General features: G+C 39.2%; 1 protein-coding gene across 1 annotated transcript; it reads left to right on the top strand.

Annotated features, from left to right (window-relative positions):
- The first annotated feature begins 41,448 nt into the window (after positions 1 to 41,448).
- On the top strand, positions 41,449 to 58,952 carry mtpn (myotrophin). Its single transcript, XM_059326199.1, has 4 exons — positions 41,449 to 41,779; positions 47,567 to 47,680; positions 48,623 to 48,706; positions 58,038 to 58,952. Exons 1-4 carry the CDS (start codon positions 41,702 to 41,704, stop codon positions 58,122 to 58,124), a joined length of 363 nt encoding a protein of 120 aa, XP_059182182.1. The 5' UTR covers positions 41,449 to 41,701; the 3' UTR covers positions 58,125 to 58,952.
- The last annotated feature ends 13,137 nt before the right edge of the window (positions 58,953 to 72,089 follow it).

The following is a 72,089-nucleotide window of genomic DNA, read 5'->3' on the forward strand; positions in this document are numbered from 1 at the left end:
ACTACTAATAACTTCCGTAACTACATCACCTACATTACTTTGTCCAGTTATTATGTACTGAAGGATTTATTTGAAAACCAGAATGTGTTTTCTTCTAAACTTAACCAAGTAGGTTTGTTGCCAAAATGTAATCAAGTAGTTCTGTTTCCCAACATTAACCATCTGTTTAAAATGAAAAAAACTTGTCAGTATATGCTATTAAATAGTAAAACTAAGAGTAACAAAAACAAAACTATATTGAAACAACACGAACAGTATAATCTAAGCCTCCTTATTCATTATTCAGTTGTATGATTGCAACTTCCCAAGCACAGATCAGGTGGAGCAGTATAAAGAGCATAAAAGTCCGTAAAGCTGGAATTTTGGGTGGACAGATGTGTCAGAAAACACAAGATTTACACCAAGGACACTGGAGTTCATGTCAAAAATTCACCATTTTTATTTTATGTCACATTTCTAGGTTAACTTGTATGTTAATTTCCATATGTAACCTGCATAACTGTGTCCAGTCGTTATGTACAGAAGGAATTATTTTAAGAAGAATGTGATATTTTATCTTAACCATAGCATATAGTTTTGTTGCCAAAAAGTAAACAATAAGTTCCGTTCGACAACATTAACAATGTGCTTAAAACAAGGACTGTGTGAGCGTTTCCCAACATTCAGTAAAATATCTTATGAGGAGGAAATATTAAAACAATTGTCAGTATATGCTTTAAAACCGTAAAACTAAGAGTGAAAAGAGATTTCTTAAAATGATTTTGCATGACATGTATGGAAACTTACTAAATAGAAATTAGCTTTCTTCAAATGTATTTTCATGTAATAATATTATGTCAACTTCCAATGAAAATGTCTTCAAGTGCAGTCGCCATTTTATGCAAAACTCGTCGCGGCTGCTATTCATCTGGAAAATAGAGAGCCAGCCGCTCTGGTGTGAACAGCAGTGGCATTGGCACAGTTTGTGAGGCAGAGACAGATTCCCCCAGAGAAGGTCAGTGGCTGCACTGTCCACCATCAGGGGGTCTTTTTGTTCTCTGATAGCTCCCATGTTCTCGGCGTTAATCGCTTAATTAACTGCACTTTCTTCAATTCAATTAAAGGGAGTGCAATGGTGTACAAAGTGTGGAACAGCGCTGACCCTCGAGGCGATCCGCGGTCCCTCGACAATTATCCGGCCTTCTACGAGAACTGTCTGAGGGGGCAAAGGATTATTATGTGAGCTCTTTATGGAGCAGCACACAGTGTAGGCAATATAGCTGCATGGAAATAACGTTCATGTGAATTGAGTTACTGTAGATTATTGTGATTGACTCAATTGAGTGCTTTCACTGCTGCATGAATAATTCACATTTGACTGACTTGAGTTGAATAAATTATGTGCCAAACTTGTCTGTGGCATCCATTTTTATTTTTACACCAAACTCCCTGACTGACAGGTGGAGAAGTCTCCGAGAGGCGCCATTATTATTAACTACTGTACTGTGAAACTTGCTGTTGCAGTTTTTATGTGAAACAATCTGAACTGTAACATGGAGTCTTGGGCAAGTCTTACAGTATACATGGGGAGAGTTCGGCTACTTAAAGCCCTAAATAAAATCTGGGATCGTTTGAGGTGAAACCCCATCTAGAGGCTAGGCTTAAATACTATAACTAAGTATAATAAAAGCAAGATGGAAAGTTGAGGATTTTTATAAGATATGGAGGCCTTTCCTTATTTTTATGAATGACATGAATATACAAATGCCTGGGAACAGATAAGCACTGGCACTGTTACCAATAGCCCTGCAGAATGGCTTGAATCTTGTAGCACAGCTACAGTACTATGGTTATGAATCAATTGGGAGAGAGAAATAGGATGGTGACCACGTTTTATAACTCCGCCTTAAACTGTCTTTTTAATTTAATTTTATTTCATTATTATCATTATTATCATTTAATTAATTAATTTTAATTATGTATACTATTATTATTATTATTATTATTGTGGTTTATTATGTTGTTATCATTATTATTATTTATTGATTGTATCTATTTATTTTCCCCTATTTTTATTTTTACTCCAATGTAAAAATGAAAAAATATATGCAAGAAACAGTCGTACAAACACAATATGCCCTAATATGCCGTCATAGTCATAGTCGAATTCTCGTACAAGTCATTGAAGAATAACTAAGTATGAATAAAAATACAAACCCGGGAGGGAGGTAATATTTTGAGAAAAAAGTTGCAAATTTACTAGATTAAAGTGGAAAATCTACAAGAAAAAAATCGCAGATTCAAGGGATTAAAAGTGGTAAATCTGCATGAAAAAAGTCACAGATTTACGAGAAAAAAATGGGGAAAAAAACAACTTTTTTCTCGCAGATTCACTACTTTAAATCTCATAAATCTGCGCATTTTTTTCTCGTAGATTTGCCACTTTAATCTCGTAAATTAATTTCTCAAAATATTATCCCCCTCCCCGGGGTCCGTATGTTTTTTTTACACATTCTGACTGTATGTAATATCCTCCAATATTCTCTAGGGTTGACATTTGGAATTTGCAAGTATTTCAATGAGAGCCCCATTAAGGGTTAAATCTCTAAATAAAACCTGGGTTCGTTTGAGGTGAAACTCCTTCTGGAGGCTGCTTTTCCATTATCCTTTATATTTGATATTTTAAATGCAAGCCAATTAATCTTAAACACGAGGGAACGCTGGGTGGAAAATGAGAAATTACAACCTCTTCGCACATTGTTTACATGCAATCTAATCTAAAAGAAACCTACTGTATAATTGAATGTACATCTTGAGAAGAGCCTTGATAATTAAGGTGGAGACAGATGACAGGATGCTGTGAGAAAGTATCTAACCCCTTGATTGGATCACTGATGAGGACAGGGTCAAGAAGACACGACGTATTTTTGTGCTCCTCTCTCATACGTCCCCCCTGTGTCTGTCCGACCCTTTTTTGGCTCTCATCATTAAACTGCACATGCAGCAAAGTTCCCCCCTCTCATAATGCACCTCTTCTGGAGTTAATTAATGGCCTAATTAGGTGAACTCATTAGCGATGAACTGTAATTCTCTTATTTCATCTTCTCATTAGCCGACAATATTCATAATTAGCGGCATTAGGACGATTATTGCGTGGCAGGTTGGCCAGCATCGGGTCTCATTCGGCGCTGTCGGCATCCAGCTGTGCATGCTGGGAGGTCGAGTATCGACTTCATAAATCAGACTTTAAAAAAATGGGAATGCGAGAATAAAAAGGTGTCGTAACCACCGCCAAGGTCAGTGCGGGTCAGATTACTTACAATGGAAAAGAGCACATCAATGAGAAATGATGAAGAAAAAAGGGCGGGTGTCTCCGTCGTCGTGGGCGACTTAACAAACACTGAACAACATTAAGTTCTCCAGGGAATCACAGTCATTAGCAAGCAAGCAATTGTTCAGTTGTCAACGCCGCTCACCTCTGCAAACAGCATTCAATTCCTAACGAAAAGCACAATGTCCATGTTCATATTCTTTTTAATTCCAGGCATTTTTCATTCTGCTTATTATCTTGTATTGCAAAACCTATTTCAGGCACGCACAGAGAAGAGAATGCAACTGCCCAACAATGAGGACGTGTTTATTTATTTAAATCGCCATTAATCATGCAGCGCTAAAGAATATGGCTGCGTGGTAATTCATCAAAAATCGGAGCCAGTGCTGAAACATCCTTTCAAATGTTTATTGTGCTGAATGTTGTTTCGGTAATTGTAATTAGACTCTGCTCGAGTCAGAGAGCCAGTGTGTCCGTGGAAGAATAGTGTGTATAGAAAGCTGCGATGAGTGTGTTAATTACCACACTGGACCTGGCTGACAGCTGCTCACCAAGGCACAGTTTTGATTTATGACAGCAGCTAAGAAAAGACACCAAACTGTTTTCCTTCTGTTTTCCATCATCTTGAAAGGAATAGAAGGTGATTGGATGGTTCATCGCTTGATTAATTTCTCCTGCATTTGTTACATGGGAGAGTATAAAGCTGAAATAGGATATGCTCCAGCAAGTGTGTTTGCTAATGAAGAAACTGCTTAACAAAGTCAGTTAGCCACCGTACAGTTGGGGGGGGGGATTGCAATATAGATCGGGGATAATGTGCCTTTTAATTATAATTAATAACTTCTCACAATTATTTCCTTGCTTATAGAGAGGTAAAGCTTATTAGAAAAGAGTTAATGATTACCTGTAAATTAATTGCATGAGAAATATGCGAATATAGCGGCTTTACTGCAGCGTTTTAAGGTTTGTTGCTGCTTTGGAGGGCAACAAAACAAACTGTAGACACAACATTGGAAATAGTGTCAATACACTGTAACTGTAATTGTCCAGCTCCTTGCAAGTGGACCAAAATATTAAAGTTGGAGACTAAAGCTGAGGGGAACTGTTAACCCGGTTGGTAATTCTACATATATGATCATACACATATGATCCATTGTTAAAGCCACTTAAAGTTACTTTTATTTGTGCTGATTTTGGCTCCCCCTGTGGACAAAATCGTTAGTGTTTCAATCAGCACCACCACCTTTTGTTGTAAACATCTCCGTCTTTTAAACCAGAATGTGATGTTTTTTCTAATCTTAACCAAGTATTTTTAATCAAACAGGTCTTATGATGGGACTGACCAAGTTTGAAGTCGATTGGATCAAAGTTGTAGGAGGAGTTCCTTTAAGTACAGAGCCTGGAAATGGCCAAAAATCAACGTTCGAGCCAAGATGGCTGACTTCCTGTTGGGTTTAGGGTATTGGTCCAAGAGGCCTTTTGGTGCGTCTCCCAATAATACATATATGTACCAAAAATTTGTGGACAGCAGAGTCTCAAGGACGCACGAGATCTCACAAATTCACGAGTAATCAAGTGATATAACCGGATTTTCTACATGTAAAACGAGAGAATGTGTCATTTAATGTACATTTATTGGACCATATTAGTAACTTACCATCCACTCCCATTACTCCTGCAATGGTTTTCCAAGCCACTTCCTTTTTATGGTTGTCTTTATATAAAGGATATGACGGCTCATAGATAATTGTGTGATTTTGGACCTCCAGAATCAACTTCTCCTCATCCATGGTGTCAGTGGGGTGAAAAGACGAGTGAGAACCTCTAATTACCTGTTGACTTCAGGTCTGTCCCCACCCATCATCACGTCTTCAAGTTGTGAAATACGATCTACCGTGAACCCGAGGTATTTTATTTTGAAAATATACCAGATGTTTTATTATGTGTCTGTGCACGACTTCCTGCCCCGAACGATCTGCTCTGCCCTGAATTGATGCAGTGTGCTCCGTCGTCCGTCAAAAATAGAAGCTCTGCACAAGTGTTGGAGGGCTAACGGATGGCCGTGTGACGACGGACTCACTACGCAGCGGTTACGGAGTCGCTGGAATCTCACACATTGATTATAATGAATGCGTATCCAATGGATCTGCAGCCGTTACACATTCAGTGGAATTTAGGGGTTTGTGTTTCGATCAGCACCACCACCTTGTGTCGTAAACATCTGCAGCTGCCAGACCTCCTTAAGAAAACCTCTAATTTTACTGCAGCAGGGTCTGAGAGTCTGCCAGGCTCAGTCCTGGTTCTCGTTCGTCCATGCCTAGCTCCCCTGAAGTGGGCCCAGAAGTTCTGCCTTCATCATTGCGTTGTCAGTGTTGGCAACGTGATGCCAGGCCCCAGACGGACCCGACTTCCCCACTGGAGCTTATGACGGTCATCAGATCCAGTGAAAGTTTTGGCTGAAAGTTGCATAGAATTGTTCTTTTTTAGAGCATATAAAAGTTCACATGAAATCAAAGCTTTAAAAGATATTTAATATTGTATTTCATCTCACAAAGTAAAACATCAAATATCTTCACTATAAAGGCCCTTGGCAAGAATAACAAGAATAGTAAATGCCAGATGGGTTCACTTGCTCCTCTGCCATCCGCACTAGAGCAGACAGGCTTACCTTGCACTTGAGGTTTTTTTTTTTAAGTTTAAAGCGTCTGAAAGGTGCAGCACTCGTCTCCTGTCGCAGTCTCAGTCTTAATCAGCGTGCCCCCCGTGGCTTCACTGAGAAACCGGGCTGCCTCGGCAGGCGATGATTGGATGCTGCCATTTTTGGGGTCCTGCAGTGTTCTCGGAAAGACCTCAGGCATGGACGGCTGGCGGGGAAAGGCGAGGCATAAGCTGGTGTTGACAGGCAGATAAATCTTAACCAAGTTTAGCTGTTTTTAAAAACTCTAATTCACAAAACAAGAGTTCCTGGGAGCAGTGAAGCAGGAATGGAAACATCCGTGTGAATGGCAGAAAGAAGTGCTGAAGTCTCAAATAAGAAACCAGCCTCTGCTTTGTGTCCCGAGCTGATTTGAGAAGTCCGCAGCTGCCCCCACAGGCCATGAAATGAAAATGTGGACTCAACCAGTCAAAGCCTGTCCTCTTTATTCCTAGTTATTTCTCTCTTCATTGACTCTCTGCAGCTTTCATAGCCAGAAGTGCCTCCTTTTTTTGGATGGAGTTATTCATAAAACCAGGACCCCTTCGATTATTCTCCAAGAAAACGAAAGCATGGCCGTTAATCCGGCCCCGGACCGAGATTAACTCCACTGCTGCCTCGAACTCTCCCTTTTGTTTGTTTGTCTATTTCACACATGCCCCCTTTGCTTATCTCCTGGAATGGTAAATGCTATTTGTTTTGTTCAAAGTAATTCAGGGTGTATTGGACTGTGATTGTGTTGCTGAGAAGGGCTGCCAGGGCACAGATAAGCATGTAAGTAGAACATCCGCTCCGCAAAGGCTGGAGTCCAAGACCCTTATAGACCCCTATACTGTGTATACAATGAAGGATAGGGCTGTCATATAAATGCATCAGCCATAGGTAGAGCAGGAGGTTATGATTGGATATTGGGCACCTGTGTCCTTCCCCCAAGGGTGTCTTCAGCCTGCATACAAAGCTTTATAAGCTCGAGGCACGGTAATGAACTTTTCTTCTTCTATTTCTTCTTTTTTTTTGATGGAAGACAGTGCTGTTTCATCATTGAAGAGAAAAGGGAAAGTTCACATTACTTATGCAAGTTTGACCATTTGTGGTTCAATTTGTGTTTATTCACGTTATTTCCACGAGACGCACCAGAGTTAACAACACTGCCGTTTATTTCCATCATCAGTGAAAATAAGCACTATTGCTGCTTTGCTGCTGTTGCGGAAGTCCAAGATGTGACAGAAAACCAAACGTCGTCATGTTCTGCATTCAAAATATTATCCAGAGGTGCACACAGGTCAGTGAATTTCACCAATTGATTAAGTAACTTCATCCTGTTGAGGACGTGTAAAAAGTATCAATTCATGCATTGTCAGGTCTGTCTGCAAGATAAGAAGAATACAACTTTTAAAATGCTTGTTTTCTGAATGGAGATCAATAAGGGCAGACTACTGCAGCAATATGGACCCAAAAGAGGAAGAAGAGAATGAAACAACTTTTAATCAAACAGGTCTTATGATGGGACAGACCAAGTTTGAAGTCGATTGGATCAAAGCTGTAGGAGGAGTTCCTTTAAGTACAGAGCCTGGAAATGGCCACAAAAAAGCCAAAAATCAACGTTCGAGCCATGATGGCCGACTTCCTGTTGGGTTTAGGGTATCAGTCCATGAGGCTTTTTGGTGCGTCTCCCCATAATACATATATGTAACAAATTTCATTTGTTTATGTGAATGCTTCCTATTTAAATTTTGTAGGGAGCGGCACTGAGGGACTTGGCCACGCCCATTCGTGAGACCCTTACCATAAGAAAATGTCACCATGGTTTTGAACCCCTTGCAAAATGTCACAACTTTTTTTAGTCTCTGACCCTAAAAATCGACCCAGATTTTCAAAGGTACATCAAAGATATGGCGAAATTACTACCATATCATAATGCAAATTTGCTAAGTCAAGTCTGCCAGGACAGCCATGCAAATTACTGTTAAAATGTTTGTTTTCTGAATGGAATCCGGATTGATGGAGAATTCTGCTATGCAGGAGAATCTCAAGACTAATATACCTTCACGTCACATAAATTTCTTGTTTGAGTTGAAGAATTTTAACTAAACACAAATACGCAAATGTGTTATTTGCATCAACTGGCACGGATGGTGCAAATACTGCTTCTACTCTCGTCTTTGCATTGATTTTTTGATGTAAAAAATTAATTTTGGGTCTAGCATGAACATTAAAAATTACAGTATAATAGTTGTTTTTATTGCTTTTTTATAATTGTTATTATAAATTAACTTCAATGGGCTTTGGTATTGGATTTAAGTGCAAATCAGATTAGTTTTATTTTATATTTTGTATGTGAAAGATTAATCTGAATTGATTTTTTTGTGCAAGACAGTGAATAGAACCATGGCACTGTATAATATGTCTATTCAATTTATTAATTTTCTCTTTTGCCAGCCACTGAAGACAATTGCTGCTCATCATTTTATGTGCACAACGATAATATCATCAAAACTCAATGTGTGGTGCAATGGGGGGTGTAATTAACAGAATTCATTCAGTATCAGCATGTGCAGTGACACTTTAAATACAAAACAGAGTTGTGATTTACACAGTGGACACACAGTGAGGTTTTTTCTGCAGGGACTGGTCACTGTTTCTATGAGTCAGTAGTCACACAAATCCACAAAATTGAACAAATGTGACGCCTAAATGTGTTAAAAGTTCTCAAATATGGAGCGTGTGAAGCACATCTTCACACAGACTCTCATTCAGGTGAAAAATGTCCTCATCTGCCAGCAGCCTTATCTGCTTCACTTGTGACCTGCACTCACTCCCCAAACTCATTTACAGAAACATCCCATCATCTGCCCTCGACACCGGAGACAGAGTGGAGAGAGGTACTTGTTAAAAAGGCATAGTTATAGTTCAGTGGACATTTATTGGCCGGTTCAAGGTTTGAACTTGTCTGAGTGGATAGATCGTGATACCATTGCTCCTGCTCATTGTACTGATGCCAGATAAAAACCCTCCTTTATATTCATTTCACAGTAAAGCTCAAAGGGTTTCATCCCAGGTGGTGAAGAGCTGTGTTTTCTTGAGGTGTGTTTGACCAGCAATGATCAATGAAACAACCTATAGGGGAGGTTTCTCCAGGTTTCCAAGGAACACCTTGGAGTGTCTGGTTGACCTTTTGAGATGAACTTGTGATTGCTGGCGGCCTTGGTTGGTTAGTTGACCTGCAGAGGCAGACCTGAGGGCTTTCCATCAATATGTAATTCAGTACAATGCCAATCAAAGAACGTCAATATGCTGTAGAATAACATAAAATGTTATGTAAAAAGAAATCGTTCACCATGTTTCTTTCTTAGCTGCATTTTTTTTTTTTTTTTTTTTGCATGTTCGGTGCAATTTTCAAAGGATTTGATAATATGTGTTACTTTCTTGGTTGGTTGGTTGGTTGGTTGGTTGAATGGATGGATGGATGGATGGACTTTATTGATCCCAAACTGGGAAATTACTTTTACAGTAGCAACAAAAATTAAAACACCAAGCAGACCAAACAAAATATTCCAAAGTATATAAGAATATCCAAAAACAAACTATCCAAAAACAACTGTACATACTAAAAATAAATGACTATAAATAATAAATAATATAATAATAAAATATAAATAATCTGTAAATGCAGTTGTATGACAGTCGAGTGTCATCTCAGCACATGTTGAAAGATCTCAGCTCCTCATCTGTAGTCCTCCACAATCTCAATGTCCCTTCCCAGAATGCACAGGGGCTGTGAAGTCTATCACCATCTCTCTGGTCTGTTGTTGTGTTTGCATGAAACAGCATTTGCATTGACCGTTTTTTTACTCAATTTTCACTCTTTTGTTTCTGCACTTACATTGCATTTGTTAGAAGTCCATGTTTGGCTTCACTTCCATGTTTCCATGTTCAGTGTTCTTCTGTAGTTCTTCTGCTTGGCTGCCAGAGCTCATCAGAGCCAATGAATATGTGCAACCACAGATAAAAGAAAAGGATTTAAAGATTAGACATAATTCTAACCAGGTTTAAACACAATCACAAGAAGTTAAAATGGTAATATTTTGCAGTTTTGCTGATGCAGTCATATCACATATAATTGTTCCCTGTGTAAGAGCTGATATAGCTCAGTTTGTTTCTCTGACAACTTGAGATTCAGACACCCAATGACTAAAATCCTTCATCGCGTGAATTTACACTACCTCTCAACAGTTTGGGGTCACCTAGAAATGTCCTTATTTTTGAAAGAAAAAGACATTTTTTTAAAAATTGAAATAACAGACATACAGTGTAGACATTGTTAATGTGGTAAATTACTATGAAGGCTGGAAACGTCTGATTTTCTTTTGAAATATCTATTATATATTGTCCGCAACCATCACCTGTGTCCCAGTGGCACATTGTGTTAATCCACGTTTATAGTGTTGAAAGGCTCATTGATCATTAAAACACCTGAGCATTATGTTGTATCTGTTTGTATTTATTTATTTGTATGTAACTGTTTTGTGCTGATTTGAGAAGCAATAAAATGATTCTTCCTCAGGCTGGTTGAGTGTCTAGAGGTAAAGTTTTGTACAGGTTAAAATTATTATTTCTACACTTGCTTCTTTGCTTCCCATTCATTTTGTAACTTATTTCATGAATAAAACAGTTTGTTTTCATGGAAATCAACAGTCATTTTCTGAAACTTTTGAGTGCTAGTAAATATATAATTATAAACTACCAAGATCTTAAAAGGTGTACCAAGAAATGTGGCTTAAAATTGGATTAAAACTCACTTCATGGCAGCTTCTGGCTGACAACCACAACCCTGATGCATGCACAATGGAGATCCTCTGGTTTGAAAACTGTTGGAAACATTTTAGATAATGTAAAAGTTATATATTATACTTTTGAGCATCTGAAAGTTTAGAACAGAGTCGTCTCATTAGTACACATAAGTTGTGGTGGAACAAGCAGTACCTGGTAGACGTCTCCCCAAGAGTTGAAATGAAAATGATGCAGTCGTTTAGATAACCACATTATGAGTATTTTGGGTGGAACTGAAAATGTCAATATGATGCAGATATTTATGTTCACCAGATACAGATTATTAAAAAAAGTCCCAGAAATTGACCTAAGGTGTTTTTAATATAAAGAACATTATTTTCTGAAAATAATTTGATTAACCCAAAGTCTTTTTTTCTGCTTCTTACACAGAGATGCCTTCATTTGCATTCAACTGTATTACAACATCTATCACGTTGTTCAAAAAGTAATTCATTTCCCCATCTCGTTGGCAATTTTTTTTTTTTCCTTGTGTCCTGAGCAGTCGCTTCAGCTTACCGTCCTGCATGAGAATATTACAGTGATTCAGCTGACATTACCACTCAGACCCTGGGTGGGAATCAAAGGAAAGAGCCTGCTGTGCAACCTGAGCTCCAGATGATAAGGCTGATATGAGCTAAAGACCACTTTTAGGTCAACTGGGTTTTTTTTTTTCTGGTTCTGAGGGTTCAGCTGAAGTGTCGACATTCTTTAGCGCCAAAAGTGCCACGAGCGGTCCCAGACTGTCCCGGCAGTGTTTTGCATGAGGAGACGTGCCAGGTTACGTCACATTCAACACACCAGCTGGACAACGACCTCAGCGGGACACCAAGAGGGCACGCCGACGCCTTGTGATCTGCATCTCTCGAGGAGCCTGAGGGGACTGGAGCGCTGCATTCATTGACTTTCAGGGCCGCGTTGTATTAATGCTGAACTCCCCGTTTTTCTCTCTGTTTGCTGCTTCAAATACTTTCCCTTCAGGGTTTTTTTTTTAGCATTATGTTGATCAAACTAAATCACCAACAACCTCAAAGGCACCAGGCAATGTTGGGGTTGGAACTTTTCTGCCGGTTTCTGATGACTCAGAACGCTTTACTGCATAACTACTGAGTCAGCTGACTGTCAAAAATTATTCTTTGACTGTGTCTGAATGTCATTTAACCTTAATTTCACCGGTGAGTACCTGATTGGCTGCTTTGCACCGGGTTGCATAAATGTCTCTGTAGGTGAAATCACAAAGCTGTAAACACGGACCACTGCAACAGCACAAACCAAATTAGTTAGAGATGCAGCAGCGGAGAGGATTGGGGATTTGGTGGGGAGGGGGGGTGCGGCTGTTTTCAGTTTAATCAATCATCCCTACTGAAATCAGAGTTTGGCGGAGGAGGAGGAGGAGGAGGAGGAGGAGGGGGGTGAGCGGTAGTAGGTGGGGATGTGGGCTGTTTTGCAAGGGAAAAGAAATCCCATTTTTTTCTCTTAAGGGGCTGTGTTGAGCCGGCTCATTTTTCACCTGGGCGCGGCTCATTCGTTCATTAGGCAGAGAGATAGGGGTGTATGTGGCGGATCTGTGTTGCTGCTTCATTACTCTCTGAAGACTGGCGGGATCGGACCACGCTGTGGAATATTTAACCCCCTCCCTTCTACCCCTTCCCCCCCTTCCCCCCCTACACACACCGGTGCCGGGGAATGATGTGTGTTCAACAGGATTTGAGTTCCTGCTCATTATAGAGGCATGATCATAACTCAACAAAGGTTGGTAGCTACATGCTGAGAGAGCAGCACTTGCAAAGGCAAAGAGATGCTGAACCAGTGAAGGCAGTGAAGGCACCGCTGCCTCGAGGAAGAAAATAAGAGCTGTGGCTTTGACTGAAATGTTGATCGCAGAGGATGATAGAACACCTTTCTGTAACAGCACGGCTCCACTTAAATGTTCCTTTCAGCCTTGTAAAGGACAGATCCGTTACACTTGGCTCTGTTCCCAGAATATTATAACAAAATATAGGACCATACTGTCAAATGTATGCGGTTGGTATCGATCCGTGCACCGAGATAGCTTTATTACATATGCATTTGGAGGTCAGAGGTCTCTGGATTTGCCTCCAGTGCATTAGACCCGTGAACGTGGCTATTAGACACACCTCAGCATCCATTAACAGACTATAATTTGGTTGCAATTATTGCCTCTTTAGTGAATTGAGGTCAGATTATGTGCTGCAGTGCAGCCATTTGCAAATGCATCCAGATAAATATGAACACCACTTAACTATAAAAGGAAAATGTTTGTGATGAATAACGTATTAAATAAAAAGAAATGTATCTGGATTTTTTTAGGATGTTGGCTCTTTAGCATTCTCTCAGAGGCTGTAGTGGATTACATCTAAAAGCTACAGTACCAACCATGTAATGCAATATTGTCGAGAAGTGGGCGGAATAATGCTTCATCTCTTGACTTCTCACCTCAAGATATCGAAAATGAAAAAAGGTTCTTTCTGTGGGTATCCACAAGTCTCCTCTCTGTCAAATGTCTGTCTTCAAATTTGCCACAAATATCCACTTGGACTCAAGGATGAACTGATGCGATCAAAGATCAATGTTAGCTCGCGTTTGTCCCAAACCTGTGAATGTGATATTTCAGGAGTGCCTTGTGGGAATTTCTTCCAAATTTGGCACAAATATCCACTTGGACTCAAGGATGAACTGATACAATTTTGTTGGTCACATGTAACTGTGACCCCACATCTGTCCCATTCTTTTGAATGCGTTATCTCATGAACGTCCGTACTTTTGGACAAATGTGTTATTTTCATCTATTAGAATATTTCTGCATACTGGGGTCCCTAAACAGTCTTGGAATTGCATAAATTGGGTACCACTGGAAACCTGAGAGTCTAGTGGTACGTAACCTGGTGAGACTTGACGGGTCAGGTAAAATGTGTTATTTTCACCTATTATATTTCAAATCTGCCACAAATGTCCACTTGGACTCAAAGATGAACTGATACGATTTTGTTAATCAAAGATCAATGTTAGCTCCCGTTTGTCCCAAACCTGTGAATGTGATATTTCAGGAGTGCCTTGTGGGAATTTCTTCAAATTTGGCACAAATACCCACTTGGACTCAAGGATGAACTGATACGATTTTGTTGGTCAAAGATCACTGTGACCCCACACCTGTCCCATTCTTTTGAATGCGATATCTCAGAAACGTCTTTACTTTTGGGCAAATGTGTTATTTTCACCTATTAGAATATTTCTGCATACTGGGGTCCCTTAACAGTCTTGGAATTGCATCAATTGGGTACCACTGGAAACCTGAGAGTCCAGTGGTACGTAACCTGGTGAGACTTGACGGGTCAGGTATCATCACTGTAATCTATCCATCGCTGATGATATTTTTGCATTACAAGCACGAAACTACAAAGGAAAAGTAAGCATTTTTATCTCTGAATTGTGTAGTTGAAGAGAAATTGAAATACTCAAAGTACAAGCGTCTCAAAACTTTACAAAAGACAGTTGATGCTTTCCAACACTGGTCACAGTAGTACAAAGAAAGTCAGTTTATAGACTGGGATGTATTTTATTAACAACACAGTTTAGGTAATAACTTCACTGTTGCCCTTTGTTTTCTCTTCCAAATAACTTTTTCTAACCTGAAGGTTTGTTGAAAGCCTGACTGGTCCTTTGACCCTCACTGCTGCCCTCACAATATTACTGCATTTCAAGATCTTAAAGAACACAATGTTGTTGTAGGAATAATGGCCAAACTACATATATTTTTAAAAAGACTTTATATATATATATATATATATATATATATATATATATATGTATTCTTCAGCACTGTCGTTTCTGAGCACTATATCTACCCTCCACTGTCTGTGAGGGCTTATTCTGTATGTAGATGGCCGTACTGCTCTGCCGCGCCTGCATATGAGCGGGATGTCAAGCAGATGCAGCCACACGGCAGGTCTGGTTGGTATCATGTTGACATCTGTCATATGTGTTTGTTTATCAGGAACAAGGCAGCACCACAGGAGAGAGACAGATACTCTCCGGAGAGTGACTGAGCTGAAGCCTACTCTGCATCTCAAGGGGGGGCGGGAGCAGAACTGCTGCTGTATACAGACCTCATACCTGCACATATAGGCTGAAACACACACACTGACTCACTTACGGGGAAATACACACTCTCTCCTAATCCACAATGGAGGGGGACAGTTCCAGTTCCAGTTATTTCGCAATGGGCTCTTTACCTCCCATTATCAAGTGATATCTGGGAATTTCATCTCAAACCAAAGCGCTGCGATGATTTATCTCTATAGAGTGTCATGATAAATGATCCTCCGGTGTAAAAATACTATTTGTGTAATTGGATCATTCTTTGGCCCACACTCTATCTCCTCCGTCTGCTGCTGGTAGAGTTATGTGCCCCGGTGGCAGGTAATGTTTTTCATTATATGCCAGGCCAGTTTTATATATAGAAAATGGGTGGGAAGGGACTGGGTCTAGCCTGGAGCCATTTGCTTGGTTAGTCCCTGTAGGTGCATCCAATATTGATTGCTCGGGAGTAGAGCGCTCTATCCCCACAGAAAAGCAGCATATGTACTGTACGTGTGGAGTGGAGATACTGGGTGTTCTCGTCTGGCTAAATTTAGCAGGCGAAGCAACACCCATGATGACAACCTCCTAGTGGAGGTGCCATGGAGCACAAGTACACTCCATAGCCTGTGGGGACACGTAAACATATACAAAGGCACCTGAGCACAAAAACAAAGACTTGCTTTCATCACATTTTTAAAGTCTAATTGGTTTCAGTAACTGCAGAGGCAATGCCCTCTCCAGGTACTTGAGAGTGTTTGGTGACAGGGTCGGCGAGGTGAATAAATTAAAGCGAGAAGATGCACCTCGCAGGGAATGTTTGAGGCTTCTGAGGCAGTTATGTAAAAGCTTTTGGTCGAGTTCAGGCGTTTGATAGCGGCGCGCTTTCCCAGATAAGACTTCCCCGAGCCTCAAGAGAAAAATGTACCTGCATATTTATCTGTCCATTAGTCTCTGTCTCTCCCTCTCATCGTCTCATCCTCTCCCATCTCCAGGTATCAGTTACACCGCGGAGCATAGTAAATATTTGAGATCTCTCCCTGCCAGTGAATCAAGTCTCACTTTCAGAGTGGGTGGGCAGAAAAATGACAGTGTTTATCTCCATTTTCAGAGCTCCGCTGAATGATGAGCACCCTCGCTCTGTAGTGCTCTAACAAATTAATTCACGTCAAAAGTTCCTGATTTGCATTCCAGAGGTTAACTCATCCGATTTTCACTTTGAGCTGCGATCAATCTGCTGCAGCATATTTTTCCCCCCGTCTGTAAAGGTTGGATTAAATGAAAGAGCGGTGATTTTTGAAGCGCTGCTAGTATTTGGCAGTCAAAGTATGCTGCGTGGTTATTTCTGCACACAGCGAGTGATTTTTCTAATCAACACATTTCACATGAAAATGATGTAAATCATTCTCTTTCATATGCGCTTAATCACGAGGAGAAAAGGCATAAATGAGACAAGCTTGTTAAGCCTGGTTGGCTCGTTTACGGTGCAGAGAATGCACAATATGAGGTTTGGAAAGTTCAGCATTGGCCCCAACACACAATATACCGTTGTGTGTTTGACGTCTGGTAACACAACATCAACAATCATTACAGAAAGGCTGATTTGCATATGATGTCATACATCCCATTCTTGTGAGTGTAATATCTCAGGAACGCCTTGAGGGATATTCTTAAAATTTGGCACAAATGTCCACTTGGACTCAAGGATGAACCGATAAGATTTTGTTAATCAAAGATCTTTGTGAGCTCACGTTTGTCCCCATTCTTGTGTATGTGATATCTCAGTAATGTCTTGAAGGATTTTTTTCAAATTTGACACAAATGTCCACTTGGACTCAATGATGAACTGACTGGATTCTGTTGGTCAAATATCAGTGTGAGCTCACATTTTTCTGATTCTTGTGAATGTGATATCTCAGGAATGCCTTGAGGGATATTTTTAAAATTTGGCCCAAATGTCCACTTGGACTCAAGGATGAACTGATAAGATTTTGTTAATCAAAGATCTTTGTGAGCTCACGTTTGTCCCATTCTTGTGTATGTGATATCTCAGGAATGTCTTGAAGGATTTTTTTCAAATTTGACACAAATGTCCACTTGGACTCAATGATGAACTGACTGGATTCTGTTGGTCAAATATCAGTGTGAGCTCACATTTTTCTGATTCTTGTGAATGTGATATCTCAGGAATGCCTTGAGGGATATTCTTAAAATTAACCCAGTGGCAAGCAGCACATAATGAGCCAAAAAGCTTTGACCAGCTATATTAAGTTATATATAATGTCATTCAACACTGGAGAAGAGCTTAAAGTCACTTTATGAAAATACAACCTTTATACACAAACTACTTAGCACATTCCTCATTTACTTGATAACATAAAGAGGAGTAGAATAGTAATGTTACATGTAAATATACTACATCGGCTAAAATCTGAATTTTTTACTCCAAAAATCCAGTTTCACTCAGGCTCTATTTTGTGTGGACCAATAGTTTCAGTTTTCTGATGATGCCTGCTGGGTGCAGGTTCATCCAAGCCTTTTATGTTGTCACTTTACTATTTTCAATTTGAGCTCTCCATCTGTGTTTTAATCATCATACGTGATTGCAAAAAAAAAAAAGGCTACTTGGAGCACAAAAAAAGCTGTTGTGTGTGGGTAGGATTTATCTTTTCGGGAAATATTTTGCTCATTAGCCACCATGGATAGAAATTGATTAGCCTTGACATGATATCAGCTCCGTACACACGAATAATAAGGATGTTCAGTGGAAACCGACAGTGGAGCACGCTGGAGCAAAACCAAGAGCAATGCATCAAGTCAGAGAAAAAGTGTTTGGTCAGCAGGAATAAAACGCTGCTGATTTTCTCCCCTCATTTTCTCCTCCTCTTCAAAAAGCAGTTCAGGCAGCATTCAGCGAAATGTGTCATTAAGGAAAGCAGAGCCTCGAAAGTTGTAACCAGCCCAGCTTGTGCGAGGTGTTTAGACTGGGCAATTTAAGTGATTCACAGCGGAGCAAGGAAGACGGGAGGAAACAGGCCTCATCTGATAGTTACCTGGGGCAGCAGCCGGGCTTCTGCCCACACAGGTAATTACAATTATGCAAATGAAGCACATAGTCAGGCCCTGGATCAAAAGCAGTGCCACGTATGCAAACTGAAAGTCTCAATCTGCTTCACCTGTGCATTTAAATATGTAGAATCAGGTACACAGCATTATCATGCTAATGCACCAAATGAGACGGGTTAATCATCATTCCGATGCAATAAACAATATGGACAGCCAGTGCAAACGGACGTATAGGGGGGAAATAATGAGTCTTTTCCGGGAATCACTCTCTGAATGGCCTGCAATCTTCTCGCTCTTGTTCCCACGTCAGACTACTAGATTGCTTTAGCAGGAGATTGAGGGGTGGGAGTGGAGATTAGGGGGAAAAAAGAGAGAACGTTAGGAGGAGGTGATGAGTTCTGGACTGGAAACCTTGTGAGGCTCAGGTGATGAAAGCACGGTGTTCTCTCTAATTCATTAGCGGGCAAAGCAAGTTGCAATGAGGTGTGCTGCGACGGCACCGTCGAGCACAATGGAGCGTGGAGTTTGAAGAGCGAACATGCTGAACACAACATTCAGTCACATCGCTGCTATTCAACGCTACACTTGAAGCCTCTTTTTGTGATGTACAGTCATTATATAGAGCATAGCGCGAAAACAGGCCAATCACAGCTCAGCAGACGAGCTCTCGCCTTCATATGCTAATGTACACTGTTCCTATCACCTTGGAAATAATACATAAAAAGTGTCATCAAACACAGTAAATACAAAAACACACAACAAAAAAAACCGATTCCCTGATACTGTTCGAAGTGATTTCATACTGTTTTATTTCTATTTAATCTGATAATAGTGCCTGTCTGTTGTCTTTCCTTAGAGTTGAAGCTGGATTAAAGGACCACTGGGATGGGACTGAGGAGGGATTTATTGGCAGAAATTTATACGGAATATTCATTTATGTTTTTAAAAGACGAAAAATTGCCGGTTTAGTTAGCTTAGAATGAGCCCTTCATATCCACATAATAAGCAGATTATCTTCCATGAAGTCAACTATGTTGCACCGCCATGACAAACCAAATACTAACTGTAGAGAGGGACTTTCATGTTTTTACGTTATCTGAAGGCCACTGTAGGTTCTTCTACATGCTTGGAAAATGAGGGCTTCATTAGATGTCACTAAAACAACAAGATCTCCAACCTAAACGACAGAATAGGTTGTGTGTCGGTACCATCCATTCAGACACGTATGTACGTATCGCGGCTCGTGGGATAGCAGCATGTTCTAAAAATAGCACAAAAGGCATTATACATAGACATACAGTTCACGGTTGTAAGAAAGGCTGCAGTTTCTCCGGGATTTATCTGATAAAAACACTGACCAAGGTTTAGTGCAAAAATCTTCCTGGTTGGGTGTTATAAAAGACAGTTTAAACAGTAAATAAATGTACATAAATGCCGGAAGTGGAGTAGTTACAAGGGTCACATGACTACCGTAAGTTACGTAAAACACATAACTTTTGTTTTCACACGTGACGCGAATCTCACTCTCCTGGGAAGTCCGCCGTTTGTTCGACCCATCCACCACTCCTGCCTCCAACGGAATGCGAGAATCCGCCATTTTAACTTTGCTACATAATATGTTAATATAGCTCGTATTTCGCTGCCTGTACAACCTATATCGACATTTTTGAGGGGGGGACCAGTCTGACTAAACGTTCACGAGTTACTGTAATTTACAAACCATGGATATTTCTTAAAATGTCTAAATACGCTGTAACAGGAAAGCCTTGGATTCAAATGTATACTTCAAATCACTGAGCAAATTCATTTGTACATTTCAAAAATATTTCTTATTCATGATAAATAGAAATCGACATTACCACATTTCCAAGACCATTGGACAGGTTTCCTAATAAAACTCAGAGTGTACAGTACATTATCTGCTCTGCAATTGACAGTGCTGTTTTCTGACAGCCTTGCCTGTATTGCCTATAGCATATACATGCCGGAAGGCTCCCTGAGTAATCAGGCGAGTGCTAATGAGCCCATCTCCTGTTAATTTAATTTCGAGCGTGGGCTCCTCCATGGAGCCACAGCTCCGTCTGCCTGGCTTTGCTGCTGCTCCCAGCTGCAGGGTGTTTAACCTGTGTGCAGCTCTACAGTGTACTGTAATAGTGTTGCACCTCTGTTTCATGCATGTGCTCTACGCAGACACACCCCTCTCCTTCTTCTAGTCCCTTGTGTTTCCTCGTTAACACTGATTTACATGCTCAACCACAAGCCCAACAACCACAACGCAGATATGTGTAATCTGGTTATGTTATCTTAGCAGAGATAAGAGAAGAAAGATGTTGATAAAGGTGTTTTATTTTTGATAGAGTGGACCTATTCATCATGTCCAGAAGTAATGGTCCTTATTTACTGATCATTTCCCTTATCATCTATCTGTGGATTGGTGAATTACTGCCGAATCAGCAGAGGAGATTTCAACTCGGGTCACCTTGGAAAGTGTCAACTGAGCTGAACAACAAAGTGAAGATCAGATGTGACGGATGTGTAATATTCTCATCTTCAGCATTTATGATATCACTCAGATCTGAAAAAACTTAGAAAATTGTGCAGTTATTGTTTTCAATCATAAATCTTTGACCTCTGATATTGTCCAGATAGAGTGGCCTCTTTGAAAACATGTAGGAGAATGAAACAGAAAATGTAGCTGCATCTTTAAGAAAATCCAACTGGCTGCTCAGTATTTTCATCTTTTCCTCGCAATTCCCAAAATAACAGCCACACATCACAGATATTGAGATTGAAAACACTATTTTCTCTTATTTGTGGCTGTATAGTGACTGTTTACTCATGAAAATGGGGGTGTTTTGTGCAACAGAAAAAGAGGTGAAATCTTGAAATTGCTACTTTCCTTTTGCTGCTGGCTGATAAACATGGATGAATGGGCATACCAAGCTTAGGCCCAGGGGCCAAAAGTGGCAGGGGTCTACTGGCCTTCATCTACAAACTTTCACTTGGAGAGAAAACCAGGAACTCAAAAAAAATGACCATGAAGAAATATGAAACCACTGCAAAGACCACAAATAGACTAAACAACTACAAAAACTGATGTTGAACAGCTGCAAAGAGACACAAAAAGACCAAAAAGAGACTCAGAATAACTATTAAAAGGGGAAAAACAACAACAAAGACACAAAATGACTACAAAGACACTCAAGAAGACTACAAAGAAACACATAATCAAATCAAAGAGACTAAAGGAGGCTGCACAGAGACACAAAACAACAACAAAAACATACAGTGACTACAAAGAGACTGAAGGAGGCTACAAAAAGAACTCAAGGAAGCTACAAAGAGACACATCATCACTTCAAATAGACTCAAGGAGGCTACAAAGAGACACAATCACTTCAAAGAGACTCAAGGAGGCTACAAAGAGACACAATCACTTCAAAGAGACTCAAGGAGGCTACAAAAAGACACATAATAACTTCAAAGAGACTCGAGGAGGCTAAAAAGAGACACAAAACAACAACTAAGGAATCAAAACAATACAGAGATGCAAAACAATTACAAAACAAAATGGCTGCAAAAACATCCAAGCAATTAAAAAATTACATGAAACAACTACAAAGAGATACAAAAATGACTTCAAAGATACACAAAACCACTTAGAGATGTATAACAACTACAAAGAGGCACAATACAACAACAAAAAGAGACTGAACTATGAAGTCTTTGTAAGAGAGGTGGTGGGGCCTTTCGTCCAGGGGCTCATTTTCTCATAATCTGCCCACGCTGCCACGACTTACTAAAACACCAGCTTTATATTCCTTTTGTAGTGGTGATATATGTCCCTTTTTATTTTGTAACTGAAGATGAAACCAAATTCCTTTACGTGTGCTTCTTTGGTGGGATCAAACATTGGGAAGGAAATGTGTTTAGTTCTCCAACTCCTACAGATATATGTGGTAAATCTCTCTCTAAGATTTTGCTTTGTGAATAAATTATTTGGCAATGATTTTAATTTGTTGTCTTTAAAAAAACAAAATTAAAAAAACTTGAGCTGAGATCAACAAGCCAAGCGACCGTCTCGATATCAAGATTTAAAAATAGAGCATTCCAACACTGTAAGTGCAAAAAGGACTTATCACTTTCAGACAATACACTTTCACTTGAATATATATGCACGGAGAAGAAGGGACTTATGGAAATTGTCCATGCCTTCTGTCCTTCGTCTTTCTTTTCTGATCTCCCCCCGAGGGATGAACTGTTCACAAAGCCAGAGTGAATGCTGCTGAAGTGCAGAGAAAATGTTTATGCATCAAATCCTTTTTTGTCTTCCCTCGCTGTCCGTAATGCCGCTCAATTTGCTTAAACTTTTCTCAGAGAAATTGGATGATTTCCATTTTGCTCTCGAGTGAGGAGCTTTGGGAAGTGTGTTAATCTCCTCAGGATTCCCTCTGTTTAACCCATCGCTGTAACATCCTGACGAGGGGATTTCTCCTTTGAAATAAATAATCTCACCTGCCACAAATGGAATATACTAGGAGATATTGAAAATCATTATTTATCCTCGTACTCTCTTATTACCGCTAAAGCCAATCATGTTTTCAGAGTGTATTCCTCCTGATCCGTGACAGTGGAAAGGATTTATTAGGAGTAAAAAAGTGTTTTACGATGAACCTCTACAGCTGGTTTTATGTGGTTTGAAGGGGTTGATGGGCTATGTCATGTGACTGGATGTGACTCGGAGCTAACCATGGTAAGGACTGACATGTGTGGTCGTTTTTTTTCTGTGATGGCCAATGACAGGACCAACAATCCGAGCCACGCTTTGTCCCCTGAAGGCTCCAGTTGGTTGATGGTCGAGAGGGGAGGGAGGTGGGGGGGCGATTATGTCTGAAAAAGGCTCGGAGGCTTTGAATAAAAAGAGACAGATAAAAAGAGAAAGAGAGAATCCCACCCGTGACAAAAACCACAGCTCGAGGCACACATCCCTCACACATCCAGCAGAGAATGAAGCCGCGGCCCGCCTGATTTGTGCCTAATAAAGTTGTCACATCCTATCAGGACTCACATCTACTACGGGAAGCACAAGCCCCTAGTCAGGGGTGATCAGGGCAGCCCGTATTGGACAACACCTCAGAGTGATGGATGATGGGATGGAGCACAGCATGATGGAAGTGAGGCCCAGATGATGGAAGGTGAACAATGGACAGCCACGGGGTGATTCTGCTCGATTTATTAGGGGGTTGTAAGCATCCGAGAATTACGGCGTTGATCCAGGGTTACAAAAAGACACAGAATCACTTCAAAGAGACTCGAGGAGGCTACAAAGAGACTCAAGGAGGCTAAAAGAGACATAATCACTGCAAAGAGACTCGAGGAGGCTACAAAGAGACATAATTATTTCAAAGAGACTCAAGGAGGCTACAAAGAGACATAATTATTTCAAAGAGACTCAAGGAGGCTACAAAGAGAAACAATCACTTCAAAGAGACTCAAGGAGGCTACAAAGAGATTCAAGTTGGCTACAAAGAGACACATAATCACTTCAAAGAGACTCAAGGAGGCTACAAATATACTCAAGGTGGCTACAAAGAGACACATAATCACTTCAAAGAGACTCAAGGAGGCTACAAAGAGACACAATCACTTCAAAGAGACTCAAGGAGGCTACAAAGAGACTCAAGGTGGCTACAAAGAGACACATAATCACTTCAAAGAGACTCGAGAAGGCTACAAAGAGACTCAAGGAGGCTACAAAAGACACATAATCACTTCAAAGAGACTCGAGGATATATGTATAACAACTACAAAGAGGCACAAAATAACAACAAAAAAAAGACTAAACTATAAAGTCTTTGCAGGAGAGATGGTGGGGCCTTTTGTCCAGGGGCTCATTTTCTCATAATCTGCTCACGCTGATTAATGGAATAGTTTCACTGGATATATGCCACTACTTACTAAAACACCAGCTTTATATTCCTTCTGCAGTGGTGATATATGTCCCATTTTGTTTTGTTACTGTCGATGAAATCAAATTTAATTCATTTTCAATCCCCGGTAGCAACTTCATCATGACAACACAAGTGGATTTTTAGAGATCTGTCCACTTTCTTTGAGCGACGGAGGAATATTTCCTGGACTGCAATGTCTTTGCACCTCGGCGCCTCAAAAAGCCCACGCTCAGGGTTGGCTGTTAGGGAGAAATGAATGTGGTTCACGTCAGTGTGCCTCTGCTTGAAGACAGGTCCTGTCCTGTGCCTTTGCTTATTTCCTCTTGCCCACGCTCCCATTATAGAAGGCAGTATCTATGGCCTGACCTCTAGAGGGAGGCAGCGCGTGGAGTCAGAGCATGTCTGCCCACAGAGGCCACATAGACAGCTCTCTAAAAGAAAGAGATCAGAACACATGCCTGGGTATTTAGAGAATTAGCTATTAGTGGTGTCCTTTTATTGATGCTGGAGACCAAAGGGCTTCAGGTGCTTAAAAGCCTCAGGTCCTCTTTAAGATCAGTCAATCAAAGCATGTGTGTTTACTTTCTAAGATGGCCTTTTTCAGAGCAGCAGTGTGTGTGAGACTTATGCTACCTAAACATCAGAAGACTTTGAAAAAATTTGGAAAACTGTCAGCTCACACCTGCTCACATCTAAAGACAAGTGTTTTGAGTTTTTAGTCCCAACCTAGTCTCACACTGAGATTTTACAAAGACTGTGAATCTTAACTTTTTACAAGACTACAACTAGATTATTTTAGCATTTTTTTCCCATCATGCTCTTAGTAAAAACTAACAAAATGGAGGAGAAGCAGCCTAAAAATAGATATAAGGAAGAATAAAGGAAATAAAAGTTTTGTATATCATGAATTCATGATATACATTTATGTCCTGTTTAATTATAATTTGTTTAACTGAATAATTATACTTATCAGCTTTTTCAAGGAGAGGGACGTTTGGAATGCCCTGCTTATCCTGCTGCCCCCGCGACCCGGCCCCGGATAAGCGGAGGAAAATGGATGGATGGAGCTTTATCAACTTTAATTTAGTTAATCATACATTAATCATTGATTATGTATTTCTTATTTATGTATACATTTATTTTACATTTTAACTTGGTCTCCTTACTGTTCAATTTACTAAGAAACAGAGCCCCCAAAACTCCTGTGTGTGGCCGTAAATATATGACATCACTATAAATTATTTTAGGACTGAGCTTACGAGCATTATTGTGATGTAACTTTTTCCTGTCAAAGTCGTTTTACTGTCCGGTCTGGACCTTTCCCCGCTCATCTATTGGTTGGTGATTGTGTTACGTCACTGCAACTTGCGATTATATCAAACATATTTGATATGATCGCAAACCCAAGACTAGGAAAAGACTGATACAAAACAGAGCAGATTACTACCTTAAACTTACCGATCGAGATGACGGGAGCGCCGTGACTCCAGTGAAACTCATAGATTTACTAAAGACTTTCAGTTTTTAGTCTGGGAAAGTCTTTTGGTGTAAGCCCAGCATTAATGTGCATGGTTTGTCCTTCCACAGGTGTTCAACCTACAGTACTTATGTTATCTAGCATGACTGCCCATTACCTCATGAAGTAATATTCCTTTATCTCAGCATTGCAGGCATCGACAGAGGTTTCATTTCTCTTGAGATCAAACTCCATAGCTTACAGGTCTATTGGATGGGAAATTATTTAGTACTAATGTTTCCTTTGCCCTCACAACACAACACATTCCCCTGCAGTTACCACTCTTTATTACTTTCCCAAACTGCATTTTTTTTTATTCCTGCTCTATAGATTCATCAAAAAGAAGTTGTGGTTGCACAAGCCCCTTCTTTTATCAAAAGTTTTCAAATAGTGAAGTCGAAAAACCAGATGATGCTCGCCCTCTCTATCATTATACATTCCCAGTTTAGAAACTAAATTCGCTCCATGTGCAATATCTGAGTACAACAGGCCAGCTGTGATCGAGAGGTTGGAGCTTTAAATCAATCATGGGTGGCGTGTTACTGCGAGTTACAGAAATTGCTCTCATCTCTGACTTGGTGATGCTGCTTTATTTGTATGCAACACAGATCTTAGCAACAAGTTCCCTGCGAGCAAGAAAATGAAACATAAACAAGCCACTTATGTTGTATTAAAAATTCTACTTACGAAATGGTGAAACCATATTAGAATCATGCTTTTTAATATCATTTAGAGCTATTAGGTCATATTATTGAGTAGTTTTTTATTTTTTAAAACTAATCAAATTACCACATGTAATATAAAACCAGCAAAAATCAGCATCTTCCCTATTTTAGTTTCTCGTTGCTCTCAATAACCTTGTTTCCAGCTTATGACTTTGATAACTGGTGACTCTAAATTGCCCGTAGGAGTGAATGAGAGGGTGAATGGTTTTCTGTCTCTGTGTGTCAGCCCTGTTATCGTCTGGGACCTGTCCAGGGTGTATGAATATATGAATATACTTCCCTTTGATGTGTGCTTAAATTGCCAAAAAGACAACAACATCACCATCATTGCAGCCGGGGAATTAATGTTACAGCAGTAGCAACGGCACTTTGTACCTATAAATAGCACAGTTGTGAAATCTGTGTGCATTTCTCTGTAGACTTTGATGCTTTCTCTGTATTTATAGAGCACCTAGATCTGCTTTGTAATCAAAAAAAGACACGGAAATCTAATTTCTACGGCACAGGACCTTCATTTTTTCTTTTGTTTGTCTGTTTTCTTGCACCTTGTGTGTGATAGAAAACTCTTGACTCTGCTCGTCTTTAGTCCACAACTCTCATGTGAATCCACAGATGGCGTACTTCACCTCTCAACTATTTTAAGTACTGCTCAACACACACAGCCAGAGAGAGAAGAGCAGAAAGTGGAAGGAGAGTGTGATGTTAAATTTGAAAAAACTTATTACCCAAGCAATTAAAAATGTGTAAAAATACAAGATATTTTTCATTTCAGATATTCTCTTCAACTCAGTTTTCATGTGGTTAAGAAAAACATTTTGGGGCATTTCCGCTTTATGTGTCCAAGTCCTGACAATCTTGGCGAAGCAGGTGGCTTAGTTATTGCTGTGTTAGCAAACAGATCTGACATTTAGGCAACTCTCAGTGCGTCCAGGATTTTGCTGAGGCTGCCGAATCAGGATACCTTGGGTGTCTGCGACAGTCACAGCGGGCCTCACTAATCACATTACATTTAGCCGTGACAAAGACAAGGCCATGTACAACTGAGATAGATGGATTAAACCAATTTAGTAAGTATGGATTACCCTTCAGTACACTAATCAACTTGACGAGGATGCTCTGCAGAGGGGGGAGAACCACCAGATCACAGGAGGCGGGGATATGCTAATTTTTATTTAGCAAACATGGACAAAACTTCTACTCAGCTTTAGCTTAGCATTGACTATGTCTGGAAAACAAAAGGAACAGTTAGATGCATGTGTATCTATCAGATTTATCACTTCATATCAGCATTCTTCAGGACTAATTTATTCGGAGAGGTGTTGGTGACTGTGTGAGCAGTAACAGGAATTCAAAATGAACAAGAAGTTAATGTTCCAGTGGAGAAAGGTGGGTGCATACAGAACACCAAATATAGCAGGAGAAACTGAAACTCATTTTTTGCATGTGACATTAGAGTGAAAGACGTCTGACTCCTCCACTGCTAAAGGTCTCTATGTCTCAAACTAGACTCTTCTCCTCTGTAGTGCCCCGGTTGTGGAACAAAACTCCATCCAATCTGCTGAGTCCTGATCAATCTTTAACCCTTTATCGGGCGACAAACTGTATTTGGTAACTTCAGTGGATATCAAAATGGCGTCCCCATGTCTCTCTGTGAGGTCATAATACCACATTGATTTCTTCCAGCTAATCAGCAAAGATCAGGCTACGTCACAGACGGTGACACCATGACATCTGACCAATCAGTATGATAATAATATGATAATATTAACTTTCTTGACCTTGACCTCCAATGTAAAAATGAGGGGGTGATATTTAGAGAAAAAAGTTGCAAATTTACTAGATTAAAGTGGGAAATCTACAAGAAAAAAGGTTGCAGATTTAAGAGATTTAAAGTGGCAAATCTGTGCGAAAAAAGTCACAGATTTACGAGAAAAAAGTGGAAAAAAGCTACTTTTTTCTCCCAGATTCACCACTTTAAATCTCGTAAATTTATTTCTCAAAATATTCCCCCCCTTATTTGGAATTAGCAAGTATCTCAATGAGTGCCCTATTAAGGGTTAAGAAGAGACAGAAGACCCAACTCTCCACTGAACACCTTCACTCTTGATCTACACAAATGACTATGATAAGTATCGCACTGACCGCTCTCGTGACCTAAAATCACTTTTGTGTCCTAATGGACCCAAACTTAACCCACGGCACTTACTCTGGCTATGTTTCCTGACTTCATCTTTGCTTGTGTTGTATTAACTCTAAATTGTACATCACTTCTGATAGAAGCATTTGCTAAATGACATTGCAGAATTGTAGACACAACATCAAAACAATACTTAAGCTGAAAAAGTGACAAGTATAGAGAGTGACAAAGTCCACGGAGAAGAGGTGGAACACAGGAATTTGGACCAGGTAACAGCTGCTTTTGTCCTGTGTGAACCAAAAGTGAACTTTAAGTTATTTTTAGGGCTGTTACTTAAATAGATTTTTATTTTTTTTATCTTTTATCCTTTATTTATTTCTTGAGAAATCAATGAGGGCTAGCCCTCTTTTTGGTTTCTATTTGTATGCCTTTTTTCATGCCGAGGGACTTATTTCCAAGAAATGATGAGCACATAAGGTGATAGTATGTTCATGTCTAATTTGTAGAATATTATGCTGCCCCCAAGTGGCCAAAGAAATCTATTAATGAAGAGAAAAGTGCTTTTTCTTTCACATTGTTATTCGTTCATTTGCAGAGATGTTATAACCCAACTGGCACCTCGAGCAATACTAATTTTATCCGATTACAGCCTTTTCCTCGAATCAGTATTTTAGTGGTGTATCTGATCTGATGACTCTTTATTCTGCCGGCTATATTCAACTCAAGTAACGCATCAAGTTTTATGAGCTCATTACGTCTTTCGCATGTGAGATTGAAAGTAATTAGTAATTACAGCTGTCACATTAGTTTAATGTAGCAGAGCAAAAAAAAAAGTATTGCCTCGGAAATAAAGGAAGGTAAGTATCATTTCTTCAGAATTGTGCTTGTAGAAGGCCTTGTGTATTCTATGTTGGAAACCAGTCTATAACGTGTTTTTCCTATTCATGCACAATTGAAAAATGCACCATTTCAGCTTTAAAGCATTAATTATAATGTATTTTTGAGGAGAGAAGACTGTCTCATCAAAAGGCTTTATTTGATCTATTTTTAAAAATCTAATTAACTTACTGCAGGGGCTTTATCTGATGATTATATCAGTTATTTAAATTTTACTGTGCTGGATGTTTATGGAAAAGCACACGTCAGTGGAGCATTCTCCTCAGGAATGCTTTGAATAGCCGGGGAGGAGAAAAAGTGTGTTTCAGTCTGGACTTTTTTTTAATGTGTCCATTAAAAAGTCCAGAAGTTGCATAGTGTAGTTCTGCTGCCTGAGCGCTGCTAATAGACTGAAAAATGGAGGTGCCGTGCTGTCATGCCTATGGATAGAATTACTTTAACATTTCTGTCAGGCGGAAACCTTTTTCCCCGGCGTCCATACATTTAAAAAATCCCATTGTGCTGTTCACTCACATACCAGGTGCTTACTTTTAGCTTACAGTAACAGCTATAATATGTGCTATTTATTTTTTTGAACAAGGTCTTTTTATTTGAGACTAGTGCAGTGCCCGTAGGAAGTATGTATTCGTTAGCATGCTAATCTTGATAGTACATTGAGCAGTATGCTGCATTAAAAGTACATTAACATGAACCCAATTAGCTGATATATTATATTGCATGTAAGTATCTCATATCAAATGATTATGGGCATTACACTAAGCAACATGAATGTCATCCCTGAATTACATAGTAATGGAACATAGGAAGTGAATAAAGCTAAAGCTCCGCTTAGCATGCTAATCGCGAATAACAGAATTGCACATTACACGCAGACCACTAAAACGTCTGCAACTCCATAAAACACTTACTTTTCATAAGGTACGCACACGATCCAGCACATACACATTGAAACTTGCTATTTGCTGGAAACTATCTTGAATATTATTGGAAACACACACACACACACACACACACACACACAGATGCTTGCTTTTATAGATAGATAGATATAGATAGATATCACTACATGCAAAATACAAAATAAAAACATAATACAGACAGTAACTAATCCCTGGACACCACCCCCCACCCTCCCACTCACCAGACCTGTGCCGATAGTCATTTTATGTACTTGTTGATAAGGTGAGTCACATAAACAAATATAGCAGAGACAGAAAAAACCTATGTGACAATACAAGTAAGGGGTTCACATGTATTACAGGGTTATTTTATGCTTCCATTTGATCCACAAAGGCCAAGATGTTACATAGTCTCTCTAATCCAGTGGGAATATGAAGGGGGAAGAGGGTCTTTCCATCTGAACAGGATCAAACGTCTGGCCAGTAGTGTACAAAAGGCCTCCACATTGGACTTACAATTACTTAAATTCACAGCCTGTGGAGTGACACCAAATAAAGCAGTGAGAGGAGATGGATCTACCGGCTCCAGTAATATTTTAGAGAGAGTCAGATCACCTGACAGGAAGACCACAGTATGTCAGGTTGGGGAACTGTGTTTCTGGGACATTAATGAGCAGTATAGGGGCTCCACAGGGGACTGTTCTGGCTCCATTCCTGTTCACACTGTATGCAGCGGACTTCAAATACAACTCTGAGTCCTGCCACATCCAGAAGTACTCGGACGACACTGCTATTGTGGCGTGTATCAGGAATGGACAGGAATCAGAATATAGGGATCTGATAAAAGCCTTCAGTGACTGGAGTCACAAGAACTATCTCCTAAACCTCAAAGACTGAGGAAATGATCATAGATTTCCACAGGTTCAAGCCCCCTCTTCAGCCAGTGAATACCTGTGGGTGGACATGGAGGTGGTGCCAAGTTATAAGTATCTAGGTGTATACCTGGATAATAAGTTGGACTGGTCCCTAAACACAGACGCTCTCTACAAAAAGGGGCAGAGCCGCCTCTTTTTCTTAAGGAAGCTCAGATCTCTTGACATCTGTAGTAAGATGCTGCAGATGTTTTATCAGTCTGTGGTGGTAGTGTGTTGTTTTATGCTGCAGTCTGCTGGGGAGGCAGCATCAGACACAGAGATGAAGGAGGTTGGACAGACTGGTCTAAAGAGCTGGTTCTGAGGTTGGAGCCAGTTTGGACACACTGGAGGAGGTGGTGGAGAGATGACCTGTCAACATGTTCCAGGCCATCCTGAAATACCCGGATCATCCACTACACAAAACCTTTATGGAACAAAAAAACAGCAGTGGACGGCTCCTCTCAAAAGATCCTTCTCTCCTACAGCCATCAGGCTGTCTCATTCTTTCAGAGATTCTACCAGACTAACTGAATTTCCCCTCGGGTATAAATAAAGTAATTTTGATTTTGATTGATTTTGATTTTGAAAATTGACTGCCAGAAATTGATGTAGTTTTGGACATGTCAAAAACATGTGTAATAGAGTTACATGAGCTTGCTTGCATCTATCGCAGGTAGAGTTTAACCCCAGTCTAATTTTGGACAGCCTAAGCTGTGATATGAAGCCGGTGCACTATCTTAAATTGTACAACTGTATGTCTTTGGCAAATAGATGATGTGTGAATCCTCCTAATAACTTTCTGGAATCTGTTCATTTAAATCCTCTTCATATGTGCTATTTCAACTGCAAAACCTCCCATTCAAATGTTAAAGTCTTGTTAGATAAAGAATTAATTTTGTGATCAAAACATGTTTGAGAATAGGTAATGAAATACTAACTGTTACAGTGAGGTCCATTAGTATGCAGGGATCATTACGGCAAGCACGAATACTTGGACTGCAATTGATTCAGGCCACATATGAACCATTCTGGGAGTCATTTCAGTCATATATGTCACATTAGCATAACAAGCGGGAGAAACCTGGGCAGTAACTATCCGTGTCCTTATTACCATTCTGGTGTAAAAATCTGCAACATACACTTGTAGGAGAGTTTATTGCTATAATATAAAGCAATTTTAGTACCTGTGTTTCAGTTGCTCAGTCTGTTTTATGTGTGTGTGTGTGTGTGTGTGTGTGTGTGTGTGCAGAGAGAGAGAGAGGTGAGAGGTGACGAGGGGAGGGATGTTGTAAAGAGGAGCGATATCAGGAGGTGGAGGATGGGAGAGCGGTTTAATCCCATTAGTGGCATTTTTATTCTCATCATACTGCCATATATTGAATTTTTTTTCAGAATGGTGTCTTTTATTGTCCTCTTCATCCTCTGGACGGATTGGTTTTTCTAAGAGGCTGCTGATTTCATGTAATGATAGTGTGACGACACTTTTGTCATCACCTACATTTCACAAGGAGGGGATGTATGGAGTTGGAGGGGGAGGAGGAGGAGGAGGAGGTGTGGGTGGAGGGAGGACGGGAGCAGATGTGGGAGGTTTGAGTGGTGACACTGTGGCAAAAAGGCAGTTATGTGGCTTTGAACTTGTTTCTCCTTTACAGATCAAGGTGTGACATATTCCCTCATCCTCCCCCTCCTGCCATGTCGTTTTTCTGCAGATGATCCTCTGTTTATCAGCGACTGATTGAGCAGTTCCTCACATGATCGAGGACAATGGAGATGGCCCTGAAAGTGCAGATTGCTCCTGTCACGTGCTGCATATAAGGCTTCGGGTCCCGGGGTCCCTTGAAAATAATGATGCACAAAGCACTCAACTAAAACATCATCAGTCATGAGGACCACAGGCCGTGTGTGTCCAGCCCCCACTCTCTCATACATATACATGTACATATAGTACATAGGCACTTCATTGATCTGTGCCGGGAGGTCAAAGTGCACGATCAGCTGCAGGAGCTGAAGCCAGTCAGGGGCTTGCTCAAGCGTGTTGTAGCAGGTCGAGCTGTCACAGGAATTCAACCAATTCAAGATTTGATCAAAGGCAACATGCAAGTCCAATGATGACAAAAACATCAATGCAATAAACAATTCACTGTAATGTTGCCATTGTGCATTTCTGCAAACAGATACCTATTTGGCACCATGTAGTGCATGGGTCTTAAACTCGCGGCCCGCGGACCAATTGCAGCCCTCGTGGCGATATTTTGTGGCCCTCACCTTGATATGAAAGTTTAATGTGAGTTTTATATGAATTGCACTTTACCGTGTTGTGTGTGGAAGGTCCATTTAATTCCTTTTTTTGGTCATTTTGTGTCTTTTTTTAATACTTTTGTGTCTTTTTTGGTAATTATGTGTCTTTTTTTGGTAATTTCTGTCTTTTTTGGTAATTTCTGTCCTTTCTTTTTGTAATTTTGTGTCTTTTGGGTAATTATGGGCCTTATTAGTACTTTCGTGGATTTTTTGGTCATTTTGTGTATTTTTCTAATCATTTTGTGTCTTTTTTGGTAATTCTGTGTCTTTTTTTAGTAATTTTGTGTCTTTTTTGGTCATTTTGTGTCTTTTTGTAATACTTTTGTGTCTTTTTTGGTAATTCTGTGTCTTTTTTTGATCATTGTGTTTCTTTTTTAAGTAATTTAGTTTTTTTCTGTCATTTTGTGTCTTTTTTGGGTCATTTTGTGTCTTTTTCGGGTCATTTTGTGTCTTTTTTTAGTAATTTGTGTCTTTTTTGGTCATTTTGATACTGCCTCCAGCGGCCCCCAGGTAATTTGAGTTTGAGACCCCTGATGTAGTGCATGTATGAAACACCCAAGGATTTGAACTAAAACAAGTTTCATGCTTCTTGTGGTCAGTGCAGCGAACATCTGACCTTTCATACTGATGGTAAGAGCTGCTCCAAGAATGGACTTCCTCTTTTCTGATCTCTTGTTCTGTTGTTGTAGACTCCCGTAACTAGTTGTCGTTGCACGGCTTGGTGCACAAACCGTTCACGCAGGAATTTCCTGCAATTACCCTGCTACCAACAGCAGGAGATCAACATGTCCTCGGACCTAAACATTATTAAACACGTTCTTAACATTGTGTTGTGGTTGCAGTTTGGCAAGAGTAAGGCGACACAATTTCTTGCTTAAGGTTAGGAGAAAATGTAAAGGTTCTCAGGTTTGTAGATTAGAAGCCCAAGAGTAAACACAACCGGAGAAAAAGTCTGGTCCCAATGCAAGCTTTTTATTTAAGTCACAGGTAAAGTTATGCAGCGCTGGACTCAGACTGACATGGCTCCAACAGGATCCCAGTCAGAATGAGCCCAGGGAACTGGACTTAGACGCAACCGAATTCTATAGGCCAGTTACCAATGACGACAGCTATAAAAAGTTTGTTATACACAATGTGTGTGTGTGTTGTTCTTACAGGCACATATCGATGAGTTACAAAGCCCAAACATGGTAAAATACAGCTTGTAGTCACATCTTACTTCTGTGGGAACACAAACTGTGCTTTCTCAGGCCTGTGGGAAAGAGGTAAGCGACAGTGGAGCAAAACACATTGTTGTAGAGTCCTGTAACAAGCCATCCGCGTAGTTTCAATATCTTGGAGGTGCATGGCTTGGCGCACCAACCCATCACGTTGGAATTTAATGCCATTACCCCCCTACCAGCAGCAGGAGATCAACGTGTCTTCATACCTAAAAATTATGGTCACTGTTTTAAACAGGCCGTGTGTGTCCGGCCCCCACTCTCTCATACATATACATGTACATATAGTACATAGGCACTTCATTGATCTGTGCCGGGAGGTCAAAGTGCACGATCAGCTGCAGGAGCTGAAGCCAGTCAGGGGCTTGCTCAAGCGTGTTGTAGCAGGTCGAGCTGTCACAGGAATTCAACCAATTCAAGATTTGATCAAAGGCAACATGCAAGTCCAATGATGACAAAAATATCAATGCAATAAACAATTCACCATAATGTTGCCATTGTGCATTTCTGCAAACAGATACCTATTTGGCACCATGTAGTGCATGGGTCTTAAACTCGCGGCCCTCGTGGCGATATTTTGTGGCCCTCACCTTCATATGAAAGTTTAATGTGAGTTTTATATGAATTGCACTTTACCGTGTTGTGTGTGGAAGGTCCATTTAATTCCTTTTTTTGGTAATTTTGTGTCTTTTTAAAATAATTTTGTGTCTTTTTTTATACTTTTGTGTCTTTTTTGGTAATTATGTGTCTTTTTTTGGTAATTTCTGTCTTTTTTTGGTAATTTCTGTCCTTTTTTTAGTAATTTTGTGTCTTTTTTGGTAATTTTGTGTCTTTGTAATAATTTTGTGTCTTTTTTAGTAATTTTGTGTCTTATTTGGTCATTTTGTGTCTTTCTGTAATAATTTTGTGTCTTTTTTTAGTAATTTTGTGTATTTTTTGGTCATTTTGTGTCTTTTTTGGGTCATTTTGTGTCTTTTTTGGTAATTTTGTGTCTTTGTAATAATTTTGTGTCTTTTTTAGTAATTTTGTGTCTTATTTGGTCATTTTGTGTCTTTCTGTAATAATTTTGTGTCTTTTTTTAGTAATTTTGTGTATTTTTTGGTCATTTTGTGTCTTTTTTGGGTCATTTTGTGTCTTTTTGTAATAATTTTGTGTCTTTTTTGGTAATTCTGTGTCTTTTTTTTGATCATTTTGTGTCTTTTTTAAAGTAATTTAGTTTTTTTCTGTCATTTTGTGTCTTTTTTGGGTCATTTTGTGTCTTTTTCGGGTCATTTTGTGTCTTTTTCGGGTCATTTTGTGTCTTTTTTGGTCATCTTGATACTGCCTCCAGCGGCCCCCAGGTAATTTGAGTTTGAGACCCCTGATGTAGTGCATGTATGAAACACCCAAGGATTTGAACTAAAACAAGTTTCATGCTTCTTGTGGTCAGTGCAGCGAACATCTGGCCTTTCATACTGATGGTAAGAGCTGCTCCAAGAATGGACTTCCTCTCTTCTGATCTCTTGTTCTGTTGTTGTAGACTCCCGTAACTAGCCGTCGTTGCACGGCTTGGTGCACAAACCGTTCACGCAGGAATTTCCTGCAATTACCCTGCTACCAACAGCAGGAGATCAACATGTCCTCGGACCTAAACATTATTAAACACGTTCTTAACATTGTGTTGTGGTTGCAGTTTGGCAAGAGTAAGGCAACACAATTTCTTGCTTAAGGTTAGGAGAAAATGTAAAGGTTCTCAGGTTTGTAGATTAGAAGCCCAAGAGTAAACACAACCGGAGAAAAAGTCTGGTCCCAATGCAAGCTTTTTATTTAAGTCACAGGTAAAGTTATGCAGCGCTGGACTCAGACTGACATGGCTCCAACAGGATCCCAGTCAGAATGAGCCCAGGGAACTGGACTTAGACGCAACCGAATTCTATAGGCCAGTTACCAATGACGACAGCTATAAAAAGTTTGTTATACACAATGTGTGTGTGTGTTGTTCTTACAGGCACATATCGATGAGTTACAAAGCCCAAACATGGTAAAATACAGCTTGTAGTCACATCTTACTTCTGTGGGAACACAAACTGTGCTTTCTCAGGCCTGTGGGAAAGAGGTAAGCGACAGTGGAGCAAAACACATTGTTGTAGAGTCCTGTAACAAGCCATCCGCGTAGTTTCAATATCTTGGAGGTGCATGGCTTGGCGCACCAACCCATCACGTTGGAATTTAATGCCATTACCCCCCTACCAGCAGCAGGAGATCAACGTGTCTTCATACCTAAAAATTATGGTCACTGTTTTAAACAGGCCGTGTGTGTCCAGCCCCCACTCTCTCATACATATACATGTACATATAGTACATAGGCACTTCATTGATCTGTGCCGGGAGGTCAAAGTGCACGATCAGCTGCAGGAGCTGAAGCCAGTCAGGGGCTTGCTCAAGCGTGTTGTAGCAGGTCGAGCTGTCACAGGAATTCAACCAATTCAAGATTTGATCAAAGGCAACATGCAAGTCCAATGATGACAAAAATATCAATGCAATAAACAATTCACCATAATGTTGCCATTGTGCATTTCTGCAAACAGATACCTATTTGGCACCATGTAGTGCATGGGTCTTAAACTCGCGGCCCTCGTGGCGATATTTTGTGGCCCTCACCTTCATATGAAAGTTTAATGTGAGTTTTATATGAATTGCACTTTACCGTGTTGTGTGTGGAAGGTCCATTTAATTCCTTTTTTTGGTAATTTTGTGTCTTTTTAAAATAATTTTGTGTCTTTTTTTATACTTTTGTGTCTTTTTTGGTAATTATGTGTCTTTTTTTGGTAATTTCTGTCTTTTTTTGGTAATTTCTGTCCTTTTTTTAGTAATTTTGTGTCTTTTTTGGTAATTTTGTGTCTTTGTAATAATTTTGTGTCTTTTTTAGTAATTTTGTGTCTTATTTGGTCATTTTGTGTCTTTCTGTAATAATTTTGTGTCTTTTTTTAGTAATTTTGTGTATTTTTTGGTCATTTTGTGTCTTTTTTGGGTCATTTTGTGTCTTTTTTGGTAATTTTGTGTCTTTGTAATAATTTTGTGTCTTTTTTAGTAATTTTGTGTCTTATTTGGTCATTTTGTGTCTTTCTGTAATAATTTTGTGTCTTTTTTTAGTAATTTTGTGTATTTTTTGGTCATTTTGTGTCTTTTTTGGGTCATTTTGTGTCTTTTTGTAATAATTTTGTGTCTTTTTTGGTAATTCTGTGTCTTTTTTTTGATCATTTTGTGTCTTTTTTAAAGTAATTTAGTTTTTTTCTGTCATTTTGTGTCTTTTTTGGGTCATTTTGTGTCTTTTTCGGGTCATTTTGTGTCTTTTTCGGGTCATTTTGTGTCTTTTTTGGTCATCTTGATACTGCCTCCAGCGGCCCCCAGGTAATTTGAGTTTGAGACCCCTGATGTAGTGCATGTATGAAACACCCAAGGATTTGAACTAAAACAAGTTTCATGCTTCTTGTGGTCAGTGCAGCGAACATCTGGCCTTTCATACTGATGGTAAGAGCTGCTCCAAGAATGGACTTCCTCTCTTCTGATCTCTTGTTCTGTTGTTGTAGACTCCCGTAACTAGCCGTCGTTGCACGGCTTGGTGCACAAACCGTTCACGCAGGAATTTCCTGCAATTACCCTGCTACCAACAGCAGGAGATCAACATGTCCTCGGACCTAAACATTATTAAACACGTTCTTAACATTGTGTTGTGGTTGCAGTTTGGCAAGAGTAAGGCAACACAATTTCTTGCTTAAGGTTAGGAGAAAATGTAAAGGTTCTCAGGTTTGTAGATTAGAAGCCCAAGAGTAAACACAACCGGAGAAAAAGTCTGGTCCCAATGCAAGCTTTTTATTTAAGTCACAGGTAAAGTTATGCAGCGCTGGACTCAGACTGACATGGCTCCAACAGGATCCCAGTCAGAATGAGCCCAGGGAACTGGACTTAGACGCAACCGAATTCTATAGGCCAGTTACCAATGACGACAGCTATAAAAAGTTTGTTATACACAATGTGTGTGTGTCTTATTCTTACAGGCACATATCGATGAGTTACAAAGCCCAAACATGGTAAAATACAGCTTGTAGTCACATCTTACTTCTGTGGGAACACAAACTGTGCTTTCTCAGGCCTGTGGGAAAGAGGAAAGCGACAGTGGAGCAAAACACATTGTAGTAGAGTCCTGTAACAAGCCATCAGCGTAGTTTCAATATCTTGGAGGTGCATGGCTTGGCGCACCAACCCATCACGTCGGAATTTAATGCCATTACCCCCCTACCAGCAGCAGGAGATCAACGTGTCTTCATACCTAAAAATGATGGTCACTGTTTTAAACAGGCCGTGTGTGTCCAGCCCCCACTCTCTCATACATATACATGTACATATAGTACATAGGCACTTCATTGATCAGTGCCGGGAGGTCAAAGTGCACGATCAGCTGCAGGAGCTGAAGCCAGTCAGGGGCTTGCTCAAGCGTGTTGTAGCAGATCGAGCTGCCACAGGAATTCAACCAATTCAAGATTTGATCAAAGGCAACATGCAAGTCCAATGATGACAAAAATATCAATGCAATAAACAATTCACCATAATGTTGCCATTGTGCATTTCTGCAAACAGATACCTATTTGGCACCATGTAGTGCATGGGTCTTAAACTCACGGCCCTCGTGACGATATTTTGTGGCCCTCACCTTGATATGAAAGTTTAATGTGAGTTTTATATGAATTGCACTTTACCGTGTTGTGTGTGGAAGGTCCATTTAATTCCTTTTTTTTAGTAATTTTGTGTCTTTTTTGGTCACTTTGCGTCTTTTTTTTTGGTAATTTTGTGTCTTTTTTAAATAATTGTGTGTCTTTTTTGGTAATTATGTGTCTTTTTTTGGTCATTTTGTGTCTTTTTTAAGTAATTTAGTTTTTTCTGTCATTTTGTGTCTTTTTTGGGTCATTTTGTGTCTTTTTTTTTTAGTAATTTTGTGTCTTTTTTTTGTCATTTTGATACTGCCTCCAGTAGCCCCCAGGTAATTTGAGTTTGAGACCCCTGCTCTAGACTGTATAGACTTGGATGGATGTATAGACTTCCTCATAAAAAACAAAAAAAACAAAATGTGCATAATAAAGCATATTTATTAGATGTTCTACTTAGAACTGTATGGGTTTTATTTCATTTTATTGCGTATAATATGTGTTTACCCCTGAATTTAATGTTTACTGTGCATTGGTATGCCCCTGAACACAGAAAATAAAACCTTTTCACTCTTTCTGGGTGTGCACTGGAGAGCAGAGAACTAGATGACTGATATGATGATAATATAAAGCACTTTAGCATTGCTTTGACCACAAACACAAAAATACATTCACAACCCAGTTATTTTTTACAGTCTATGGTCACGAGTCGACCCACATAAAATAAAACTACTGTGACTTACGCACAAACACCCTACCCTCAGTCTACTTCCATAGAAAAAAAAGAAGAAAAACCCAAACTGTAAATCAAAACTATTTATTAAACATTCACCAATGACTTCCCTGTACATAACATGCAAATGTATGTGCATAACTATAATCTATTTTTAAGCTGATATTACTGTTGCTGCTATGGCTTTTCCTGCTTATATGTACAGGTGCATCTCAATAAATTAGAATATCATGGAAAAGTCAATTTCCAGTAGCAGCCCCGACCAAGTATTGAGTGCATATAGATGGACATACTTTTCAGAGGCCAACATTTCCATATTAAACATACTTTTTGTAATATTCAATTTTTTTGAGACACTGAATTTTAGGTCTTTATTAAATGTAAGCCATGATCATTTTAATTAGAAGAAATTAAATAAATTAAGACATGTAATCTTTCATTCCTGGATGCATATGATGTGTTATTTCCCCCTTTTGAATTGAATTACTGACATAAATAAACTTTTCTATATGTACATATATATTTTTTATTTTCTATGCTTTTATACATTGCGTTTTTCAAATATGTTCAGGAAAAAATAAATAAATAAATATATATATATATATATATATATATACAGTTTTTATTTATCTTCTATGCTTTTATACATTGCGTTTTTAAATATGTTTAGGAAAACAAAAACTATATATATATATATATATATATATATATATATATATATGTATATATATATGCATATATATTTTTTATTTTCTATGCTTTTATACATTGCGTTTTTAAATATGTTTAGGGAAAATATATATATATATTACATATATTTATTTTATTTTCTATGATTTTATACATTGCGTTTTTTAAATATGTTTAGGAAAAATAAACAAATAAATAAATAAAAATATATATACATTTATATATTTTTATTTTCTATGCTTTTATACATTGTGTTTTTAATATATGTTTAGGGAATATATATATATATATATATTTTTTTTTTTTTTTACATTTTTTTACATATATATATATATATATATATATATATATGTGTGTGTAAAAAATATGTTAAAAAAATAAATATATGTAATATATATATGTTGCATATATTTATTTTTTATTTTCTATACTTTTATACATTGCGTTTTTTAAGTATGTTTAGGAAAAAAAATATATATTTTTTCTATATATATATATATATGTATATATATTTTATTCTAAATGCATGATGCATGGAGAGAAGAATTCCATAGTCTTTCAAAGATCTTTCCGATTCTAAAAAGTAGTCATTTCCGCCTATTTTATAACATCGAAAGTGATTTACTCATCAGTCATTAACTGCAATGTTTTAAGGATGAAAATATTTAAAAAAAAAAATTATAGTTAGCGTAGCAATGGATGTGTTTGTGAAGGAATAATTCCTTTCAACGCTAACTCTTAAATTCAACATAAAGCTTTCCATGTAAATAATAACTTCCGGGTAACTGTCGGAAACACTTGTGGTTTCAGAAAGGCGGATCCCTCTCGGCTACTTTGCCTCTCAGAACTTCTTTCGAGCCTGTTTTTACCTGTCCTTTCCCCGCGGGTCGAACCAAATCCGACTAAATCAGCTGTCTTAGTTTTAGAACGACGCTTTGTTCGATCGAGTTCGCCGACCGAACTCTCCGTTCTCCGTTCCACCTGAAGCTAGCCAACTTTTAACACACTAGCATTCAACCTGACAACTGCCCGAACACAGCAAGATGTCAGATAATGATAAAGCGCTGATGTGGGCATTGAAGACCGGGGACATGGAGGAGGTGCAGAGCAAGCTGGTCACGGTAAAAACAACTCATTTTACTGTTTTTTTTAGCGAGTTGTATGCAACATTTGTGTGAGAAACGGCAGCTAGCAGACAGGCTAGCTAGTTAGCTTACATGAACTGGAGTTGGGTAATGTTAAGTTAGGTAATCTGACATATGCAAGCTATCTGGACACGTAGCGTCACTTGGACTTTACCAAGTTTAAGCTTATGTTGAGTAATTTCCACTGATTTTGAGGCTGGTGTAACACGTTAGCATAGCCATTAGCTCCGGTTAGCTTAGTTAGCGATCCACAGTGCTACTCTTATTGTAACGGCTCAAATGTGTTATAACTAAAGGCATAACGTTGGTCATTAACGTATTACTTTAAACGAATTAGGTTTGGCTTTGCCCACGGAACATGTTTTTGTTGTCTAGCCAAAGCTTTTGTTTGCTACTTCCCGCAGAAAGCAGAAACCTGTTGGTAAGCTAGTTGAAACCGCATCAGCTGTTATAGACAGACGGCTAACTGCTAACGCTGCCGTAGTGTTCATTGTAATGTCAAGAGCAACGACAATAGCTGGTGAAGACATGTCGTCACACTGTTAAAATAATCGCCTAAGTCATTTTTTGTCAATTTGTTAGTTGTTGCCTAAATCATCTCCTCATTGCCACCTATGGTAAAATCTCCTACATCCTCAGTTGATCAGATCATTTATTTTTACCCCTTTAAGATCATGCCCTATGTCAAGTGTGTGACTTAAGCGGATTTATTATGCCTAAATCAAAATAAAATGTGACTTAGGCAATTTTTTTGAACATGCCTTTGTGACTGAAGCAAGATATGGTAACACTTTATTTTGAAGGTGTCTACATAAGAGTGACATGGGTGTGTCATAAACAGGACATGGGATGTGTCATGAACATTAATGACACTTTGAAGTAACATTAATGCTCATGATACTCGTCATGTTCCTGACAGGCTTGTTTTGGGAGAGCGTTTGGCCACTCTGATTTCCCTACAGAGCTTGCATTACAGTGGCTCAGTTGGTAGAGCGTTCGTCCAGTGGTCGGAGGGTTGGTGGTTCAATCCCTGACCGTCGCAGCCTACATGTCGAAGTATCCTTGAGGAAGATACTGAACCCCAAATTGCTCCAGACGCTGCGTTCATCGGTGTGTGAATGATGGTGGCACCGTTTAGGGTAGCCTCTGCCACCTGTATGAATGTGTGTGTGAAGCGACTAGAAAAGCGATATATAAGTGCAGGTCCATTTACCATTACATTACCATTTTTGTGTTTACAAATGTCCTACATTCAGTTATTGTCAATGTTGACTTCATATTGGCCGTTTGATCAACTTAACAACTGTGTAAATCAGGGATGGGCAACTGGAGGCCCAGGGACCGCATTCGGCCCGCACCCTCACTTGAAGTGGCCCTCAGTACAACTACATGCGTTTGAGCATGAAATCTTAAAAGTGCAGTGTAAAAATGCACAAAATTACCTCTTGCAATTAATGTTGGTCTGCTGTTTTTGCACTGGAAAAAAAAATTGCAGTAAGTGGTTATTTTTCATTTGCTTCAAACCTTTTGAAATATGTTAAGTTCCTGCACTGTTAACATTTAAAATTAGATTAGATTTATTGTCCCCAAGGGGAAATTCATTTTCACATCACTGTACATTCAACAGATAACACAGACGCTCAACATTAACATCACACAACACATGACATAGAAACATTACATGGCAAATAAACATTCATTGCGCTCTTTTGTTTAGAGCAAAAGAGCACAATGAATGTTTATTTGCAGTTGCATCATATCTGGTGAAGTGCACGGGCCTATATGTGGCCCTGTGGTAGTGTCCATGAAAAATTGTGGCCCCCTCCAGCATTTAAGTTGCCCATCCCTGGTGTAAATTGATAGTTATTGTTAAGAAATGCATTGAGAAAACCTTTAAAATTAAATTCTGTCTCCAAAAGTAAATCCTCTCACCTATTTCTCTGCTCAGATCGTTTGATGGGGAGTAATGAGCAGGAGATGTCCAAGTCCTCAGTTTAACATAATTTTATTACAATACGTCAAGAAATGTGTGTTCCTTGAACCCTCTTTTATAACCTAACAGAGGTTTTACTCAGAATGTAGCTAGAACCGTTGATTCATCAGTTTGAATAGATATTGTGGAGACGTCATGTCACCAAGCAGAGAAGACAGTTATCTTTCTGCTTCAGCACAGTTAGTGTGTGTGTGTGTGTGTGCAATAGTCAATCAGATAGTGACCCCCATGCACAGAGACAGAAAACAGACAGAATAACAGATTATTCTAACAATAGTGAGTCTATAAGTACCCGTTAGGCCACGCTGATTTAACTATAGGCCATTTTTTGCTGTTACAAATGTCCTACATTAAGGTATTGACAATGTTGACTTTATATTGGCCCTTTGATCAACTTAACAACTGTGTAAATGGATAGTTATGCAGTTGTGCTATATTCATAACTATGTACTGTAGATTTGAAAGGAGCGAGAATATGTAAAGTGTATGTTCCAGGAAGTCAAGTCAATTTTATTTATGTAGCCCAAAATCACAAATCACAGATTTGCCTCAAAGGGCTTTACAGACTGTGCATAGTACGACACCCTCTGTCCTTTGACCCTCACATCGCACATACCCCTTTAACAGGGGAAAAAGAAGAAGAAACACTTCATCCACTGTCAGCTTTTGTCAGGTTGAATTTGGATAGTTGCAATGCATTCCAACAGTGACCAGTGTTCACAGATTTTAAAGCTACTCTTGCAAAATAATCAAAATTTCCATCAGCTTGCAAAGTATGTTCCAATCAATTGTACCTTTGTCACTATAATAATGTCAAAGATTTGGGATCACTGAAAGTGTTGTTTTTGTGCAACCGTCAACATCAACATGTCATCTGGGTGAACCTTTTATTTATAACTGACATGACAACGAGTTATTGTTGAGATGTAGATTTAGCCGATAGGATTATAAAGGGCAAATTTGCATAATAAACATATAGATGTTAGGGTGTCATGATACCATTATTTTATATCCCAAAAGAAAAAAAAGGCCTTGGCACACAAAGGATTCATTTTTCCTTTTCTTTTATTAATTATAATAACAACTTTTACCATCGAATATATCAACAGAAATTGTGTCATTTTACAAACGTGAAGCAGAATTAGACTTTTGCATTTGAGACACTTCCATTAATAGGTATGAATTTTCCATCTAGCAAGAGAGTTTTCTCATTACTGATGGTCCCATTGTAACTCATATTTTACTGTTATCAACATAAGTCTGGGTATAAACAACTGCAGAGCTTTATCCCCTTTCAATAGATGAAATGACACTGTTTCAGTTTTATCAGCTATTGGAGCCGAGGCCATTTAAACACTATTAGAAGAGGTCAAGGTCTGATATCCATCAGGGCTAATGAATTCAGTGGGATTGAGTGTAAAATGAAGAATTGTTTTCAGCGCGTTGTACTTGACCTTCAGTGGAGTTTGTGGTAAAGGTGAGTGAGCGAGTGGCTATCAGAGGCAGACAGTGCTGCAGTGGATTATTATGTTGCTGAATTAGTAAGTGGTCACAGTTATAGACTTGAACACATTTGCATTCAGTTGGTCGTCACATTCATTTGACTACATGAAAAGGGAAACGGGAAGATGCTGCGAATAATGATTAGATATGGTAGTCTATAATTGTACAGGCACATTTTTAAATTGAACTTGTTCAATTTTGATAGTTACAGATGGCCTTTCTTATAGCAGACATACTGACTTGCCTCTGTAGGAAAGGCAAAGGTGTCATAAATAACATTGATGATGGACTTGAACCTGGGCCTGTCACTTGGCAACAACTAAGCCTTAGTGGCATGTGTTCAATGATGACCCACTTTGATTAAGGTGTCCATCAGCCATGCACAGCCACAATACCAGTACCTTAACATTTGCACATGCTACTGGAAATACAGCATAGTCAATTATATTAGCTACACCTGTGGTTTCCCTGCAATCACAAGGGTTAGAACCAGGAATAGAGCAATATTTAACTTGTAAATTATACAGGATTTGTAAAAAGTCAGGAAAATGCTTAATTGTAACAGTTTTGATTTCAGTGTTAGGGATACAGTTGGATTTGATTATGCACCATAGTAACATAATCTGGTGTTTCATCTACTCAACCAAAATCTTTCCATATTTGAAATGGAACAGTGCCGTTTTTATACTTGAGTAAACACAAGAAAAAGCACATTTCTTATTTATAAAGGTCACTCATAGCTAGATAAACCCTCTGTTGATCCCATACTCATACATAGAGATCAAGGGTTAAATAATCATGATCAAAACATCCAATCAATGTAAAAATGAACAGCCAGTTACATTAATCAAATTACAATGTACTATGGCTTTGGGTATGAAGTAATTCTGTTTTTCACAAATGCATTTATAGTGATAATTTAGATGTGCTGATAAAAGGCTTTCAGACTCTGGTAATCATTCATTAGTTTGGATACATTGAAAGTGCTTGAATTATACTCTTATAAAGCTGTATCAAGATTGACTATATTATAATATACATAATTACAGATGCTGTCCAATGTGAATACAATGATGCAGTATCATCCAGTTTCACCATTTTCCTATTCCCTCCTTTGATTGGCATTTCCACTTTATTAGATTTGCTCTTAGTTGCCGCAGGGGACAAAATAACCAAGCTGTCTCTGTCATCCCCAGATCAGGTGTTCATATGAGGGTCTTGTGCAACAAGATATTCCTCTGCCTGATTGCAAATTCTCCTCCTATATTATGTTATGAAGGCCCATTTTCTGAGCTAATTATTGCTTTTTACCCCACTTGACTCCATCTTTATGCAGACAATTAGTTAGTCATAACAGTTTTGAGAAAATCCTCTAACTGACAGCCACAGCTGTGACTGATATGTCTTCCATTAGGTATTGTTATTGGCGGGCCACCTGGCACACACTTAGCTGTGTGTGTGGTTAGTGTGGTAAGGGACTAGAGGAAGGGTGGTGAGTGTCTGTCTTTTCTCTTGGCGGGAAGGCTGACAGTCTGAGGTCTAACAGCACCACAGCAGGGAAGTGAAGGGTTTCAGGATGGTGCATTTAAGTGTTTGTCTCTGAATTTCAGCACAAGCTTGTATCAACAGTGAGGGTGTCTGTTTCAAGTAAAAGGGGACTTCAGATTTCCCTTTGCTGCATACTGTTCTTATTTTTTATTGTGTTCCTGCTTATGTGTTGCAAGGTTATTATAGTTAACGAAAACTAACGAAATAACAAAAACTAGAATTGAGAAAACATTTTCGTTAACTGAAATAAAAATAAAAATGAGTTTTTTAAAAAACGATAACTAACTGAAACTGTATTTTGTGGTTACAAAACTAACTAAAACTAACTGAAATTATAGTGAAAATGTCCTTAGTTTTCGTCTTTGTCAACTTTTTTCATACTTAATTCTTTTGGTTGATATTAAATCTATTTAATCCATCTGGTTTTATGACTTAATAAACTTATTGGGGCTGAGATGGATCAGACAAAGGAAACAAAAAACATTTATTGTGACCTTATTGAATCTGGCACCCAACAAATACCCCATTACAAAAAAACTAAAACTTACACTAAAACTAATAAAAAACTAAACTAAAACTAAGCATTTTCCAAACTCACTCTGAAAACTAACTAAAACTAACTGAATTTGAAAACAAAAATTGACAACGAAATTAAAACTAAAACTAATGAAAAATCCAAAACTATTATAACCTTGATGTGTTGTCCTTCTCTTTTCCAGGCTGAAGATGTAAACCGGACCCTGGAGGGCGGAAGGAAGCCTCTGCACATAGCTGCCGACTTTGGTCAGACGGATGTGATGGAGTACCTCATTTCTAAGGGAGCAGATGTTAATGTAAGAGCCACAACAATCACCTAACATAGCATTAATTTGCCTACTCTCCAGGTTTGCATGACAAAAAGAAACAGCCAATATTTGCTTCCCTTTTTCTAGTTCAAACAAACCAATGGTGCTCATGCCAAATCAAGCAGTTTAACAATAGGCCTAGAGTAGTCTAGCTGTTTAAACCAGTTTGTCATACGCTATTTCAGCCATTGTCCATTCTCTTATTCAACAATTGCCTAGGCTTGCCAGACCTCACATTTAGCCTGTGATCCGTATCCACTAAAAGGGCACTTACCCATCCAACAGTATTGACATCTGTAATTTGGATAAAGCTCTCTTGTAATTTGCAGCTTTTTCTAAAGGTCTCATATGCCTGTTCAGTAACCAGTAGAATTGTTTGTGCAAAGCGCATGAATTTTTTAACTGCAGTGCTCTTCTAGCCGTGGCAGGACGCAGAGATTTGTGAAAAGTACGAAACCTACAATTTTGGATGAATAATTTACAGAACAATTTACAAGACTGAGATGGTTGTCTGTTTTTTTTGTAGATCAATAGTGTTCTCTAGAGTTTTTAGGGAGCTGCTCACCCCTCGCTGGAGATTGGATACAGCAGCACTAGTCCGCTTTTTACAGACAGAAGAATTTAAAGTTGTACCAACATAGTATTTGCCCTGCCTCCCAAGTCAAAAAGGTTTACACATCTCATCATATCTCTAGGGAACCAGCTCAGCTTCTAAAACACGGGGGATAAATATCTTGTTGAAGCGCAGGTTCTTTTAGATTCTCGATATGAGAAGGGAAAGGTAACCGCTCTCTCACAGGATCTCTTTTTTCTTATTTATATTTGAGAAAAAGATGGATTTGGCCTTTCGGTTGAGATTGCCTGTGATCTGTTCATACATGAAGAATTTCTAAAAAATCTGTTTCCCACTCTCACCTGCTCCCCCCACAGGTTCCAGACAAACATGGGTTAACTCCACTCCTCTCTGCCTGTTATGAGGGTCACATCAACTGTGTCAAGGTCCTGCTAGAAAAGGTTGGTACTTCTTACTTGAGCATGCATAAATCACATCATGGATCTGCATTTGCACACAGAAGTGCTCTGGTGTCCTTCACCCCTCAGTGCATGTCGACGTGTCTGAGGCTCCATGAGAGCCATGAGTGCTGATGAGGTAACTCATCAGACAAAAGGTCCTTTAACACTGTCCTGTGGAGGCTGTGCTGGAATGTTCATGGAGCATAACACAGTATTGCTGCTGTTCACTTGTTTTGTGTCTGCGGTTTCATTCATAGGTGCGCATCCCTTTTTTTCCTCCATCTAAATGTCTGCCTCATCCCCCCTCAGCCTTTCTCAGTTGTTTAGCTCTGGAACTATCTTAAACGCTACCTCAGTCAGATGAATGCATGTGGGCATGTGCACCCAGTCGTCACAGCTGTGAGCAGAGAGACAATACTGATTCAGTCACAGCTGGCACAGGCTGTAGAAACGCAACCAAATAACAAGCACGCCGTAACGAATGTCCAATCCAACCAACGTCACCCGGCAGAAGAAAACAGATTTGTGCAGCTCCATCACAGTCAAATGGAAAGCCTCATTGGTAGGTGGAGGAGCTACCCACCTCGTGTACATCTTGCCTGGATATTTGGCTCAGAAATGCATGAATGGCAGTCATATTCATATAAGTGACAGATCTTCTGCTCGTCTAGGCTGGTGGTGTTCTGTTTCATCAATGCTCAAATGAGGCAGACTGCAATGAGACTGATGCCCCTGTGGACAATGAAAGTCACATGAATGGGGGCCATTATAAATACTTGTCTTTCAAGACCTCCTTTAGTTCCTTGTCTGTTGGACTCCTCTGTCATTCAACACTCAAGTCGTTTCATTCGATAAATCCAGCGCCTGTATATATGGATGGGTATTCATTGAAATAACTTGCTACCGCAGAGTATTGAAATATATCCGGTCAAATGATACCTCCGTTCGTTTTTTTTAAACCCAGATTTAGAAAATAATTATTAGTCTTTTTGGTGAAGTTGTACATGGTGTACTTGATGGCGCTTGCAGTCCAGCATGTAATATCTTGTTAAAAACATTTGGAGGGGGAGAAGTGGTGGTGGCCTTTTACACAACTGAATGCTTTCATTCATGTGATGGCCACTTTTACATAATTATTCTAATTTTCATTGAAAAAACATATTAAAATGATCATTGTGCTGCCACAATGACCACAATACCTAATTGAAGATGGTAATTTGAAGCATTTTTGCCTTTCACAAATATTTCTCTCACAGCAATTTGGATATTGTTGTAGTTCATATTGTAATTTTGAAAAGATTTGGTAAGTTGTGCCACTCTAGTGGAGGGGATCTTTAAATTAAAGGCAAAGACTCAGCACTCTCTATGAAAGAGGAGCCTACATGGCAGAGGACTGCATGATGCCAGTAGATGGCTTGCATGCGTTTACTGTCAAATCTGCTAAAAATATCTTGTTAAAATCATTTGGAGGTTGAGAGGTGGTGGTGGCCTTTTACACAAGTGAATGATTCCATTCATGCGATGGCCGTTTTTACATAATTATTCTCATTTTCATGGAAAAATACATATTAAAATGATCATTGTGTGACAGTCCACGAGTAGGCCGTAGACCAGGACAACCTTTAGAACCACAATACCTAATTCAAGATGGTAATGTGAAGCGTTTTTGCCTTTCAAAAATATTTCTCCCACTGCAATTTGGATATTACAGTCGTTCATATCGTGATTTTGACAAAAAATGAAAAGTTGTGCAGCTCTAGTGGAGAGGATTTTTAAATTAAAGGCAAAGGCTCAGCTCTCACTATGAAAGAGGAGCCTACATGGCAGAGGGCTGCATGATGCCACGTAGATGGCTCGCATGCGTTTACTGTCAAATCTGCTGCAAACCGATATGCGTCTATGAGAAGGAGAGATGGATATTCCGGGGCTGAGGGAGAGTGAGCAGCTGTCTGTTCCCAGCCAGGCTAAATGAGGCAGGGTAAATGAAAGCCCCTCTACAGAGTTGTTTCACGGTAGCATCATCCTGGCTCAACAAAAGTAATGGGAAGAGGGGAGGGGGCATTCACAGGCTAAGGCACACTACCGATTAGGGGAGTCATTTTTTTGCACCCCTGTACAATCACATATGCACCATTCAGGCGGACTTTTCAATCAGTTCTCACTTTGAGCCGCACTTTGAAGCAGACGTTTGAAAAGAGGAAGCAGTAAATCTATGTATGGAAAACACTGGTGTTCAGTGAGAGAGACACTTGCGTGGTACTCCACTGCTTACTTATTCCTGTTGGCATCGCCTGTATTAATCCCCCATTTTCATCAACACAGCCGCACGCCCCGGCCCTCCCATCAACAAGCCAACAGAGTCTTGCAAGCAATCGGCCAGCAGCTGGCCAGCAGCTGGCTCCTGCTGTCAGCTGGCCGTCAGGGCCGTTGGCTCAAAGAGAAACCAAAAGAAGCTGCCAATTTCAACAGGAAGAAAACAGCCGTTTACCACCCAATAAGTCGTTTCATATCAAATTTGCGAGCATGGGCAATAGGTAGTACATTGTTCTGACTTCTGCTCAACACAGAACTATTGTGGTGTATAAACTGTATTACTTTGAGTATTGTTGTGAATGCAAAACGGTAGAATGATTCCTTGGTTGTTTTATTTTGGTGATGACGAAGGCGGTTCTTGGAGGTCTACTAAAAATGAAGAAGTACAGTTATGACCTGTCAGCTAGATGATGCATTTGCACATTCACACCCACAACGGCATACTGTTTTTTTTTTTTTTTTTTACACATATAAAATAGAGAGCGAGAGATCTAAAGCCATCATAATTGACAGCAGTCATTTCCCTTTATTTCCCCTGCTACCAGTCACATATCCACAGCCCTAGTACATCTCCTGAAAGCCAGAAGCTTGAATTTGGCAGCTATGCAATTATCATCTCTGCATTTGAAATTAAAGCCCCTTGGGTGGACCTTTTTTTTTATTTTAAAAAAAAAGCCTTTGTCTGTGGTAGCATATGATGCAAGACAGGCAGCCATAGCTCATCTGAACAGGGATTACGGTGGAAGGCAAAGATATGAGCGAGCCCACGGGTTCGCTCCTCTCATGGCTTCGTGCTCATCTCCACTAAGCACCAACCAGGATTAACACCCAGCTGCAGCCAAAAGGTCATCAGTCACCACAGGGACCAGATCTCAATACATCTACCCCTGGCAGCTCTGAAAACTCACCATGTGTCTTAACATGAGATGAATAGATTGTCCCACAGACACCCTGTTGACCCTGCTGCTGCATATCCACTCTGCGTGGCAGCACCTGTAGCCATCACATTGCAGCGAATGAAAGAAAACCCGCCGAGAATACTGAATTGTGACTATTTCACTGTCAGACAGTCTTGTGTTTGCAGACAAAATGGCTCGGTTCCCTGGTGCATCATGGGAGCCGACCTCTCGCCCCGCTGACTGCGTGCTGTGCTGTTGTTGGAAATGAATTATGAAAGGCCATTTTAACCCCAATAGGTGACCCAGCCATAAGATCCTGGCCCAGAGTGCTGACTACAGCCTGCAGAGGCCGGGCCAGTTAATTTTTAGTCAACAATGGAAGGGCACACACAGGCACGGACAAATAAATAGTTGAATACACACAGCCTTCTATGAGGAACTGTGTACATGACAGTAAAATAGGAATAAATGCAGTATTATCTTGTAAAGTCACTTCCTGTTGTTGCCTTGGCTTTAAACGTTGACCTTATATGGCCTCATTATTTTGTTTCCACAATACTGTTAAAAATATCTTTTGTGTCCTTTTTTTTATTCATATTGATTCTGAGAATAGGAAGTTATTGCAATACTCGTACACTAGTGCCAGCTGCATTTTCTGCTCTCTCACACACATTGCTCCAGTTTTCACATAGACCCGCCTCCTCTCACTCACTCAGTGCGTCTTCTTTAATATTATAATTTGTGAGTTTGTTATGGTGTTGATTCATTGAAACATGAAAGTGCAGGCTTTCAACAACTGGTTTAGGTTAAAATTAAAATGGCATTAGTGCTGTTTGGAAATACTTTGCCTTTTCTTTTTCATGCATCATGTGCCAAGGATACAAGCAAGCCTACATTGGGTGTTGATAACCAAAGGTGCTAACACAACAAATTTAGCAAAGCACCTGCAGGATGTGGCATTGAAACAGTATTAAATTTAACTATTTTTCATGGTCTTGTAACCATCTTTTAACTAAAGCAGCGATTTGCCATTTAATTTTCTCAAAGTAGTCTACAAGTAAGAATGATCATCTTCCAACAGACAATTATTTTCTTGGTTTGAAGTATAACATTACAACATAGGCCTATAGCAATCGGTTCATTGTTACATTTTTTCTTTTTTTTTTCTTTTCTTTTCTTTTTTACAAAAATGCCAGAAATGATCTGGCTCTAGCTTGTCAAAGCAAATCTACGGCTTTCCCTTGTGTTAACGATATTGTGAACTGAGTATCTTTTGGGTTTCGGACTATCGGACAAAACAATACATTCATTGAAGTCACCTTGCGATCCAGGTAATTGATTGATCCTTCTGACAATCAACTGAGAAACTAATCTTGTGACAAACATCCTACATTATTTATTCAATAATGAAACATAACCATGTAAGCCAGTTTAAAAAAGGTTTGATTCCGCTCCTTCCATTCCAAATAGGGTTGCAAAATATTGTGAATTTTCAAAGTTGGAAACTCTCTATGGGAATAAACCACAATTTGAAATATTTAACTCAACAGTCTTATTATTTGGTATTTAACTCAACATTCATGTTTTTGTTGTTCAATGAAAAATTGATTGTTCAATAAAATAATTATGTTTGGATATGATACAGTTCATTTAAATTACCCCCAATTTCCAGCTATTTCCCATAAATTGCCATTATTCTGATTTAGAATGTTTCCAAAAATTCCCTAGCTTAACTTCCCATTGAAAGTTTCCGGAAATTTACAGGAAATTTTCCACCCATTTGCAACCCTAGCACCAAATATATTTATTTGAACCAGAGCTGATACTGGTGATCCAATACAGATACTGATCTTCCATCTTTTTTTTTCCTGTGACTTTGCCCTCTTGCAGATCAATAATGTTTGACTGCTACCAACAGGTCGATAGTTTGATGTAAGCATTGCATTTCAAGTGGATTTTGAGTGATGCTCTGGCCCAATATTTGAACACTTGTGCACGATAGCCCTTTCAGTTCCATTTACTAGCGGCATAATGAAAACTTAATGGACACTTTGGCAGGTCAGTGGCATTGCGTTACTGACCCAGTGCTGCTTTGTACGGCTCCATAATTCAGAACGATGCTACGTCTCCGTTTGACTGGAGACACCCTGGGAGTCTATTCGTATTCATTAGCCTGAGTCTCACTTGGCCACAAGCCCCTTTTCGACCAGATAATGTTTGGACAGCGAGGTGTTCATGAGGGCTCATTTTTCAAGTTGGGTAAAGCTCATTAATGTAAGTGGTGTCAGAAGTGTGCCACTGAGCTTGGCGTCCATTGGGGGTGGCATCCAGAGAGGCAGGAACAAGGAGGAGAATGGGCCACAGATATCCTGGCAACTCTACTATAAAGACCCATAGTGGGTATCAATCTGTGGCTAACTCTCGAGAAACGTTACCAGTGTGTGAATGCACATTATGGGACTATTTTAGCTCAAATATGGTGGTGCACACAAGGCATGCAATTGTGTTTGTCAGACAGATGCCTTGTTTGTTCTGAGGCAAGTGTAGTATTGATGGTGAAAGGTCTAGGGTAAAGGTGTAATGCTGTTTTCTGCCACCTAAATGAGGCCTGTAGAGTGGGTTAGATACGGTCTTGAACCAGCTACTAATGACCTCCCCGGAGCTGGAAATCTAAAGCAGGGGGGAAAGAAAGCTCCCTCCTATAGCTTCTCATCCTCCGCTTCAGCCTCTGGAATCACCAGAGCGGAAAGCACAATGATTGGTTACCAGGTACCTGATATGAATGAGTCAGCAGCGATTGAAAAACTTAGTGATAAATATTTTATCACCGTTTATACTTTGTAGAAACATTGCTGAACCGTATTGACAGAACGACTCCACGTATCAGGAAGTTTTTTGAAGCATTATCAGAGTTGAGGGATTCTGGTTTTCCCCCAGGAAACTGTCCTGTCTCTTACAAGATAAATTACACTGAAGGATCCCTCTGTGTATTTGAAGATAAAGTAAGAGGAGGATCATCATTTAACTTTCCTTTTGAAATTTTGAAGACCTGAACATCAAAACCATGTTAAGCGAACCTCAAATTTCACACCGTGCTCATGTTTTCTGAATTTAAATCAATCCTACACACTGACATAGATTTGTTATGAATCAAGTTGAAACTCATTAGAGACTGAATTGACATGCTCTCTCTATACCCCCTGTGGAGCAGTGATGTCTGACTTAGACTCCAGGAAGTTTAAGTCTTGACTGAGATATAGCCCGGCACATACACTAAGCCCCCCATAAAAAGTTTTTTTTTTTGTTTTATTTTTTGTCAAGATTAAACAAAGAGTCTTAGTCTTAGAACCCTGTTGGTGCTGGTAGTCAGATTTCCTTTGTCATTGTGCTTGTCATTTCCTGATGGTAGCTTCACATTTACAAGTATCAACCTTATGATCTTACTCTCAAAAATTGCATGTATGATCCTGCTAATTTTGAACTTCTATGTTCAAACAAATGTTTTGGGCCTTTGGGTCACCAGTTGATAATGTACGTAATTCAAATGTTAAACAACAGGACTGGGGTTTTCCCATTTATAACACCTAAACTGTTTTTGGCACTACCATAGCCAAATGGAATGTAAAACCAATGTGGAGAGCATCAAAACCAACTAAACAAAACCGACTATTCCCTAATCAAATTTGTTGGTCCCCAAGAGGACTTCTTTAGCTGGTTTTGTCTATCAGCTTTTTGGGTTCTGTTTGTTTATTATCTGTTCTTGCTTTTCTGTATTTTTGTACACAGATATACTTATGATAATGGTCCGAAATGTTGTGAAATAAGTATTAATCTGAAAACCTCACATTTGGCCCGGGCAGGACCCCCAAACACCCCACCAACTATGTACACCTCCTTTAACTTAAGGAAAACGCTGAGGCTTTAACATAACGTGTGTTAACATGTGCACACTTCCCAAAAATGTGAAGCATCTTATGAGTTGACAAAACCGTCTCTTACTTTGCCTTTCGTCTTACCAATTAGAGATGCAGATCTGACAGGTTACCGGCTCAGCTCTGGTAAATCTCTCTTGCTGGGGATGCGCTCTGTTGCTCCTGTGGCATGGAATTTGCACCCCGACAACCATCCTCACTCTGCCGAGCATTAGAACTGGGTTGCATTGTTTTTGATGCCCTGCTTCTCCACGCAACAATAGACTCTCTCTGCCATGGCTCTGTAAGCCCTTCGCTAAGAGGCTAAAGTTGGCAGGCCAAACAAAAGGACGTTTCTCCACTACATGCCCCTCCACTCCTCCGTTCCCCATTAAATCTTTTGTAACTACATGTGCATTCAACACGTTGCCTGTTTCCTCGCTCTCTTTTTCACGTTTGTTTTTTGTCCTCAGTGATCTGAATGATTACGTCCACATGCATCTCTTTTAAATTCACTCTGTCGTCCCTCAGCTCAAATGAATTTGTGCATCTGTCTTTGGCTTTGTGTTGTCAGGATAAAGACTGACTGACAGGCGAGTGCTAAGTGACTTAAGTTTAGTAGTTTGATGAAGACCTGTTGCTATGGAAAAGAGACCAGTGTGGGAAGCAAGAATTCTAGGCGGTGACCAAGCCACATGCCAAATAGAGAGGCCAGTTTGCTGTTTCCACAACATCTCTGTTTGTTACTTTTTTCATAGTTTTGTAATTTCGCCAATAGGTGGTGCTGTAGCAGCTTGATATAACTTTTTAAGGAAGGAATCGGTCTGTCGGTCTATGTATGATTGTCCTCCACACATCTGAAGAAATGTTCCCCCAATCGACTATGCACTTGGCGGGTATAATGCACACTGCAAGTGGCTATGCTGCAATGCATTGCAGGCAGCACAAACAGGGGCCAAGCAAAGGAACCTTAAACCTTTAAATTATCTTGCAAATCCAGTTGCCTGCAAAGTAGGGATGGGCCGATGCAAAGACAGTAAGAGAGAAAGTTGGATAGCCACTGGGGAGCAAGCTGCCAAAGTGTGGGAGGATTTTGTGCAGAGTCTAAAAAAACATGGTGCTCTGCAAATTAAAAATGGCATATCACAGCAGTACGACGGCAATGCACAAGCACTTGAATCGGAAGCATCGTGGGCCGATTTTGCAGGACGGACAGCTTCGTCAGTCCTGTTTACTTTTTGTCTCCACCCAAACATAATATATATTACGATTATTTGTATTTTTCAAATATTTTATGCTGTGAAATCAGTTAAGACAATTATTTATATTAAGATAATATTTTTTGTTGCAGAAAGAATGTAATTAATGGAAAGGTAATAAAAGTGACTTAATTTGAACATTGTGTTAATATTTTGCTGTTGTGTTGCTAAATGTAAATTACATTACATTCCTTTTAGTACAGGATCTTGCATTAACTTTGTTTTGGAGAGACTTTATATTTGAGTAAGACAGTTGGGTAATAATAGATTAATCTAAAAAAAATAATCGTTAGGTGCAGTCCTACTGAAAAGTAACGTAACTAGGGCAAAGAGGAGGAGAGTGAAGTTGTAAATGCAGAGCACCAGGCATCCTGTTTAAAACCTGTAAAACTTGAAAATCTTTACCTTTTTTAAAGGTTGCACATTCAAAGCATTTTAGCTTGGCTGTTCTGTGTCTTGTTTCTATCTCGTGTTGTCTCATGAGTCAGTTGTTGTTTTTGTTTGTAGCCTACAGATGTTTGAAATAAAAAAAACTAAAATGTGGTGAAGTACAGTGTTTTATTTAAAACCATTCCTTAATTGAATTCACACAACAATTACTGTATTGTGATACGTTACGGTTATATACATTTTGGTCACATCGCCCACCCATAGAACCAACCAGTCGGCCTATTCCAAGTGGGAACTTCACTAGTTTCTTGTTATCTCTATAAGCATTTAAAACAATTAAATGTAGTTCCAACTTCCTAGCAAGTTATGACGGAAAGATTATAGAAAGTGTGCGCCAAAGACACTATAACACTCAACAAACAAAATGTAAATGATTGAGGTCCATGGTCCTCACCTTAACCCCTGGCTCTGTGGAGTGGGGTCTGCATCATACTGTGAGGAAAATTTAATGCACCTACCAAGCATATTTAATATTCATGTCCTCTCTTCTCCTCCACAGGGAGCTGACAGAACCCGAAAAGGACCCGATGGCGCCAGTGCCTTTGAAGCCGCCTCGAACGATGCCATAAAGGCTCTGGTCAACTGAGACATGAGAGTGTGGGAGGTGGCTGGACAGGTGGGTGTAAGGACAGACAGATGGATGCAGTGGTCCCCTGACAGAATATGGACTCGCCCCTTTTACCCTGATCAACCTCTGTCTTTACACTGCTTTTGTCTGTTTGTCGGGAGGGTCATTTTGTCTGTATGGTGAATTTCCTTTACCTTGTGCCCCCCCTCCCCCCTAAGTTGGGATAGGTTTTTCTCTTGTTTTGGCCTCTGTTTGTAGCCATTTAACAGAAGGACTTTTCAATTATGTCTCCCTTAGGGACCAAACACTGGGGGAGCGCTCTCGCACCTGGATCCTAGAACACTGCTCAGACTAGAAATCACACTCTGTATTGTAAACGCAAAGCTTAGCACTTAAATACACATCTCTCATTTGCAGTTCTCTCTTGGAAATCAAATGATAATGGATCAATAGCATGTTAACATTTTTTTACAACTTTAATATAAGTATTGTATGGCCAGGGCTTAATCTCACAATGAACAGTAACTGCACTGTACTATACTAAATAGACTGAAAAGAAAGGTTGTAAAGTTTCATTAGGTTCTATTCCTCTACCCTGATTTCTTTTTTTTAAATAGACCAAACAGTCCCTCCAATCAAATCTCGAAATTTTTTGGAAAAATGTTGGTTGAGAGAGGTCCAGAGGTCAAATTTTCCTTTTTTCTACTCGGCACATCACTTACATATCAAACGATGGTTTTTGACAAATTTTACGTTGGTAATGCATAAAAAAAAAAAAATCCTGTATTCTCTGACCAATCACCATGCTGGTTAACTAGAAAGACTTGAATGTTGCAATTTTAAAATCTGTTACTGAATCCCTTGATAACAGCACATAATAGAATAAGGAATTCTAGCAATTTGTTCATTCTGTCATCCCTGGAGTGAGATTTCAGAGAAAGAAAAAAAAATATTCCTTTTTTTGTTTGCGGCTTCTCTGTGTATTTTGTAATTGATGGGCTCTGGGGGCTCTGAATGAGGGGGAAATGGGGGTTGGAGTTGTAACTGGATGGTGGGGGCTGTTAGCATTCCCCTTGCCTTGGATTTGATCAGAAGCCCTGCCCGTTTTGCTGCATGTCAAAATTGCCTCTGCTTTTATGCTATGAAGTGGTCGCTGGTCCTCTCTTGGTTGCTTTCAAATGAATTACTACTATGTAATGGACAAAAAAAAGATGCTCTTGCTGACTTTGTTGTGACAAAAAGTCTGTAAAAACAGAAATAAAAATATAAAACAATTCTGTCGTCTAAAGTTTCTTTGAAAAGTGACTCAAAGTTGCCTGTTGGTAAACTACATTAGTCTTTGAAATAGCGCATCCTGGTGAAAAATATAACACAGTTATGTGACAGTTGACTGACAGTAAAGAAAAAGCCTTAATTTACGCTCAATTTGCCACCTTGTATAAATGTAACTGCCACTCAGACCAATGTCTCCACTACCACAGAATCAGATGAATAACAATTTTATTGTACAAAGGATTCCATGCTGTTTGACAAATTTTACCCTTGGTATCCGTGCAGCCTTAGGCAATCTAATCAGTATTTGTGAACTTGGGCGACTCCGTCCCAAACATTAAAAAATTGCAGACTGTAATCTTTGTTGTCATACCAATCTACCGCCTCGAGCTGTTCCTTTACGATTCACAGGCTGACTTTGACTCCCACTAGATTTGTCTGAATGTCTGGATTCAAATAAAGCTCCATATTATAATGGGACAGTCAGTTCTAATACAGCAAATGCACCACTATCCACAGAAATACTTACTTTAATCAGTTCATTTTGTGCAACCGCTGCATCACAAATTCAATTCATGTCTCATGATAACGCAGGTGGAACCATTGAGAAGGATTGCATTGTCTAAAGTTGCGCTTTTGTATTAAAACTTTGGGAAATAACCCTTCAGTTATCAATAAAGCTACTTGAAAAATGTGTATTGGCACCTGTTGTCTGCTGCATTGTTATTCAGCCTACAATGAATGCCATCTGGAAACCAAGAGAATGTTCAAAAACACTTTTTTATGACCAGCATTGCGAGGAGTACAACAACTCTGATTCTAGGGCTGGGCGATATGGCCAAAATCTCCTATCCCAATATAGGTAATTTCATATCTCAATAACTATATATATCACGATATAGCTTATAATTGAACAGTCGGTTCTATTACAGCAAATGCACCACTATCCACAGAAATACTTACTTTAATCAGTTCATTTTGTGCAACCGCTGCATCACAAATTCAATTCATGTCTCATGATAATGCAGTTGGAACCATTGAGAAGGATTGCATTGTCAAAAGTTGCGCTTTTGTATTAAAACTTTGGGAAATAACCCTTCAGTTATCAATAAAGCTACTTCAAAAATGTGTGTTTGGCACCTGTTGTCTGCTGCATTGTTGTTCAGCCTTCAATGGATGCCATCTGGAAACCAAGAGAATGTTCAAAATCCTTTTTTAGGACCAGCATTGCGAGGAGTACAACAACTCTGATTCTAGGGCTGGGCGATATGGCCAAAATCTCCTATCCCAATAAAAGTAATTTAATGTCTCAAAAACAATATAGATAATATATAATAATATAATATATATATTTTCTGGTTATTCTGTTAATAAATTGTCTTTATGACATAACTACATGTTAAAGCACATTTTTGTATGCTCCATACTCACAACACAACACTTTAATGGTTCCTCCAGCTTTGCCACCTGCAAGGATCAGGATATAAAAGTGTAATCTAAATGAAGTAATCTTGCCGTAACGCAATTCGCCCACTGGTATTTGACTTTGTGATACAAACATGGTAAAACATGTATTGTCATATCACCCAGCCCTAGTGTGTGTTATTATCAAGACAATGTAATTTTGTATCACAATATCTGTCTTTGGGTCAATGACGTGATCTAACGCAGTGTCAGTTGGTGTAACCAGTAATTTTTTTTTCATAAAAATTGATTATTTACAGGAAAATAAATGTGAACTTAAATGAGAATAAAATACAATCCATGTTTACATTGCAACATTATGGTATATAACAAATTTTAAATAATTTGTCTAAACTTAAGGAAAAAAATGGTTGTTTTAAGAATATGTTCTGCTCAATATTGATGAAATGTGTAAATGTAGAAATACTCAGAAATGTTTTTTTAAATTAAGTAATTAAATGTATAAGTCCACTTAAATACACTGTAGGTAGATAAAGTTTATGTAAATATATATATTTATAATTAATTTGTGGTTACACCATTTGACATCTTACCAACCCTTATTTGTTACTGACCCTTTTATCACAATATGATGCCAATGAAAAATGATAAAATATTGTATCGAATCATTGCCCAGCCCTACCTTATTCCAAAAAAGTTGGGATGTTGTGTAAAACGTTGACAATTAAAAACTTTCAGTGAAAGTGACCTTAATTCGTTGGAAAAGTTGCTGATTAGCATTTGCCATGATGAAACTATATTTTTGTGGTTTTAGGTTTTTTTTTGAACATCTTGAATGCAGCATTCATGTTTCCACATTAAAGCTCATGAACACACCACACAAAGTAGAATAAAATTACTTCCCAATTCAGGTAATTGGACAATCTGAGGAGCATGAAAATGCAGAATTAGTTACTTTTCTCGAACTTTATTGATGCTGTACAATCCCTTCGCTGTGTCAAAAAAACTAAAATCCAAAATAAAAGATGTCTTGTGAGTCACATTTTGCCTCTGATCCAGCCTGATGCAACTGATATCTTTATAAACCTTGGGATATCCACCATAATTTCAAATAAAGGTATGTCGTTTTGATCACTGCTTGTCCACATGACGTGAGTAAGGATGGACCTGCCAAAGAGTCCATGGGGTAGAATAAAGTGTGAGAAATCAATAGGAGAACGTAACATACGGTGAAGAGCTGCATCAGGTCCTGTCAGAGGAACACATCCAGAGGGAAACTTCAGACCGAGACGCTGCAGTGCTTTGTTAATCAGACAGACACATGCCTCTCTAGGCCACTTGCCATGTTTGTGTACTCGCGCCTGAGAACAAAGACAAATCAATTATTGCAATGTGGGCAAACATCAAGATAAAATGACTCGGCCACGTTTTGACAGCCCTCGTCTGCCTGCTTCCAACACCCCCCCTCCCTCCCCTACCATCTTATTTCTGCTCATTTAAATTACTTTCAAAGCGAACGACTGAGGGAAAAACTGAGGTCCGCTCTCGGTTGACAGTGACATTCTCCGAATATAAAAGACCCCATTTTTTCCTTTGTCTTCGTCTGAGCCATCAAATAAATCTTGATGTCTGCAGAAGAAAGCCTGTGATTCAGGCTGATGATAAATGTGAAATGAATCATTGGCAATACACTTTCATTTAGTCCTTGAATTGCTCTTCCGCAGGCTGCACACACAGGCTTCGTGGGCAATTCCTGGGCTTTCACGAAGGCACTAATCCTGCTCGGGATCATTAGTCTGGTGTCATGTTTACATTCTGCATGCAGCACACTGCTCATGTACTGTGCACATCAGTAGTCCCCAAATATCTTTGCATTACTTCACTGCAAAAACATGCAAAAACACTCGATGGGTTCAATGAGAAGTCTATTTAATTGAACTCTGCTCCCACCTGCTGTTTTCCAAAGAAAACTGCGGGAAATGATCCACTGAATCTGACAAAAAAAATTATGCAACCACTGTTTTTATTTAAATAAAAAATAACATTAGAAATAATTAAAATGCAATCCCCTCATAGAGTCGGAGATAAAAGTTAATTGAGTGTCTCTGCAGTGATTACCAGATGTAATTAGCACATGTGTGCACACATACATTTAGTATATGCATGCACAGACGTATGCACTGAATCTCTCAGTGTCTCATCTGTTATTTTATCCACACAGTTGCTCCGCACAGAGACTCTATGCAGAGCTACCCTTGTGTTCAAGCAGCTCAAAATGGTGGTTAATGAAGTAGCAAATCCAAATCATTAGCATAATTAATATGGACTCCTGATTGCCTTTTGGGTAGCTCTCCCTCTCTTTCACTCTAATCTATTATTGACTCCTTGTCTCGTGCATTAGTTGAGCTTATGACTGATTTTCCAACAAATCTATAACTTATTTCCCTAGTTGTAGTTCAGAAGGCACGTGACCTGATGTTAAGCCAACCGTGAAATCAAGCATTAAATCCGAGGAGTCCCACGCAAATTGAAAATCACTGGGTAAATGTGTATTTTGATTGAACATTTAAATGTTGTTCATTTTTGTATTTTGTGTTAATAAGAGCTGTATAGCTGTATGTGGAGGGAAATGTGGAATCGCTGTGGGAGACGGGTAGTAATGTCCCCACATAATATATGGAAAATAACTCTCAGTCCTGTGTGTTTTCTGTGTTTTACTGAACATTTAGCTGCTGTAAAGTAGAGAAAGTATTTTGTTGTTTTTATAAAATATGCTCACATATAGACTGTGTGTGTGTGTGAGTAGTGCATGCAGGCTTTTTTTTCATTATCATAACCCAAAGCGAAATAGCCTCACAAAACAACGTAGAGCCAAGACAGAAATATTAATGTTTCAATCAGGAGAGACTAGAGAGTGAAGTTAATATAAAAGTTTATTAGAACAGATGATGTGATTAAACAGAGATTCTAACAAGAGAATACTGGGTTATTATAACAGATGATATATGATGATTGTAACAAATGATATGTGATGATAATGTTTGAACAGATAATTTGGTTTTGATATAAAGTCTTTGGCGATTAGACCCTACAGGGATATTTGGGAGATTTATGATGGTGCAAAAAAAACATGAATTGTGGCAAAGACATATGTTTAATGTGAGTAGAACTGCACATTATAACACACAGAAACAACTTGCTCTATTTAGTCATTTGGAATTTTGGATTAAGCCCATCACAAAAATGCCAATTTGGTCTTTGTTAGGGATGGTCCACTATAGCCATGATTTGGGATTTTTGCGACAGCAATGACGTAAATAACGTAACAGAGAAAATTACCCTTGCATAAGTCCTTTTCATTCTGAGTGCCATAACGAGCTATGCAGTCATTTTTATGAGGGGCCGTATAGGCCATAATTCATATCTTCCCTCTCACATTGACAATTGTACCTCTCACATTGACAATTTTACTTCTCACATACACAATTTTACCTCTCACATACACAATTTTACATATCACATTCACATTTTTCTCTCACATACACAATTTTACCTCTCACATACACAATTTTACCGCTCACATTCACAGTGTTACCTCTCACATTCACAATTTTACTTCTCACATTCACAATTTTCCTTCTCACATTCACAATTTTACCTCTCACTTACAATTTTACCTCTCACATTAACAATTTTACCTCTCACATTCACAATTTTACCTCTTTTTTGTGTGAATGTGAGAGGTGAAATTGTGAATTTGAGAGGGAAGATATGAATTATGTTATATATTATATATGGTCCCTCATACATTTTGCCTGAGGACATTTATGCTGATGCCACAACGGCGTAATATTGGTGTCCATTCATGTTGCAAATCAACACCGCAGAACAAGTGGGAGACAGAAGAGGCATGTAACAGAGCAGCTGCAATACGTGTATAATAAGTGACAGCAGCAGTGATTGCATTCAAAACAATGGTGGCATAAGAACTGCACATCGTGCCTTTTCCAGCTGTAGAGATTCTACGGACAAATAGCATACGTCTTACCAATTTAACACCTCTGTTACTACCTCTGAAGGCCGTACAGAGCAGGTATCACTTGCCCCCCCATTAGGCCTCTGGGACACCAAATTTCAGGCACAAAGGCGGAAACATTGTCACAAAGGCAGAAACATTGCGGCTTGAAATGCTCATCTGAAATGGGCTATTGTCTCTGTATCCAAAATATCAGTTGAGGCAGGAAATGTCTGTTTATCTCTAGCTCCTTTTACTTCCTACACTACCTCTACAGTTCCTCAGCAAACTTCCCCTCAAAGTTTTCCATTGCACAACCAAGCTACCATATGTTGTTTATGATAAGCCCCAACTACCATCTCCAGAGTCTCCAGAATTGCTATATAGTGCATGGCACCTAAGTGAGCTCAAATTGGCTGTAAACCTGCATGGCTACAGGAGCCAACTCTTTGTTTTATATTTAATAGTGTAGCTTAAATATAAAGGGCAATAGCGAGGGGGCTTTAAATGATGGATGAGTATAGGGGGAGCCAAGCAGTACTTTCTTCTGAATGACTCTACGTGTATTGTACTGCAGGGCTTTTACTGTATTATGAATTAAGAACATTTATGTCACATTGAGTTCAGTCAAACTGTCTTATTTTGTCACATTAAAACAGGCAGTTTTTAAAGGTAAATTTGACATTTTTGTCAGAGTTGTGGTTGAGAGACAGGTTGTTTAAAACTGAAAAAGTTGGAGAGTAGACATGGCTGGAGATTTATCACCCCCAAAGTCTATTGAGCAGCTATAGAAGGCAGCAGAAGACATTTAAAAGCAGGCAGTTGTGCCCTGACATGCTCATATACACATGCATAAGCATAAATCTCTTACGGGCTATTTACTTATCAGTCCCTCTTTGTTTGTACTCTGAGCCAATGTGCGATGAGCCAGATCCAAATCCCTCTAGATGCCTCGGTGCAAATGTTCTCAGCTGAACAGCCATTTGCAGAGAAATCGATGCAACCACAATGCTATTAGGAACATTTTAATTGGATATAAAAGCAGATTCATTATTACTGTTATGACGGCTGAGCACGTCGAATGCAGCGTGGCTGGCAGCCATGGGCGTGCGAGTCGCTGAGCGCTCGGAGAGAGCCGGGGTAATTTGTCTGAAGACGCCGCTGCATTCTGACTTTCTGTTTCAGTGACTTTGAAATACTTGTGTTGTCCACACAACTCTGTTTCTAAACTTCTCTGCAGAGCCAGATGGAGATTTAGCAAACAGGTGCCCATTTTGGCGCCCAATGGACTCCATATGATGTAATCAACAATGACAGGTTGATTTCTGTGCAGTCTACTTAAGATAAAGGCACACAGATCATAGAAGATGAATATAAATGGCTGAAAAATAGTTACAGACAATAAATCATCAAGGAACCATAACTAATCCATAGTCATTTTGCACTGATTATTTATTCAGCTCATGCCTTCTACAGTAAATAATGTGTTGCAGGTTGTAATCATTCCAATGAACCTGTGAAACCTTTGCACTACCTGCTCAGATCATAATCAATTCAAAGGGATGGAACAATCTGTTTCATGTTGCAGGTTAATATTCCAATCAATAGGTTGATGCATTGAGCACTTAGATGTTTTGTTCACTTACTTGACATTGTAGCGGGTGTAGCTGTCATTATTATTTTGTTCACACAAGTTCCATGTAAAACAAACACCCATAGAGTATGGGTGTTTGTTTTTTTCACTGAACTCCATTATGGTATTTGTTTAACTGCTCCTTGGTTCACTTAAATGGAATTTGCTAACTAAAGGACCACAGTGTTGAGCTCAGAAAGCAAAATTCTCTTTCCATGGGAATTAACAGGAATTTGTGGGAATTAACAAGAATTTATGGGAATAAAAGGTCATTTACAGGGAATTTACTAAATTGAAAGTTGGTCCTTAACAGGGAACTTAGTTGGGAAAATATATTTTCACATAATCTTGACTAAAACAACCAGATTTCATGCAAATACACTTGAATATCTGCATTTCCTCAGTCAAATACAGACAGCACACTGCTTTCTGCAGGGCTGCTGAGGCCACGCCCCCTACTGAGGCCACGCCTTTGACATAGGCCACACCCTTATTGAGGCCACGCCCCCTACCTGCACTGTTCATTCCTCTGTCACATGTTCAATTTATTTTCATGTTCAATGGGACTTTTTTGGAGGGAGAGGGGGTCATTTAACTTCATTTTTGAATGGGTGGGGGAATTGATTGTTAAAATAAGTAAAACTTGATAAAGGTCTACTCATAAATCAATCTGTTGAAATGTCATGTTTGTTTTTTTATTTGAATATTTCCAAAAATTCCCCAGCTTACCTTCCCATGCAAAGTTTCTGGAAATTTTCCACCTCTTTTCAACCCTAGTCAGAAGAAGCAATCATTTGCAGAGAGGCATGTCAGAAAATCAAACACTGAAGTGCAGAGGCTACAGGTTATGACAGAGTTACATTTCTTTCAGGTAAAAACAAAAACATCAAGCTCAAGTGGTCGAGTTACAGTCCTGTCACCACGATTGTAATGGATATTTGAAGAGTGGGGGAAAGAAAGTGCTGCCTGTTTGATATTGGTGTCTTTTGTTGCATCTTGATGGCATTTGGTGTAATCGGCACAAATCCATGGATCTACTGTGTCTGGCTGGTGCCAACAACATGGGATGTAAAGGTAAAAAACATAAATAAATCCTCTATACCTGTACCCGACATCACTCCAAAGAAAAAACAACTTTGTTGCTTTCCATGACCACTTTATGGCCACCTTCTACAAACATTATTTATACATGGTTTTGAGACAGTTGAAAGCAATGAGATGTGGGAATTTGTTACCACAAAAACAGAACAGATTTCTTTTATTTTAAGACCAAAACCAAAATTAACATATACCCACACTACATTAACATATCAAAAAAACTCATTTGTGCCTCCCAACCAAAAAACTGTGAAATAAGGCAACCCAGTCAGTTTTTTGTGGACTGCTTGTATCAGAAAATATGGGAATCAACTGGATCCAGATTTGGCTCCCCTTCATATGTTAAATGCAGGCTCATTGGCATGTACTGCCCACAGTTTGTGAACTACCTTTGAAAAGGTGTGCTATTTTTTCTTTTCAGCCAATCTGAGAAGACTGGCCTTTTTCTCTTTGAAAGACACGCATTCAAATTGAGTTTAAATGCAGGTATATCCTCAGTTCCCGTGTGAAGAATTCTACCGATCCCGTCAAAAGCCTGCAGTGAACTGGTCAAGTGTGGTTGTAGAAGTAGAAGTGTAAAAGTGGATGTTGTGTTAAGTGCTAATGCAAGAAGGCACACTGGAATTGCACAGATGTTTGTGAAGCTAATAAAGTTCAATTAAATGTATGCATGTTATCCATTGTTCAGAATACATGTACTGTATATGACCTATATTACTATATGTCTGACCGCTTAGGAACTGAGTTAGAAATTTTGTATATACATGGCCAAAATGAACATATCTATTTGATAAAATAATCATCTAGTGATATCCTCAAGAGCTTTAAAGTATTCTGTGACCCAGAAAATGTATATTTTAACACTGAGATTGACCTTTTAAGTGGCTTGGAAGATATATTGGTTCTCATAGATTTTATATGGCAGCCATCTTGGATCCGCCATCTTGATAGAGTAGCTTCCATCAAAAATTGAAACTTATGGTGATGGACAGCATGTGGAAAAAATGTATGCATATTATCCATTTTTCAGAATACATGTACTGTATATGACCTTTATTAATATATGTCCAACCGCTGAGGAACAGAGTTGGAAATTATGTAAATACATGGCCAAAATGAACATATCTGTTTGATCAAATAATCATCTTGTGATATAAATGTATATTTTGACACTGAGATTGACCTCCTAAGTGGCTTGGAAGATATATTGGTTCTCATAGATTTTATATGGCAGCCATGTGGAACAAATGTGGTGCTTTTGTCTGACGTGTCTCCATTCTTCTCAAATCTGGTCCTAAGCCACCTGACTATTATAAAATCAGGGCTCTTTTAGCTCACTGTGTTGGTTTTATGGTATAAGGTTCAGATTCAGAATTATTGTTTTTTATTAGCTTTTTTTAATAGCTTTTTTTTTATTGCATAAAGCAGGCAGCTTTTTATCAAAAAAGCTCAAAAAGACCCACTACATGCAACCTGGCCAGCAGTAAATGCTAGACAGCTAGCTAGCTGAGTTGCTAGCTTGCCTAGAAAGTGGAACATGTAGCAGCTAAAAGGAGGCAGACATTTAAAAACGTAGTGGTTATTAAAACACAGCTAAAAGAACAGTTGATATTGGATGTATCAGACGGCCAGAAACACAACATGGATAAATGCTTGTAAGTACACAAATGTTTGCTAACAAGTTAGCCATATGTCACATTCTGTCAGCTTGTTTGAGAGCTGTTCTGCTCTCCACTGGCCAAAAACCAACTTTTAAAAGTGCCTACTCAGAGTATTTAACAGTTGAGAACTTTCCTTGCCAACTTGCAGCAACACATCCTCTCACAAAGTCTTACGAAGGACTTCTATCGGCCATTTCTCTTAGTCAAAATGAATGAGGACACCGTGCCCTGTGAGTGCTCAGATGGAGTGCGAGTAGCTCTGTAGTGGCCTGTGGTGCTGTGAAATCTTTGAAAGATCTTGTTTTTCCTATTGATTCATTTATTTTCTCAGGGCGCTGTTTGTCTGTCTGTGGCAGAGTGATAGAGGGAACTGAGTGACTAATAGTACAGGTAGCACTTGAGGCTAAGGCCAGGTCCATTACGGCAGGCCTGATGTCTCCACTTGTGTCGTCCCCTTTGACTAATGTTGGCATCTGTCATGCCGCCATGCATTATGATCATCTCTCTTTTCGGCATTAGATGACAGCATGTCTCTGTCCTCTCCTTTGTCTTAGCAGGAGCACTGAATAAGAGGGACGTAGTCGCTGTAACTCCCTGCCTGTTTTCTGCTGTGTTTAATTTACACACAAAAAGTTCCTGACTATTTTAATGGGAGTTTCTGATGTTTGCGGTCATGCAACAGCATGACAGAGAGAACTTTCAGGAGCTTATTTATCAAGGACCATTGTGGCCTCAGTGGCAGAGTGCTGCCTCATTAAGAGCAGCGCAGTAAGCAGCACATTAATGTCCTTCAGACACTGATACACTCCTTAATACAGCGGTTCACTGGCAGACTGGTAATGGGCCACAAACACAACAAAACCCTGAAAAAACTGTATTTTCTCGTGAAAAATCAACATATAGACAACACAGCGGAGAGTTATCTTGCCGAAATTTCTTTCGCTTTATGCCGACAAGTGAAGATAGCAGTGAATCCTCCTGGCGGTCTCAGACAGGCTGTATTTCACCGCATTGATCAAGTCATTAAACGGTCAGTGGAGTGTTGTTTATCATGGTTATTCTGTTAATAAAGTGGGCCATTTTTATTGCGTGGCGGGGCCGAGGTGTCAGCTGCGCAGGGTCTAGTTATGCCGGCCAGCAGGAGCTGTCTGAGGTGGAGTAAAGCATGGTGGAGGGAAAGCGCTTTGTCACCTGGTGAGCTGTGGACTCTGCTTACATGTCGTGGAACACACATGTAAGCTGTTAATCTGATCTGGAGTCAGTTACTCCACCGAAAGAAAGATTCTACTTCTATTTATTTCTGGTTTTGCATTTTTGGTTTTACAAATTCAAAGTAATTCACATGCACTGAAAGGTCATGTTGTTGGGATGGTTGTGTCTCCATGTGGACATCAATACTCTTTAAATGTGTAACCACTGAAAAGTATTAAAAAATAGAGTGATAAAACTCCATTGGGTGCTCAAACTGTCAGCAATACCTCACAGCAACACCTCACCTTCATCTTAAATGAAGTGCCACACATAACCGACATCGTTTGAAGTAAATCTCTCGATAAAATGTCTTCAAAAAGGCCTTTTTTAATTTCCTGTAACAGTTTTGGGCATACAAACAAGATTTCTGCCCTACAGCGACAAGATGTTAGTGACATTATCCACAGTGGAGCACATAAAACATTTGAGGGAAATGCTTGACTTTCCCAAGATTGGCAAGCCCCCCCGGCCATATGTGTTTTTAAAAACTGTTATGGTCTGGTTATGGTTAAGGTGTCAGTGTGCTTCAAACTAAGTGCTTTTTTGAAACATCGAACAACATATAAAACGCTACATTCGACTCCAGGGGCAGTCTTTGTCCTGCAGTGACACTGAATGCAAGCATCATACATCCTGCACTGCAGAACGAAAGAATATCTATAAATATACTTATATATTTACATGCCCATTTGGACAAACTGAGGCGCAGGATGTTTGGGAACATTTTGCTGGCGGCAGTTTCAATACTGACTCATTGTAAAAGACAGAGAGAGGGATTATTACAGAGGCTTTGGGTAAATGGGTACATGATATCATATATATTATCAATTGAAAGTGTGTCATGGCAGGCTTTGTGATATCAGCAAATATTTTATTGTGATGGAGCTTGTGATTTACACTCCTAGACTGTAAATAAAGATGGAAATGACAGCTCCCCAAAAGTGAAGCCAAAACAACTCCATCGCCCCCTGCTGGCTGGCTGCAGTATCTGTCATAAACCCTACCTCCAAGACAACTTCTGTAATTTTAGGCAATTCTTGTTCATTTTTCTGATAAGTTTGGTTTAATTAGTTATTTGATGCTATAAAAAGTAGAGGTAGGAATCACCAGAGTCCCCCCGATACGATTTTATCCCGATACTTGAGGCACGATACGATATTATTGCAATTTTAAGCATTTTGCAATATGGTGAGTGTTGCAGTACAATATATTGGGATTTAACTGTTTAACTGCATTTTGTGTCTACAAAATTAAATTCAATCAATAATTGTTTTGTCAAATAACAGAAAATTCTCAGTTCTGATTTGGGAGGCAGCCATGTATGTAAAGAGGAGAATTGTGGGAACCCAGAGAGCCTATATCCATTGAGATAGCATGACATCAGTGGTCACATGACTGCTTTGAAAATCAACCATGAAACATAAAAAAATAGCCAAGCGTTATTTCGACATATGATACCAGTATTTGCAGTATATTCCTAAAAGTAAGACTACTATGGAAAAATACTGATGGCCATGAATCGATATGATATTGCCACGCAAAATATCGCGATAGAATACTGTATCAAGTTTTTCCCTCAACCCTACTAGACTCTAGATAAAGATGGACATGACAGCTCCCCAAAAGTG

The sequence above is a fragment of the Centropristis striata genome, chromosome 22 (genome assembly GCF_030273125.1).
Source record: "Centropristis striata isolate RG_2023a ecotype Rhode Island chromosome 22, C.striata_1.0, whole genome shotgun sequence".
Lineage (NCBI taxonomy): Eukaryota > Metazoa > Chordata > Actinopteri > Perciformes > Serranidae > Centropristis > Centropristis striata.

Bases quoted from the DNA above. Each gene is read 5' to 3' on its own strand.
- mtpn (XM_059326199.1), top strand. From the start codon at position 41,702: ATGTCAGATAATGATAAAGCGCTGATGTGGGCATTGAAGACCGGGGAC. The intron at 41,780-47,566 runs GTAAAAACAACT...TCTCTTTTCCAG, and splicing joins TGCAGAGCAAGCTGGTCACG to GCTGAAGATGTAAACCGGAC. The intron at 47,681-48,622 runs GTAAGAGCCACA...CTCCCCCCACAG, and splicing joins CTAAGGGAGCAGATGTTAAT to GTTCCAGACAAACATGGGTT.